General features: G+C 51.8%; 1 protein-coding gene across 1 annotated transcript; it reads right to left on the bottom strand.

The window, feature by feature from the left end:
- Positions 1-42315: 42315 nt before the first annotated feature.
- On the bottom strand, positions 42316-47557 carry NMUR1 (neuromedin U receptor 1). Its single transcript, XM_075530152.1, has 3 exons — positions 47552-47557; positions 46113-47013; positions 42316-42698 (listed from the first exon to the last, which is right to left on the bottom strand). The coding sequence occupies exons 1-3, from the start codon at positions 47555-47557 to the stop codon at positions 42316-42318; spliced, it is 1290 nt and encodes a 429-aa protein (XP_075386267.1).
- Between the last annotated feature and the right edge of the window lie 24267 nt (positions 47558-71824).

The raw sequence follows: 71824 nt of genomic DNA, 5'->3' as shown, positions 1-71824 counted from the left end.
GGGCACCCCTACCCGTCCCCCACCAAGCTGGCCTCCTGCCTGAAGGCGCTGGGGTTTACTCTCTCTGTGGGCGGAGAAGCCTGCTGCCCTGTCTCAGTCTGCTGCTGCCTGCCACTACTCACACAGGGATCTTACACATCTCCTCGGCATCTGACTCTGGCTCTGTGGAGATAGCCTCGGAATATCCTCGGAATATCCTACAGCCGCCCTCTTGCTCTGCTTGCTTAATCCCTTATCTCCCCAAAGAGATGGGCTCAGCATGCAGTCCACACTCATCCTGCCCCGCCCACACGACAGAGCACACCTTCCCAAACGGGATGATTACTGTAATCACAGGTAGACAAGTTAGGCTTTACTGATTTTTTTTGTTTTTGTTTTTTTGGCGAGAACGAGGGTAATTCAAGGCATAGCAGATTATCATGAGGTCCAAGAAGGATATTTATTTTTCTTAGGGCACCTGAAACCCACTGCCATTGGGTCAATTCCGACTCCACAGTGATGCTACATGGGGTCTCCAAGGCTGTGCATCTGTACAGCACCAGGCAGCCTCATCGCCCTCAGGCCAGCAAGTGGGTTTGAACCACGGTCTTGTAGTTAGTCATCCTCCTCTGCCCTCCAGCAGCAGTGCCAGGGTTCCTTGAGGGCACACAACAAACCCTGAATAGGTGTTATTGTTGATTGATTTGAATAGCAAGGGAGAAAATAACTTTTCCGTTTTCTGTAGAGAGCGTGTGTGTATGCGCGTGTGTGTGCGTGTCCTACATCTGTATTTCCATCCGCCGTGGAGGGTCTCTGTGTAAGTGGGATGACATAGGTGGGTTGTTTCCCGTGGGGTGCGTGTGCACGTGTCCATGTGACAGGCACGGCACAGGTGTGTAAAGGAAGCTTGATTCCGTGACACAGGCTGAGCTCGAGGCAAGTGAGGGGCACCCAGGAGGTGGGGACTCCCGCTCATGGTGACCCACACGTATCAGAGGAGAACTAGGCTCCACGGGCTGGTTTTGGAAAGCAGATCACCAGACCTTTCTTCTGCGTGGCTCTCGGTGGATTTGAACTGCCAGCTCTGCAGTTACCAGCTAAACGTTAAGGGCTGTGACATTTCACATTCCACAGATGCTTTCCCAGGTGCAGTCACTGGAGGGAGTTCCTGGTGGTATGTGCTGCCCCCTAACTCCTGACTTTGAGATCGCCCCATGCTTTTAGGCAGACGGGTACTGGGGGTTGGGGTGGGGTGGCATGATGTCATCAATCTAGTTCTTTCCTTGATTTTCACAATGGGAAGTTCAACTAGCCTCTGACACCAGCTTAGAAGTGCCAGGCGTACTGCATTAAGGGCCAGTGGCCACTTCTTCAGACCCACGGTAAGCACCATGGGCACTTCTGAACCAAATCCCAGTGGCTCACAATGGGTCTCACACTGTGGAGCTATCCAGACAGCCCACCAGGCGGTCTGCCAGCCCTCCAGACCAGTCCACTGGGACCTGAAGGCTCCCTGTTGGAATGTCTCAGGCAGGCTCTGTCTTTAGCTGGATTTCCTAGAGAAGCAAAATCAGTAACAGGGATGGATGGATGGATAGATAGATAGACAGACAGACAGACAGACACACATCCCAAGCTCAGCAGGTTAAGCCTGTGTGACTGGGTAGGCAAATGAATCCAAGGCAGCCCACATGGCAGGCCACTGATGGCCCCTGAGATTGGCAGGTAAGATGAGAGGCCAAGAACCAGGTAGGAGTAGTTACATTATCTCCTGTCGACTTAGGAATGGACGGAGGCTATCCTCTCAATCAGGTTGCAGCTTGATGACCTCATTTGGAGGTGAGAAGAACAGAATTAGTTCGCTGGAGACGGGGCACAGACACTCCCTGTTAGATATTCCTGCTGACAAGACACATGGAGCTACGCTAGAGCCCTGGAGCTGGAGGAGCCACGTGAAGACCCCTGACAGTGCTGACTGGATCCGTAAGACTTCCCACCCACTGGCCTTTGATCTTCCTGCACTTGGTGTCATTGCATGTTTTGCGTGAGTCTGAAGAGGAATTTACGGATTGATATGGGACATACGGACTAATATCAGACTCCTGGACTGGCCTGGGATATTTTCTCAATTTATACAATTTCTCTTTTATATGAAGTCCTTTCTTAAATAAATATGAATGTCTCTGGATTTGTTTCTCTAGTCAACCCAGACTAACACACGGGTGCAGGTTCCAGACCCAGCAAACAAGCTCTCCCACAGTGTCCTTTCATCTAGGAAGAAGGCCACACCCCAAGGAAACATCCTTTCAGTGGCATCAGGGCTGTGACTTGATCAGGGGGCTTCACTCCCAACGAATCCTACAACCGTTCGGCTGTTCACAGCAGATCCCCTTACAGTGGGGTTAGCCACACCATGGGGGGGTTACTGGGCCTTAACTGCCAAACCACTGAGAATCCTGACCCAACCAAACTGATACAAAACCTATCACAGGTTCCTGCCAATAAAAGACCAACCACACCAGGTATTTCCAACAGAGGGAATTTAATGCAGGAAAAATCACAAGAAGATGAAAGACTACAGAAGGAGCCTGCTGTCTGTCACCTTCAAGTCTGGCTACTCCAGTCTTGTCCCCTAGGGGGTGGGACTGCTGTCAGGGAAATGGCCCCAAGTAGAGACCTGGGAGGTGGGGTGTCTCCTTTAGGCTCCCCACCTTCTCCTGAGCTCCAGAACTCCCTACCAGAGTCTGCTAGTAGCCTGCAGGCGCGTTTGCTGCAATGCAGGCCAAGCAGGGAGGGGTGAGCACCAGGCATAGACAGGGGTGTTCCTACCCTCAACTGTGACAGCCTCAAGTGATACAAGCCTGCCTGCCTGCCTGCCTGCCTGCCTGCCTGCCTGCCTGCCTGCCTGGGCGTGTCTGCTGCAGAGCAGGGAGGTCAGCACAGCCAAGTTCTTTTTACCAGGCCAGCCTGTGTCTGACTCTTTGTGTTCCCTGAGGCCTGCAGAAGGAGCCCGGCTGCCATGGTGGTTATGCAAGGTCAGCAATTCAAAAGCACCAGTTGTTCCTCAGGAGAAAGACTGCTTTGTCGTCCTGCTGATGAGACATACGGAGCGACACTAGAGCCCGGGAGCTGGAGGAGCTACGTGGAGACCCCTGCCAGAGCAGGATGCTTCTACTGTCACTGGAGCCACAAGACTTCCCACCCACTGGCCTGTGATCTCCCTGCACTCAGTGTCTTTGCATGTGTTGCATGAATCTGAAGAGGACTCTATTGGCTGGTATCAGACATATGGGCTAATATCGGACTCATGGACTTGATCTGGACTGGGCTGGGATGTTTTCTCAATATACAATTGCTCTATTATATACAGCTCTTTCTCCACGTGCCCTGGGAGTTGGAGGAGCCATGTGGAGACCCCTGCCAGCACTGAGATGTTTCTACTGCCACTGGATCCACAGACTTTCCATCCTGCATGTATTGGACAGGGTTCTCTAGAGAGACAAACCAGATTGCTAGTAATTATATGTAAATATATTTATAAAGATAGATATATAATTCAAGAAATAAACCGTTAAATTATATACAGATAGATAATACAAGAAATTAACAGTTAAATTATAAAGCAGTGAGACACTAGCAGTCCTTCAAGGCTTGAGAACTGCCAGTTGCCAGTCCCCTTCTGTAGAGAGAGCTGGGCTACATATCCCCAGGCAGCAAACAGCAAGGCAGGTCCCCAACTGTCATCAACTGTCAGTCCCCAGCTCCAGAGATGAACATTCCAATCGTGTGGGCTTAAAGGGACCTCAACTTACAGCGACACAGTCCACAGGCTAGGCATCCCACAGGTAGTGTACCCCTTTAAACTGAGGCACAGAACAAGCAAGGTGAGACTCACCGAGCCATTTATCCCTCTGCCCTTCAGTTAATCCTACTTGTGTTTATCGGCCAGGCTGGCACAATAAACTATCGCGCTGCACTTGGCCTCATTGCATATTTTCAGACTTATGGACTTGGTCTTGACGGAGCTGGGATGTTTTCTCAATATACAATTGCTCTTGGATATAAAGCTCTTTCTTATACACATATGAATGTCTCTGGATTTGTTTCTCTAGTTGACCCGGACTTACACACTACGGCTTTCTACTCCCACACAGAGTTACAGTCTCAGAAAAACCCAGGGGCAGTTCTACCCTGTCCTGTAGGGTCACTACGAGTCGCTATCGACTCGATGGCAGTGGCGGAGGCATACCCAAAAGGAGCACAGGTGGCTTACTTGGTCAGCAGTCTGAATGGGTTCGGTGCCCAGAGAGAGCAAGATGGCTCTCAGCTCCCGTAAAGATCGACAGCCTTGGACCCCCAAAGGGACCATTCTTCTCTGTTGTTTGAGATCAGAATTGACTTGGGGGTAATGGGTTGGGTTTGGGAGTTTGAGGCCCTCAGGTGGCGATGTCAAGCCACCTACAGTGCCGTGGAAGAAAGGCCTGGTGGTCATAAAGATGGAAGGGAAACCCTTGGAGCCGTTCTGCTCTGTGAGACAGGGGCCATGCGTCAGAAGAGACTCCACAGGCAATAGGCTGGATTTTGTGGGTTGGTTTTGAGGCCTTCCAGGGCTGTCCAGTAGGAGCCCTGATGGCATGGTGGTTATGCATTGGGCTGGCATCCATAAGGTCAGCAGTTCGAAACCACCAGCTGCTCCAAAGGAGAAAGACGGGGCTTTCTATGCAGAGTGACAGTCTCGGAAACTCACAGAGGCAGTCTACCCAGTCCTGTAGGGTCAGTGAGTCAGCATCCACTCAACGACAGTGAGTTTGGTTTTTCATGCTGCCCAGAAGGTTTCCAGAATTGTCGGCTGAAGATCAAGTCCAGGCAGTCTTTTCACACACGCAGAGTTGAGGCACCCGGTCCCTCCCTGGCTGGCAGACCGGAATTCATGATGCTTGGTGAACCACCGAGCCCCAGGGTGTTCTATACAACCGTTGTTCTAGACGGTGCCCTGGTCACATGATGGATGGTTCAGTGCTCAGCCGATAGCCCAAAGGTCTGCAGTTCAAACCTACCTGCCTCTACAGGCTGCTGCCTTCCGTAGGAGCCTTGGCCATCCTGTGGGGCCGTGCTCCTCTGTCCTCTAGGGTCACTCTGAGTCTGAGTGGACTGGACAGCAGGAGGTCTGGGTTGTTAATGCTGCTTCTTGGAGGGGGCAGACTGCCAGGCCTTTTCTCCTGCGGAGCAGCTGGTGGGTGTGAACTGCTCACCACTGAGTTAGCAGCTGAGTGCTTAACCATTGAGCCGTCATAACAAGAAGCAAACAAGCCCCCCACTGAGTGCCAACCAAGTCTATTCCATCTTATGTGTTCCATAGGGTTTCAGGGACTATACATTTTAGGAGAGCAGACAGCCACACCGGCCCCCCACCCCCACCCCACCTCAGAACACCTGGTGGCTTTGAACCACTGAACTATGGCTAGCACCCCAGGACCTCACCCTGTATCAGGACTGCTCTCCCCAAACTCATTACCATGGAGTCAATTCTGACTCACAGTACACCCTACGTTATTTTACTCAGTGTAGTTAGAGAACGCTCCCTTACTCAACGCAGTCAGCCCAAGGTGCTTACCTGAAGGCAGCCTCTGGAATCTGTATCAGTGGCTCACAGGCAAGCAGGTTGGATGTGCATGTCGCCTACTGGACCTGATGACTCTGAGAGTCTGCTCTTGGTTAAAGTGACCAGATTTTAACATCAGTAAAGCAGGACACCGTTGACAAAACTCATATTCTGGCGAAATAGCCACATGGCAGCCGAAAACCGTGTACCCTAGCTTGTCGTGCATTCTTTCCCAAAATCGGGACTTTTTCAAAATGCCATGGGACAAATTGTTAAAAAATGGGACGTCTGGTCACCTTACTTCTTGGTGCCCTGACCAGTCGTGGTGAAAAGCTAGGCCCTGCTAGCTAGTTCCCCAACAAAGATGTTCTGAGACCGGCCTGAGAATTAAATAACCTCGTTCCTGTCCTGCAACACAAGCCCACTTGGTTGTTGAAAAGCGGGAGGTCACTTTGAGGACTAAGGCGAGTCGGACCCCAGTCAGTGGTCTTTTCAAGCCCCTCAACTGCATGGGAAAGTTGGACCTTGAATAAGGAGGATTGAAGAAGCAGCCGTGCATTTGAATGACGACCGTGCGTTAAGTTAAGCCCCTCGGGCTGACTGCATTTAGTAAGAAGGTCGAAAGGACCATGGACCCCAAAACGGACAAACAAATCTGTCTTGGAAGAAGTACGGCCTTCTGAGGAAGCATGGCGAGACTCGGTCTTACACACTGCGGCCATGTTGTCAGGAGAGACGAGTCCCCCGAGAAGGACCTCGTGCGGGGTCAAGGGGAGGGGCAGCGACAGAGAGAAGGCCCTCGAGGAGACGGACGGACCCAGTGGCTGTACCAGGGGCTCAGGCCCAGGCGCCATGGTGAGGAGGGCCCGGGCCCAGGCCCAGGCCGGGTGTCCTTCACAAGGTCGCTGCGGGTCGGAACTGACTAGATGGCACCTGACAACCACAACAACAGTGCTCTGTTGGCTTGCCGGTGGTCAACAGCTGTTTCCCCTGATTCCCCCAAAACCTGAGTTAATGTACAACTTCTATCTGTGACCCTCAAGGGTACATTCCCAAGTTAAAGGTGGAGATGACCTGCGTATTCACACAGGACCCCCGCAAAGACGACTTGCTTTCGGTCGGTCGGTCTCCTCGCTGCACACACCGTCTGAAAAGGCTCCCATTTCTCCTTCAGTAACGTGCAGGGAGCAAACCGGCGGGGCGACTCCACAGCAAAATACCGGCCTTTCTGGGACCAGTCGTGGAAGTGCCCTTGGGGGGGCTTCCCAGGGGCAGAAAGCCTCATCTTTCTCCCAGGAGCAGCTGGTGGTTTCCAACTGCTGCCTTTGCACGCAGCAGCCCATTGCCTAACTGAGGGCATCACCAGGGGTCACCTTGGGAGCCCCAATTCTCTCTCCCGCCTCCCCTGTGCCTACTTCAAGCCTCTTCTCCAAGGGCCTCTCGCCCTGCCCCTGCCTCAGCTGAGGGGCCTAGCAGCTACTTCACCGCGAAAACAAAATAAGACAAAAACACCACGTAAAGCAACAGCAGACGAGGCACCCCCACTTGCTTTTCCTTTTTGAAATAAATCACTTTACTGGGGGCGCTTACCTATATTATAACAAACCATACATCGTTATCTCCAGCAGACTGTACAATTGTTGGCATAAACAACTTCTAAACATCCTCTTTCTTCTCGAGCCCTTTGATATCAGCTCCTCTTTCCTCCCTCCCTCCTTCCCCACCCTGCCACCCCTGCCTGAGAACACTTACTATCTTATGTATTGTTATTATTATTTATACATCTCAGACCTGCCCATTGTGTCCCTTCACCTACTCTCCTGGTGTGCTTCCCCTGAGGGGGGTGAGCCTGCAGTGTTTGCTCTCCATTCCCCCTTCCCCCCCTGGAATCCCGACTGTGGTAGTTACATAATATGGTGTCTGCTTGAGACTGTTAAGAGTGAAGGGGTGGAGTCTGGCCTGTCAATCAGGTTGCAGCTTGATGACCTCATTTGGAGGCACCACGGAGATAAATAGCTCACTGGAGGCCAGATCCACACTCTCCGCTTGGTCTTCCTGTTGACAAGCCACATGGAGACCTCTGATGGAGCCAGAGCCTGGAGCTGGAGGAGCCGCGTGGAGACCCCTGTCAGCGCTGAGATGCTTCCACCACCACTGGGTCCACAAGAGACCTCCCACCCACTGGCCTGTGATCTTCCTGCATTCTGTGTCATTGCATGTGTTTCGTGAGTCTGAAGAGGACTCTATAGACTGGTATCAGACATATGGGTTAACATCGGGCTTAAGGACTTGATCTGGACTGGGCTGGGCTGTTTTCTCAATGTTCAATTGCTCTTGCATATAAAGCTCTTTCTTATACACATATGAGGGCTTATGCATTTGTTTCTCTAGTCCACCTGGACTAACACACACCCCTTCTGACTGACTTATATACTTAGGCTCCTGTGCCTTCCTCTCCAGGGCCAGACAAAGATGCATCTTTCTCCACAGCCATCCTCACCCCCTGTGCCCTGGGGCCCATTCCCACCTCCAGTCAGCTCCTCTCTCCAAGTCCCATCTGGGTGTGCTCTCCTTCCCTTCCTCTGCCCTTCTCCACAGAGCAAGCTTCTGGGAGGGACTGGGACCACGGATGCCTGATCCCTCAGCCCTCTATGTGGCCAGCTCCAGGGAGGAAGGACGCTCTGTGGACCAGTCTCTCTGGGTCTCTCTCCTCAGAACCAGTTCCTCCCCAGAACGTCCCCTCTGCCTCCACGGCCCCACTCCTCCTGGCTCCTTCCTCTCGACATACCTTCTTCCTTTCACAAGGTGACTCGTCTTTCCTCCTCCCTGGACAGTGTCTTCTCGACAACCTCCTTCACCCTGTGCCCTCGGCTACCATCTCCTCAGACCGCACCTCTGGACCCTCGGTGTTGGTACCTCCTGCACCACACTTGTCCAGCCGTGGGCACTCACCACACCAACATTCCTGCTGCAGACTCGGCAACTCAGGTGCCCCACACATCTTCAGCTTCAGAGTCCCCAAAGAAACTCTGAGATCCTCCACCTCTACACGGCTGTGGTTCCTACCTACCTCCATCCCTGAGAGGCAGCTGCCAGCCTTTCAAACCAGGAGCCAGGGAGCTACCCGGGCCCCATCGTCTGTCTCATTGATCAGTGTTCGCAGCCAGGCTTCCCAAGGCCTGACCCTTTCCCCACTCACCGAGCAAGTATTTCTTGAAACAAATGCACCAGGGTGGGATAGAAGCTAAGATCCATGATCTGCTTTAAAAACAATGACCCAGTAAACTCTGTCCACCAGAACTCGGTCATGGTGACCATCTTGAAGTCTACAATGCAGCGATGTGAATTCTGTTCACGGGTTGTACAACAAGCACCGCTTCCTCTTTCTTTCCCTTCCCCCAACACTGTTATTGGTACATAGTTTACATGTCATACAACCGAGCAGTTCAATGGTTCGATCACATCAAGGGGAATTGTACCATCACATCTCTCTTAGAGCATTCCTCCCTGCCCGTGGTTAAATCTCCCTCGATAGGACTTGTACAGTCACCCTCCATGCCAGGGCCCCCTCCCCTCTCCGGCCCTCATTATTCACACGCCAAGTCCCCCTTCCCTCCCCCAGTGCCCGTCACCCACTCCTGCCTTCCTTCCAACATCTTGTACCAGTTATTACCACTGTACGTCCCCTCCTCCTGCGGACGCACAATCCAAGCGAAAACAGTGGAAAACAATCGCACTGAGGTGGTGAGGAGACGATCATACCAGTATAAAGGCAAAAGTACAAATGGAATTGCCCTGTCGACATTCAAAAAGCCAGGGAAGAAATTTCTGTCACAGAACAACTAAGAGATACTTGCACCCAGAACAAATTCAGGGCCGGGTCTTTAAGGGGGTCAACTGGCCCAGAACCACCGAGTTCCATCCAGCATCATCAAGATGCCAACGGTCTCTGTCTGAGAGTAAGGCTTTTCAGGACTCTGGCCCTTGGCTAGAGGACTCTGCCATCGGCGTGGTCTGGCTAGATGCTCTGCAGGTGGGTTTCAGACTCCCACTGTCCGCCGCAGCCTCCCACAGTTGGGTGTTCGTAATTCTAGCCCTGATTCTGTTTTCTTCGCCATATTCAAATTCTGTACTTGTCACCATTGGATCGTACAAGCTGCTGTGCTTCTTCGTGTGGACTTAGTTGACTCCTCGCTTAGATGGCTGCCTGTGTGCATGCAAGCCTTTAAGGCCCCAGACACTATTCCAGTGGATAGCCGGGCACCATCTGCTCTCTTCACCACACTTTGCTGTAGCACCTGATCTGCACTGATCTCTTCATGAAGCCGAGTATCCAGCAGGGCCACGATGTAAGAACTAATTGTTCTAAAGTTGGAGCTAGGATTTAGTGCGAACCCCAAACCCATGCCTGGATCTGTACTTTTTAAAAAATTTGCTGTGACTTGGGAAGTACTACATACGTCATGGTGCTGCACAGTTCAGTCATGTCAAACGTGATCATACAATCGCTCCCATAATCCGCCTCCAATACTCTTCCTTCCTGGGCTTCTTGACATCATCTCCTCCTTATCGCCCTCATCCTTCTAGGTCGCCCCTCCCCAACCCCTTGTTATGTTTTCTTTCCCTATAGGCCCAATGTCCCTGGGTTTCATTTACCAAAAACAGCGAAACAATACAGCTTCATTGGGGTGGCACACCTCTGGGACACGTCGTATTACACACATGCATAAGCAGAATATAACAGAACGGCCGTCACAGGATTGCTGGGACGATCTCTCTCTTCATACGGAACACAAGGCGTTAATGCAGCAAGCTCTTGTTTGTCCGCCAACCAGCAGTGCACTGCCCTTGGTACCGCTGTCTGCTGCTTCCTTCCAGCCTCAGTGCTCGGTTGCAAGTCCAGTCCACCCAGTGGGGTTTCTTTATGGGGTCTCACTGACCTAACTTCGGGAGCATTCTGTGTGCCCTGAAGTGGCAGAATTCAAGGTCCCAGAGCTCTACAGCACCCGCCTGGGTTCTCCCTGGGACACCCCCAGATGCTCCAGGGCAGTGGTTCTCAGCCTTCCTCATGCCGCGGCCCTTTAATACAGTTCCTCTTGTGGTAACCCCCCAACTATAAAATTACTTTTCCTGTCAGTTTGCTACTGTTATGAATCGTCATGTAAATATCTGACATACAGGATGTATTTTCATTGTTACAAATTAAACACAATTAAGGCATAGTGATTAATCACAAAACAATATGTATTATATAGTGGGAAATATTTATTTCAATTTGGAGGGGGGAATATTTATTTCTAATTATAAATAAATGAAATTTTTCTTGAAGCATGGTGTAGCATGGGTACTCCTAGGTGGGCATATCTGCATGTGGGTGGACCCGCATGGAGACGGATAGAGGAGCAGTGTCTCGGGGTTCCTAAGACCATCAGAAATATGTATTTTCCGATGGTCTTAGGTGACCCCTGTGAAAGAGTCTATCGACCCCCAAAGGGGTCCCTTCCCAAGTCCCTACCTATTTCTAAAAATTTCTCTCCACCCTCCACAGTCATTCACTGTCTCCTCGGTAAAGCCCCATCCCCACCCCCACCAGCCCCAAGTAGCCACCAATAAAGGAACTTAGGTCTCCGCTCATTTGCAAATCAAAGCCACGCCTGGACTGAAACCCCAGAGCTACCCATCGATCGCCAATGAGGAGTGGGAAGAGCTTCAAGGCCCTGGTGCCAGGCCTGCCCAGACCAGACAACCAAGCATAAACACAGGGCAGACTAGACAGACTACTGGGACAGGCTGAAAACAAAGCACCTGTGTACATCAGGAGAACTCTGCAGCCCCTCCAGGAGAGAATCACCAACGGGCCAATTAAAAAGTGGACGAGAGACATGAACAGCTCGTGCTGCAAATGACCCTCCGATGCTTCCAGGCAGGTGGAAAACGGCTCAGGGCCCAGTGTTCGCCTGCCTCCGGGAGCTCCTTCCTGGAAGCAGGTCACAGATCACGGCAAACCTCTTTTATTCCAATCATTTTACTGGGGGCTCAGAAACTTACCACAATCCCTACATCCATCCACTGTGCCAACCACATGTGTACATTTGTGGCCATCATCATTCTCAAAACATTTGCTTTCTGCTTAAGCCCTTGGTAAAAGCGCCTCATTTCACCCCTCCCTCCCTGCTCCCCCCTCCCTTATGAACCCTTGACAAGTTATAAATTATCATTATTTTGTCGCATGTCACACCCCTTGACTTGTTCCACAGCTCTTTCCCTCCCAGTAAAGCCAATACACGGGGAAGGGTGGAGGAGGCAATTTAGATATTCCAGAAGATTCCTCTGGATTACTGGGATGGGGAGGGAATGGTGAGGCCTTTTTCCATCAGAATCTCTTTTTACCAAGGTCCCACTCCCAATAGAACTTTCCCACCCCTACCCCTCTGGGGAGTCAGGGGAGGTGGTAACAGTTCAAAGGCTCCGCAGCACAAAGGTTGGAGGTTCAAGCCCCCTCAGGGTGACTGGGAAAAAGGCCTGGCGCCCTGCTGCTCATGTGCAGCATAGTTCCACTCGATGGTTGCCTGCCCTGTGTGAGCCCCACCCCCCGCCCCTGTGAAAAGCAGCCCCTACCCGCCCAGGGTTTCAGCCTAGCTGGGAGGGCCCTGGGCCCCCGATGGTTCAGTGCTCTCCTGCTAAAGAAAAGCTCACCGTTTGAAACAAACACACTATGGAGTCAGAATGAGAAATAGCGAGAGATATAATAACCTCACAAGACATTCTCCCATAATCTTATTATTTAAAGATCTAGCAAAGCATCTTCTTTGAATTTAACGTATTTTTCTCAATGTACAAGTGAAACACAAGTTCTAAGCTCTAAGCTCCCATAAAATCAGGATAATTTTTTAAGAACTCCGAAGTAGAACCTCAGCAAAGCAATGATCAACTCTTAGCCAGCACACAGTCACGGGGAAATAAGAGGAATCTTCAGACAGGTTCCATAAGAAAGCGTCTGCCTTGAGCATTATGCTTTTTAATTTTTATTTTTTTAAGAGAATCTTTACAGGAGCAGAAAATGTCATCTCTCTCTGGGAGGGGATGGTGATTTTGAACTGGTGACCTTGCAGTTAGCAGCCACCAAACCAAAAAAGACCAAACTCACTAACATCAAGTTAATGGTAATTCATGGCAAACCTACGGGATGCCCTAAACGTTTCTGAGACTGGGACTGCTTACAGCAGTACAAGGGATCTCGAAGAGCTAGTTCGTCCGAACTTCATTTCATACCTTGCATACCACAGCCCCGCTGGTAACCACTAGGCCATCAGGGCTCCTCACTCCGCCTGAGATTCCACTGGCTGTGTCACCTTCTATGCATTTGTGTTTCCTTCTGGGCCGATTGGCCGGTTTTATCACCAGAGAGACACCGCCCAGCAGAGAGAACTCCATCCCCCAAGGCCACAGAGGAGAGGCTTCAGAGTTACAGCACAGATTTTGTAGGGGTGGGAGGATGCAACTCAATCCATCAGATACCAGAAGAGGGCCGCTTCTGAATGGCAAGCAAGGCTTTGCCGTACCCTCTGCCTCCATTTCCCTGTTTTCCTTCCCAGACAGTGTGTAATCTTACAGACAGCTGTGATGTCAGGCAAAGAATGTGGCTTTTGAGCCTTCCGGACCTGTGCCTCAGGCCAGGGCATCTGCTCAGAGCAGCCTAGACCCAATGGGTCACCCAGCAGGAGGCTGGTGCCAGGGCGGTGTTCACCATTCATTTCCCTTCTTCCTGCCTCCCTTTCTTTATCTCTCCTTCCCCCCTTCTATTTTTTTCCCAGACTTTAAAAAAGTTTCATTGGCACTTCACCCACATATCATATAATTCAGTAGTAGTCCCATCATCTCAAGAAGGGTTGTACATTCAGGATTAGTCAATTTTAGAACATTTTCTTCTTCCTTACACTCATTGTTATTGTGTGATTTTTTTTAATTGTGGAAAAATATACTCAGCAGAACATTCAACAACTCTACAACGCCTACGTGTTGATTCAGTGCCATGAAAATCAGCCCGCCACCAACAGACAAGCTCACGTGGCCGCTAAGCCAGTACTCATCCTCCTTCACCCCAGGCAACCATTGGTCGATTTCATTTTCTTTGTATCGCCCCGTATCATAACCCTTTCAGGTTGAATCGCTTTTAAAAAGAGTTGTGTACACATCATCACAATCAGTTCTAATGCTCCCCACCCCCTCTTTCTCCCTCTGTCCCCCCCACCCATCTCCCCCTCTACCCCCACCCCCAGCTTCAAGGTCAGTTTTCACTGAGGCTGTCCATGGCTCTCTCCTGGCCCAAGCTCGTAGACGGCTTCCCCTGCAGCCCCCACTCCAAAGCAGTGGCCTCTGCCGTCCTTAGACCCTAGCCTGGGGTCCCCCCGCCCCCAGGTGGATAAACAGCCCTTGGATCAGCGAAAACCGGGGTACTGCTCGAAGGAGGGGGCGGCTCTAGCCCGGGACTTCAGCCGCCTCCATTCCCCTTCCTCTGCCCCGGGTGTTTGCAAAGGCCCGGTTCGACTGCAGACCCAGCACGGCGGCGTTTAGCGCAGCCTCTCTCCTAGGGGCTGCGGCCTGCGTGCCCCGGTGCCCACGGAGCATCCTTCCCGGTTCCACCCGCTGGGCTGCAGTGGCCAGAGGGGCCGGCAGGCGGCAGTGCCGAGGCGTGCTCTAGCCGGTGCGGACTGCAGCTGGAGTGGCCGCACGGAGATGGATGCGCCCTTCCTGGTGGCTCAGTCTTCAGCGGCTGCAGGGCCGATTGCACCAGCCCTGGGCTAGGGTTAGTGCTCTAATGCATGGGTTGGCATGCTCATTCATTCATTCATTCATTTATGGAGCATGAGAAATATTAAAGAGTATCATTAGACTGCCTGAAGAAACAAACCTGTCTTGGAAAAAGTACAGCCAGAATGCTCCTTAGACGCTTGGATGGCAAGATTTCATCTCACTCACCGTGATAGTTGGGTTGATTGTGCCAACCTGGCCAATAGGAACATGTGTGATTAATCAGATCGCAGTTTGATTGGAGAGCAAAAGAGATAAATGGCTCTCAAAGGCCTGCTCCCCCCATCTCCCCCTTCACTTGCTCTCTGGTGATCGGACCAGCTTGCAACTGCTTTAGCTAATTCTCTGTCTCAACCTGTGAGCTACATCACCTGTGGGACAAATCAACCCGTGGACCCTGTCGCTAGAGCTTGAGGCTCCTGACCTGCTTCACCACGCTGTAGGCTGGTGGATCCTGTCGCCCTGCATTGCTAGAGTTCTCTATCCCATCTGGCCTGCTTCACTAAGCTCTGAGCTGCTGGCTGTTGCTGACCCACCCTGCTGCCAGTGGGCAGACTCTGTCTGCTTCCTTGACCTTGGCCCCAGCAGTCCACATGAGTTGAAGGACTTCCAGTAGTTTAACTGTTTGATGAAAGTGAGTTGAACTGAGCCCTCTGCACTGCTGTGTGGACTAATTAGCTGTTATATTCCTTCTTGCTGTGTGTGTGTGTGTGTGTGTGTGTGTGTGTACACACACACACACACACACACATGTCCAGGTTTTGTTTCCCTAAAGCAGCAGTTCTCAACCTTCTTCATGCCGCGACCCTTTCATACAATTCCTCATGTGGTGATGACTCCCAACCATAAAATTATTTTCGTTGCTACTTCATCACTGTCATTTTCTTACTGTTATGAATCGGGTGACCCCTGTGAAAGGGTCGTTCGACCCCCAAAGGTGTTGTGACCCCCAGGCTGAGAACCACTGCTCTAGAGACCCTTGCCTCACACATTTTGGGTATGTTCTCAGGAGAGACCAGATGTCCCTGGAGAAGGACATCGTGTGGCATAACAATAGAAGGTCGGGGCAAAGAAGAAAAGACTCGGTGAGGTGGATGGACACAGTGGCTGCGACCATCGGCTCAACCAGCAAAGGCTGTGAGGCTGGGGCAGAGCCTCGTGCTGTTATGCACGGGCTTGCTATAAGCTGGAGCCAGCTCAATGGCCAACAACAACAGCAACGACAGTGACACAGCATGCCTCTCTGTGGAGCCCCTGGCGGTGTGAATGATTCACATACTCCGCTGCTAACAGAAGAGTTGGAGGCATGTGTCTGCTCGGAAATGAGATCAAGAACATCATGCACAAATAAAGCAAAAGGTCAAAATGACAGGAAAGAAAGACAAGATCAGAGTAGATGTCAGAAGAGACCCCGGAACTTGCTCTTGATTGTAAATGGAAGAAATGATTACACAGAAAGTTTCAAAGAGCCTCTAGAGTAGGCAAATTAGAGTATTGGGATGGAATATGCAAAGGCCTACAGTTAGAAAGCCACGAAGGAAGGACACATCAGCAGATCTCAAACGGAAAGAATGGAAGGGACAATTCAAGCCTTGAGTTGCAATACTGAAGGAGTCCATGGGTCCAATATTGAATGATGCAGGATGCATCGAAAGAAGATGGGTGGAATACACAGAATCACTGTAGCAAAAAGAATAGGTTGCTCTTCAACCATTTCAGGAGATAACATATGAGCAAAAGTCAGTGGTTTTGAAGGAAGAGGGTCAAGCTGCACTGAAGGCATTAGTGAAAAACAAGGCTCCAGGAATTGATGGACCACCCACCAAAATGTTTCAACAAGTTGATGAACACTGGAATTACTCCCTCATCTAGGCCAAGAAATTTAGAAGACAGCGACCTGGCCAACAGACTGGAAGAGATATCTTATTTGTGTCCATTTGAAATAAAGGTGACACCACAGAATGCAGATATTATTAAGCCATCACACTAATATTACAGGAAAGTAAAATTTGCCGAAGACTATTAATTTATTTATTTGCTGAAGATAATTTAACAACAGTCATAGCAGGACATCAACAAGGAGCTGCCAGAGACTCAGCCCAGATTCAGAAGAAGATGTGCAAGAAGGGATGTCATTGTTGATGTCAGATGGATCTTGGCTGAAAGCAGAGAATACCAGAAAGAGGTTTACTTGTGTCTGATAAACTATGCCAAGGCTTTAAAGTGTGTAGATTATAGGAAGCCATAGATCGCATTGAGAAGAATGGGAATTCAGAGCACTTCCTTGTGCTCAGGTGGAACCTGTACATGAACCAGGAGCCAGTGTGCGGCCAGAACAAGGACACACTGCACGGCATAAAATCAGGGCAGGTGTGCATCAGGGCTGCACCCCTGCATCATACGAATTCCATCTGAATACTGAACAAATCATCTGAGATGTTGGGCTATACTGGCGGTTCTCAACCTGTGGGTCACACAATTTTGGGGGTCGAACAACCCTTCTGCAGGAGTCGCCTGATTCATAACAGTAGCAAAATGACAGTTATGAAGTAGTAACAAAAATAAATTTATGGTTGGAGGGTCACCACAACGTGAAGAACTGTATTGAAGGGTCTCGGCATCAGGGAGGTTGCGAACCGCTGCGCTATATGAAGAACGCAGCGTCAGGATTTTTTTTTTTTTTTTTGGAGGGTTTATCGTTTTTAATTATTGACTTTTTATTCTAGGTGGTATCCAGAGTGTGAATAAGCCCCTTCCCGGCCACACCCAAAAAGGTTTTCGTTTAAAGAGAATGCCGCCGTCCTAGAGAAGGAAAGGTGGGCCTACCCAACGACCAAGCCCGCTCACTTCCCACGAGTCCACACTAGCGTCAGCGTCAGGATTTTTAAAGACTCAAATTTTGGATACCCAGATGACACAACCTTGCTCAAAGTGAAGAGAGTCGGAAGCATTTGCTGATGACTGTCAAAGACCGCAGCCATCAGTACAGATTTCAACTCAGTGCAAAGAACACCAAACCCACCACTGGATCAACAGACACCCTAACACATGGAGGCAAGTCGGCAGTTGGCAGGATTTCAGTTTGCATGGATCCATGGTCAATGCTCAAGGAAGCAACAGTTGCGAAATCAAATGACGAGCTGCAAACATGGCGCCTGGCAAACCTGCCGCTCAAGACCTCTTTAACCTGGTGGCGAGCGGTGATGGCATTTTGAGGTCTAGCATGCCTCTGACCCTAACCATGGGATTGTCAGTTGCCGCCTCTGCGTGGGAAAGTTGGCCCAGGAATAAGGCGGACCGAAGAAGAAGTGATGCATTTGATTCTGGAGCTGGGGAAGAATGCTGAAAGCACCGTGAGTTGCCAGAAGAGCAAGCAAATCTCTCAGAAGGAGGACAGCCAGAGTGCTCCTTACAGGGGGGAAGGGCAAGACTTTGCCTCACATACTTGGACGTATCATCAGGAGAGCCCAGTGCCGGGAAAAGGGCATCATGCTTGGTAAAGTGGAAGGGCATCAAGAAGGAGGAAGGCCCTGGAAGAGATGGTTTAACACGACGGCTTCGACAGTGGCTTCAAACACAGCTATTGTGAGGATGGTGTGGGACCAGGCAGTGTTCGGTTGCGTTGTGCAGGATCAGGCCGCCATGACCTACGTGAGGGCTCCTAAGAACAACTCACTGGCATCGATCGATTCTGACTTTAACGACTCCATAGGACAGGGTAGCAGGGACTTCCAAGACTGTAACTGTTTATGGGAGCAGAAAGCCTCATCTTTCTCCTGAGGGAGCGGCTGTGGTTTTGAACTGCTGATCTTGTAATTAGCAGTCCAACAAGTAACCACTACGCCACCAGGGCTCTCTAAGAACAACAAGGAAATAGGAGCTGACCACATCCCTAAATAATTGTACCTTGTGGTAGCATAAGGGGAAAATTTTAAAAGGAGATAATTGATCAGAAATAAATGCTTGCAAAAAAATGATAACCCAGACTACAGTTAGCCACTGATCTAAAAGTAATGTAATATCTTTTAAATATGTCCACAAATTCTTTGACACGCCCTTCCAAAGGTAGAATTCGGTGTTCCTCCCTTTGAACATGAGCCAGAGCTAGTGACTCACTTCTCACAAGTAGAATGGGCCAGAAGGTATGCATGTGATTTCTGAGGCCAGTTCAAACAAAGGGTAACCTCTGCCCTAGTCCATCTGTCTCTGTCACTGTCCGTCTGCTGCCTCTCCTGCCTCAGGTCACATGACCTGGGGGAAGCCAGCAGCCATGCTGTTAGGGACTCGAGTAGCGTGGGGAGAAGTCCAGGTGGAAGGAGCTGACACCTCCCACCAAGAAGACCCAGAACATACCTGTGTGTGGGTGGTGGGTGAATCAATCTAGAAGCGAATCCTTCGGCCCCCCTCAGTTCCAAATGTCCGAAGCCCTGGCCAACACCTTGATTCTGGGAAAAATCTGGAGCCAGAATCGCTCACTCCAGCAGCCCCCAATTCCTGACTCACAGAAACTTTGAGGATAGTAAATTGGGGGCTTCAACAAATCCTGGAAAAATTAAATTGTTCGACGCTACCTTGTATCAGGACCCGGGAGCTTCAGAACTTACTTGGGGTGGGCGGGTGTGTGGCTGCAGACAGTCTAAGTTCATCCTTGTAGTGCCAGTGGAGACTCCCATCCCACCCCAACCGCTCGCCACCAGGAACAGAGAGAAGTGGGGTTGGCCAGGTGCCATATGTGTGCAGGGGATGGAGGACATTCCTACGTGGTCAGGAAAGGGGAAGGTCCTCAGGTGTAGAAGTGGAGAGGAAGAGGGAGCCCTATTCTAGCCTCCTTATCAGAGAACGTCCTGGGTCCAAGCTTTTCTTAGGCGCCCAAGGTGGGAGGCAGAGGCATTCCATTCTCCAACGGGAATAATCTCAAAGCCAAATAGTATTCAAGCAAAACAGAAAGACAAAGTGTGGGTGAATACATGTATGTGGCAAATTACTTAATACGGTCCTTTAAGTCATGCGTGGTTTGGCAATTCCCTTACATGTGGGCGCGGCTATGCAAATCAAGGTGCTTGCATCCACCAAAGGGATTGGACTGCAGGCTAACGATGCAAAGAAAGCGCATGGAGACACTGCGGGGTGGGACGATGCAAATTAGGTATAATGCACCCCAGTGAGGGGATTGGTCAGTTTTGCCAACCGAGAGAGCCAATCCCAGAGCAGTAGGGAGGACCTCACTCCCTTCAAGAGAGACTAGCGAGGAGTTCCTGTGCCGAGAACCCCTTAGTCCCAGGAAACGAGTTTCAACTCGAAGGGGCGGGGCGTGGGATGAGGAGCCCCAGTGGGATTCCGCCAGTGGGTTTGCCCACGGCCTGCTGGTCGGGCGCGGTGCTGCCGCTCTTCCCCTTGGCGAAGCCTGATGCCGCCCGGGCCACGTGCCGCCTGAGCTGCGGAGACCAGCAGGGAACGTGGCCGTGCGCGTGCGGGGGAGTCCGTGGAAAGCCCGAGGTCGGCGAGGGAGGACCCCACCGGACGGCCTTGCATTTCTGGGTCTCGGCGCTTGGTTTTCCATCTCGGACAGGGTGCGGTCTGACCACCCACCTGGCGCGCAGGGGTCTGACCCTCCTGGAAGCCCACGCTGCCCGTTAGCGCCCCACCAGGGGCTTGGTGGCGAGGGGCCTTGTCAGTTTGTACCTGGCGCATTTTCAGCATCGGCAGAGGAAGCACCTGGGGCTGCGCACCTGGGGCTGCTGAGGCCTGCTGGGCCTTTCAGAGGCAGGCTTAAGAGAAGCCTCATTTTCCTTTCCTTTGATGGAAGAGAGACTCGCTGGAGAATGCAGCAGCAGGGGGTGGGGGACGGGTGGTAAGTGTACCAAGGCCTTTGTAGAGAGGATGAAAAAGATGGGTGTCCTGGGGAGGGGCGTGTGACTGAATGACTTCAAAGTCAATGTGCCAGACCCCAAAGGCAGCCAGACACCAGTTCTGGCTGTGCCAGCCACCCTGAGTCCCAATGATGCCATGACAAAGGTGGTCATCCTTGGGGACAGGCCGACACTAAGCATCTCAATGTCGGACACCCTGGTTCCGGTCCCAGGGTGCTAAAACACAGGGGTTGACCCTTACAAACCTAAATAACTACAGGTCAGAAAGGCAAGGTATTAGCAGACCAAACTGCTAGAACGCTAGTGAGTCCTGGTGGTATAATGGTTACGTGTTGGACTTCTAACTTTGAAGTCAGCAGTTCAAAACCACCAACCACTCCATAGGAGAAAGATGAGGCTTTCTACTCCCAAAAAGAGTTACAGTCTGGGAAACCCACCAGGGCAGATCTACTTGGCCCTAGAGGGATCTCAGGAGTCAAAATTGACTCGATGGCAGTCAGTTTGGTTTTATCAGGTTTAAAAAACAGTGTGCCAGAGATGGTACTGCCAAGTTGACATTGAAAACAATATCATTGGGTGACACTGTCGAACACCTCATGGCGTGTTTGGATTCGGAGGATATGCTGAGTGAAGTTAGTTACATATTCTGAGAGGCCACTTTTTAATTTTTTCTCTCTTTTTAAAAATAATTTTATTAGGGGCTCATGGAACTCATCACAATCCAAACATACATCAATTTTGTAAAGCACATTTGTATATTCATTGTCCTCATCATTCTCAAGAGGCACTTTTTATTTAAAAAATCAAGATGAAAGGTTTTCATATCAACATGGATTTTGATGGGGAGTAGGAAGGGGGGAAATATTTGAAAATAGAAGTGATCATTGACATGTTCCTCAGATTTGAAATCAGAACTCTGGTGGAGTTTTCTTCCGTCCTAAGATGTCAACCAAGGTCAGGTTGCAATTCTGGAGCGAAAGGGGAAGGGGAGGGTGGGCGGGTAGAGAACTCAACTGGATGTCCTTCAGCTGGTGTGGGAAACAGAAAGATTTCTCCAAAGTTGTCTCCCCCAAATATATGTCAAGTCCCAGACGCTGTTTGCTACACATGGTAAATGACTGTACACTAGGAGGTCATTGAAAGTAGGTTAGAGGTTATTCTCCTTAAGGGTATCTAGAGCACCTTGACTCGCCCTAAGTAGGGTCCACTCCCTTCTGACATTGTTCCCTTGAAGGAGTGCCCAAGGCAAGCCTAGGACCACTCAGGGTTGACTAAGGTTAGGCTACTGTATTAGGTTAGGCTACTGTATTGAGTCTAGGGTTCGCCCATCTTGCCTCATATGAACCCCTATTCCCTCCCTGGAACACCCCTACATCAGCCCCCTCCTATTCCTTGTATTGCCTATATTACAACCCCTTCCTATGACATAGGTTGTTATCTGTAATCAAAGGGCTTGCATGCCCCCAAAGATAGATAAGTTTTGGTTAGAAATAAAACCTCAAAAGAGAAATAAAACAAAAAATAAATAAAAAGAAAGAAATAAAACCTCAACAAGAGCTCTCTCCCGCCCGCTCATCTCCCACCTCCATGTGTAAGCCAGAGGAGCTGAGGTGAGCACACTACCATGAAATGTGTCAGACTTATTTATTTTACTCTTTCTCTCTCCCATCTCTCCCATTTCTCTATGACTTTACTAGAATCTTTATATATCTTAACTGTACAATTGTGCCTACCGAACCCATGATTAGTTGTGGGGGGCTGGTTGCCCCCACAAGCTGGGAGCAGGAGCTCGTCTTATTTAGTTTTGGAATAGAAAACAGCTGCTCACACACATAGGTGTGTACATTCATTACCCTCATCAGTCTCAAAACAATACTGTCTGCATTGTTCTCGGCCTGCTCCGTCACCTTGTACACTGGAGCTTGTTTCCCATAAATGCTCCAACCGCTGGTTCACTTCTTTTCACATTTGCCTCCTCTAGAATCTTCTGGATAGAACAGGAATTTCTCACCAGTTTCTTACTGCCAGATATTCAGGTAATTTCTCTTTATTTGCAAGATAATGTTATTTTGCATTCAAACAACTTTGTGATACACCCCCTTACACACCCCTCTGAGGCTCTCTCTAGAATAAAGTCCCAGAAATAAAACCTGCGGGTAAAATGGGATGGAAAATCACAACACTGACAGCTATTGCTACGTCAGCTTCCTGGCGATCTCACCAGGGTCACTTGTGCCGTCCTGTATGAACATTCGTGTCTCGCCATACCCTCTTCAATGCTGTGAAATACAGTGTTTGATATGGGACTCTCAGGGCTGAAAAGTTGTAACTCAGTGTACTTTTAATCTGAGATTCTTGCGTCGTAAGGATGAGCATCTTTTCCTGTGTTAAATAGCCAAGCTTATACCTTTTCTGTGGACTGTTCACAGCCCTGGTGGAGTAGTGGTTACAAATGCAAGGTCAGCAGTTTGAAACCACCAGCTGCTCCAAGGGAGACAGACTCAGTGTTCTACTCCTGTAAACAGTTACAGTCTTGGAAACGCAAAGGAGCAGTTCTACCCTGTCCTATAGGGTCGCTATGAGTCAGAATTGACTCAATGGCAGTGAGTTTGAATTTTTTTCTTTTGTTCATAATTTGTCTATTTCTTTCTCTTTTTTTGGTCTGTACTTCTATAGACAAAATCACTGGGTTGGCACTCTCTCTCGCAATATTTGTATTTCCTGGCTTGTCGTATGCCTTTTGGTTGTCCTTCTGAGTTTGTTTTGGGGGGGTGGTTGTTGGTGTTTAATTTTCTCCCCCGAGATAGAAATGCTTTATAGTTACATGACCGATTTCATCAGCTGCTTCTTTAAGGACTGCCAGAAGCCTCGTCATATTTAGAAGGGCCTCTTCCACTTGTAGGTCATGATAACAAACGGAATGAAAATATTCTCCATGTCATTGCCTAGAATTGCGGTTGACAAGGCCCAAGCTCTGATGGCCAGAGGGCACGGAGAGTGGGAAGTCCAGGAGGGCGTGGCCAGAGTGCTGTCACGTTGAGGGGACCAAATTCACTGGCAAATGGAAAGCTAATCTGCTCTGTAAATGTCCACCCGCATCACAAAAGTTCAAAACCCAACAGCCCCAAACAGTAGCAGTTGTGGATTATATTTACCTGTGATGAAGTGAGAGGAGAGGGAGGAGCTGGAAGAGCTTTGTAAGAAATTCCCGGGCAGGTGAGAACTACTTTGGAGTTACAGACATATTTTCAACGAAGTTTGTTTGTGTAGATGAAGTCTGCCACACCTGTACCAACACACTCTCATTCGCAGACTGGAAGCTGTGGAGGCAACTGTGACACAGGGCAGAGGAGAAGGCCTTGCTGGGGTCCCGAGGCTGTTCAATGACATTCAAAGCAGAATTTCAACGTCTTTCAAAGCAGAACTTCATTCACCGTCTTTCAAAGCAGAATGCCACATCTTTTGCCAGCAGAGCAGCTGGTGGGTTCAAGCTAGCCAACTTTCAGTTCATCATCTTCGTTTTTCCCAGGTGCCACCAATAGTTTGGTGCTTGGCTGCTAACTGGAATGTTGGCAGTGTGAGCCCTCCCCAGGCTCTTGGTCATCCATTGCGGAGGAGGGGAGAGTGTTTGTAACCCGGCCACAAAGACCCCTACCGAGGATGGTTCCGCTCACACCCACAGGGCACCTTCATGAATCAGAACTGACTCTCCCACCAACTGTTAGTTGGTTTGTTTACTAGGCAAAAGTCTCAATATGGAGTGACATGATTTCATTTCCTCGATACAACACAATCCTAATAATTATTATTAGGATTATCATATTTCGAGAAATAGTAATTCAATATTATTCTCTGTCACCTCTCCAGGCTGATGTGGTATTTTTATTGGAGTCAGCAGAGACAGAAAGAGAGAGAGAGAGAGAATCTGTAACTGTACTTTGTCACCTTCAGTCTGGTACTTGGCAGCAAAATAAGTCTTCATTTCTCTGTGACCCCACCGAGTCTTCTAGAGCCTCTCAGGATCTGTTTATAGAACCCCCTTCAGCTTTTTGTATGCCTGCTGACGGGAAGGTTGTAGAACAAATCTGGTTTTATTGCGGTCAGGCATGAATGTAATGAAATTCCGTTATGTTTCAGTCCAGTGGACATATATTCTTCTCTAGCACACCTTTTACTCCTCCCAGCCTTGCTCAGGAATCTGAGCAAGCTTTTTGAAAAGCATCCTCAAACTCATCTTTTTATTTGTGCAGAGTGACTTTGTCAGGCAGGTTCCTGATCAAAAGTGTGCTGGCATCTTGATCTAGAGCAGTGGTTCTCCACCTTCCTACTGCCGCAACCCTTTCATACAGTTCCTTTCATACAGACCCCCCAACCATAACATCATTTTCTTTGCTACTTCATCACTGTCATTTTGCTACTGCTATGAGTTGGGCAACCCCTGTGAAAGGGTAGTTCAAACCCAAAATGGGTGGAGACCCACAGGTTGAGAACCACTGATCTAGAGAAAAACCGAATGGTAATTTCGGCCAGAGTTCAGCTCTCATGAGCATGGAGCACCCCCTAAACATTCATTGAACACTTCTTCCATCAAAGAGTCTGTAGAAAACTCCTGATCAAAAGGGGGGAAGTGTAGAACAGAATTTCACATGCTAAAGAGACCTAGACTTTCTGGTGCTACTTTGGCTGGTGAACCCCCTAAAGTATTGCCCTGAGAGAATCATTAAACCTTAAACCACAAGAAATTCTCTAAATCTTCTTGAAGCCAAACGGATGGACACAGTGTCTATAACAATGGGTTCAACCACAGTAATGCTTCTTAGGTTGGTGCAGGACTAGGCAGTGAGTCAGAACCCAGCAACAGTTGAGAGGACTTAACCTACAGCAGGAAGACCTTCAGGTGGAGATCAAGCCAGAGATCATCGGCCACTACCTGGGCGAGTTCTCCATCACTTACAAGCCTGGCAGCAGGGCCACCCACCTGTCGCGTTCCATCCCCCTCAAGCAGTCCCTCAGCCAAGAAGAGGCTCCCTCCCCTGAAACTGAAAACCAGGTTCACAGCCCAGAAGCCCAGGGGCAGGTCTACACTGTCCCATGGGGGCCGTGGAGAATGGAAACTACTCTTTACCGAGCACCCGATTCTATTTGCTATTATTCTGCTTGGAATTTTCCAATCTATGTTCATGTACTGGGGGGGGAGGGGTGGGGCTCAAAACCAAACCACTTGCCAAGACGCTGGTTGTAACCCCTTAGAGTACGATGAGAACTACCCACAAGGCTGGGACCTTGTGGTAGCAGAGGACAGGCCTTTTTGTTTTGTTTTTCTTGCCAGTATATTCAAGTTTAATTAAGAGTTTTTTTTAAACATTTTATTAGGGGTCCATACAACTCTTATCACAATCCATACATAACATACATCAATTGTATAAAGCACATCCGTACATTCTTTGCCCTAATCATTTTCAAATCATTTGCTCTCCACTTAAGCCCTTTGCATCAGGTCCTCTTTTTTTTTCCGCTCCCCCCTCCCTCATGAGCCCTTGATAATTTATAGATTATTTTGTCATATCTTGCCCTATCTGGAGTCTCCCTTCTCCCCCTTCTCTTCCGTCCATCTCCCAGGGAGGAGGTCACATGTGGATCCTTGTAATCAGTTCCCCCTTTCCAACCCACTCACCCTCCACTCTCCCAGCATCGCCCCTCACACCCCTGGTGCTGAAGGTATCGTCCACCCTGGATTCCCTGTGCCTCCAGCTCCCATATGCACCAGTGTACAACCTCTGCCCTATCCAGCCCTGCAAGGTAGAATTCGGATCATGGTAGTTGTGGGGAGGAAGCATCCAGGATCTGGGGGAAAGCTGTGTTCTTCATCGGTACTACATCGCACCCTGACTGACCCATCTCCTCTCCTAAACCCCTCTATGAGGGGATCTCCAGTGGCCGACACATGGGCCCGGGCAGGCCGTTTTGAAAGCACCTCTAGGGGACCTCAAAACACCAACCTTGCCGTCTGTCTCTCTCGTGAGAAGAAAATGGCCGCGTTCTTCCCAAGTGTAAGATGGGCACATGACCTAGAGGGCAACCGGCCACTACTACCGACCGTTCCAACCAGGGCCACCACACCTGGATCTGGTTTTAAAACGCCCAAGCCAAACTCACTGCCGTCGAGTTGATACCCTCATAGCCAGCCCATATGACAGAAGAACTGCCCCTGCGGGTTTCTAAGACTCTGACGCTTCTTATTTTCTTTGACAGCAAGCGGAGCAAAGAGTCAATAAGTATGCTTCAATCACCTCTTGATATGAGGGATCTGACCACATCCAGATGGTTAACACTGAATTTTATAGGAGTTAGGTAGCAGGACCCCATTGGCTCGCCTCAGTCCCTTTCTGCTTCCCCATTGGCCCTTATTCTTACATTCTGATTGGTCCTTATTCCAGCATAATAATTGGTCTCGTAATCTATGGTTCGTGCACCTCATTTTCATGTGGGGCGGTGTTAGTCGACATGACCTCGGAATGGATCATGTGAGGCAATTTGGAATCAGCCACTTAGACTTCACAGGTCACGCAGGCCTCTAAATGACCCTGCCATTCATTTCCTCCTGAAAGAAGGGGAGTCTGAATTCATTCAGAATATTGGACAATGACCTATCAGGCAGGACCTACTATATTTACTCATGTATAGGCCGAGTTTTCCAGCACATTTAATTTTTTTAAGGTGTAAAATGCAGTTTTTGTGGTAAAAATCTCGGCTGATATTCGAGTTGGCTTATACTCGAGTATACACGGTATATGATTTTCTCACTCTCCTCCTGCCCTAAAGCTGTGAGCTGCCTGGTCCACCATCGAGTGGGATGAGACCGCCCGTCCACCACCATCTTTCTTACATGGAACGGCTGCAGTCTGGAAGAGACAAACCTGACCAACAGGTTAAAGGTACAGGCACAGAACAACCAAAGACAGAGAGCCCCCTATTGGCTCCAGAAATGGAGGCAGCCAGGTTTTTGGACAGGTGTGCTACCGGTCATGGTTCGGGTCTCAAAAATGGAAGCAGAACTCTTCCTGCCACCTTGGTCTTTTTCTGACATCCACAGGGTGGTGGGGGTGGGGAAGATTTTTCTAGCTCAGGGAGCCTCAGGCAAGGACCTTAATTAAGGCTTGAGTGCTTTAAAAGCCTTTCCTTAGGCTTGTTTCACCCTAGCTCTTCTGATTCTCCCCTTTAAGAGCCTCACAAAGGTTATTCTGTGCTCCCAAAGACTGGGATCCAAATCCTGCAGTCACCTGCTATTCCCAGGAGCAACATGGAGGGTTTGGGAATGAAAGTTACTGGTGCCCCTCTCTCAATGAAGACTGGAGACTGCAACTCTCGACAAGAGTAGAAAGCCTGTCTTCCTTGCGACAGAATGGGAGAAAAGTGTAGAACAGAACCTCACAAGTGTAAAGACCTGACTCGTACTGGACCAGTGGAGCCCACAGGACTCTGAGACTATTGTCCTGAAATCCTCAAGGCTACAATGGAAACTAACTCCTGAAGTCACCTTTCAGCTAAATTACAGTCTGACCCACAAAGATTACCACCTGAGAGTACTGGAGGCCTTTAAAAAAAAAATCACCTGAGACCAAACGGACCACCATGACTTTAATGCAAAGATGTGAAGGTGCAGGGGGCAGGGCAACTAGATTAATGGAAATGGAACCACCAGAATGGAAATGAGTGTTCACACCTTTTGAGGAAGGTAGCCGACATCATTGAAGCTGCTGTGAAGACAATGTTGAACGGGAATCTCAACTGCTGTACAAACCGCAAACACAATAGTCTTTTTCAAAAAATAAATTCAAGGTGGGCTTTTAAAACTAGTGGGAACATGTATTGTATGCTTTTGAGAATAAACAGTGCGATATAACTGCTTTGCTTTGGAATTTGCTGGCATTTTTTCAAGTCAAAGTGACACCAGCAACCAGAAAGAGGATAGGAGCCTTAGGGTGGTGGGTGTGTGTGTGCAGTTAGTTACTGAGGGAAGAACAACTCCAAATGGGGCATGAGAGTGGTTACTCAACTCCAAGGTCATCTGTTACTGGCTTGTCCGGGTAGAAATGGTTGATGCATATTTGCTGTGCCTTTCACAACAAAATGAATAAATCCCCACTCTGTTCAAGGAGGAAACTCAGTGGTCTGAAGGCATGTTAGCTTCTAGCTGACACAGTCCAGCATTGCTAATGACATCTGTATTATTATAAGGATATCTAGCTCATCAAGAGCCCTGGTGGCATAGTGGTTACACACTGGACTGCTAACCACAGGCCAGCAGTTTGGAAACAGCATCTCCTCCAGAGGAAGATGGGGCGAACTTTCTGTTCCTGTATAGCAGCGGTTCTCAACCTGCCTCATGGCGACCCTTTATACAGTTCCTCATGTTGTGGTGACCCCCAACCATAAATCATTTTTGTTGCTACTTCATAGCTGTAATTTTGCTATTGTTATGAATCGGGCCACTCCTGTGAAAGGGTTGTTCAACCCCCAAAGGGGTCGTGACCCACAGGTTGAGAACCACTGCTGTGAAGTTACAGCCTTGGAAACCCACAGGGGCAGTTCTATCCTGTCCCTTCTGGTTATGAGTTGGAATCGACTATACGACATCAAATTTCAGTGATTTGATCTAGCTGTCATGCCTAGCAAGAATTCTGCAGAAGGGATGGGGGGAGGAGGATATGAAACAAGATGAAATAAAACTGGTACCAAAAAGTTTTTAAACTTTTAAGTCACCCTGTCCCCGTTGAGTGATTACCTCACCTCAACTGTCACTTTCTCTTCTGACATCTCATCTTGTCTCCTCTGGGGAAAAGACCCATTTTCCTGTAAACCTTGGGGGTTTTTTTTTACCTGCTTAAAATGGCCAAGATTACCAAGCACATTGCACATTCAACCTGGCCCGCTGAGGAGCTTTTTGCCTCTAGTGTTTGTAGCCACAGGTTTGCACCTGTGATCAATTCATGCCAAGCCGCAGCCTAATTTCCACTTTTCTTTTAGGATACTGGAATCGCACCAGTCAAAGTCACGGAAAGTGTAGCTATCTGCATATCTGCCGTCTGGCCGCTGCCTTTGCCCGGATCTAAAAGCACGCGAGCTCTTCCGAATTAAGAATAAAAAAGAACCCGAAGGAACTCCTTTCCTCTCATTCTGCTTCCTTCACAGCACGTTTCTAAAATCCTTAGAGCGTTTTGTTTCGTTTTAAGGCTGATGCACAAGCGACTACTCAAGTGGTAACGCACAGGAGCAGAATAAAGTCCCCAGAGAGGAAGAAATGCAACTCAAGTGCCTTTAATGTCCTTCGATTGCGAATCTTCTCTTTGAGGTAGCTCCCCAAAGTGCTCCCATCAAAGCTATGATGTAAACAAGGAGTCTCAAGCCAGAACCTACTCCGCATAGCCACCACTCCCCTAGTAACTCGAGAAGCTGGTACGGCACGGGCTGGAGTGCGCTCGGCGGGCCCGCCTGGCACCACACACCGCGCCGAGGGCCTCGGACCCGGGGGCCCGGCGCCAACGGCCGGGCCACGCGAAGGGGCGCGCGCCTCTGGGAGCTCCAAGCGGCAGCGTCACAGTCACGCAGGACCCGCAGGAAGAGGACCCGGAAGCCGGTAGGCCCTCGTGACTCAGTCTCGACCAACCAGCGTCTTCGCCTCTCCAGGACCAATCGCGAGTCGGACGGCGGGCGGCGTGCGGCCTGGGGGCGGGGCCTGGGGGCGCGGCCCCACGTGCGCGCAGGCGCGCCGAGCGGACATTTTAGTCCCGGCGGCGCTGGCGGCCGGTGTTCGGGCGAGTCGCCGCGCTCGGCGCGTGGCGCGCCGGGTTTGCGCCGCGTGGGCCGCGGAGGAGGCGCAGGGCCCGCTCGGTCCGGCGTCTGAGGGGCGGCCGCTGCCTGATGCTCTGCCGCGAGTGGATCGCGGACCGTGGTCACCGTGACAGCCATTTTGTGGAGAATCTTGGCAGCCGGTTCCGGTCGCACGCTGCCTCACTGTCAAGTTCAACCGAGGCAGGCCCTGAGGAGATGGGCGTCTGCGGCGCAGACCCCCGAGCCAGCCCTCGCCCCCCAGCATCTGAGGCCGCCGAGAACGTGGGTGCAGTTGCGTCTCCACAGTTATGTCGTGGCCGTCTCACGACACACCTGTGACTGAGATGTGTTAGTTGCAGTTTCCATGTTTACCGACACTGCGTAAGCCCATTGCTCTACATCCTCCGTCACCTGAATTTTGTCTTCTGGTTTCCTTGCGTTACATGTTACACGGATCCCAGGCTGGTTCTAATCTGGGGAGAAAGAATTCGGCTGGGAAGTCGCAACAAAGCATCCTTCTCCAGCTCGCAGCGCCCCGATAGGGCAGGTAGAGCTGCCCCTGTGTTTCTGAGACACACTCTAAGGGAGTAGGAAGCCGACTTTACCCCTGCAGCGGCCGCAGGTTTAATTGCTAAAGGCCTTGGAGTTAGCCGCCCAATGCATAACCACTATGCCACCAGGCCCTGCAAAGGAGGAAAACAAAGTATCTTTTTTTAACATTTTATTAGGGGCTCATACAACTCTTATCACAATCCACACATATACATACATCAGTTGTATAAAGCACATCTGTACACTCTCAAAGCATTTGCTCTCCACTTAAGCCCTCTGCATCAGGTCCTCTTTTTTTTTCCCCTCCCTCCCCGCTCCCCCATCCCTCATGAGCCCTTGATAATTTATAGATTTTTATTTTGTCATATCTTGCCCTATCTGGAGTCTCCCTTCTCCCCCTTCTCTGCCGTCCATCTCCCAGGGAGGAGGTCACATGTGGATCCTTGTAATCAGTTCCCCCCTTCCAACCCACTCACCCTCCACTCTCCCAGCCTCACCCCTCACACCCCTGGTGCTGAAGGTATCGTCCACCCTGGATTCCCTGTGCCTTCAGCTCCCATATGCACCAGTGTACTGCCTCTGCCCTATCCAGCCCTGCAAGGTAGAATTCGGATCATGGTAGTTGGGGGGAGGAAGCATCCAGGATCTGGGGGAAAGCTGTGTTCTTCATCGGTACTACATCACACCCTGACTGACTCATCTCCTCTCCTAAACCCCTCTATGAGGGGATCTCCATTGGCCGACACTTGGGCCTTGGGTCTCCACTCTGCACTTCCCCCTTCATTCACTATGGTATACACACACACACACGCACATTCTTTTTTTTTTTTTTTTTTTTGCATGATGCCTTATACCTGGTCCCTTTGGCACCTCGTGATCGTACCGGCTGGTGTGCTTCTTCCATGTGGGCTTTATTGCTTCTGAGCTAGATGGCTGCTTGTTCACCTTCAAGCCTTTAAGACCCCAGACACTATCTCTTTTGATAGCCGGGCACCATCAGCTTTCTTCTCCACATTTGCTTATGCACCCGTTTGTCTTCGGCGATAGTATGGAGGTGTGCAGCCAATGATATGATTTTTTGTTCTTTGATGCCTGATAACTGATCCCTTCGGGACCACACGATCACACAGGTTGGTGTGTTCTTCCATGTGGGTTTTGTTGCTTCTGAGCTAGATGGCTGCTTGTTTAACTTCAAGCCTTTAAGACCCCAGTCACTATCTCTTTTGATAGCCGGGCACCATCAGCTTTCTTCACCACATTTACTTGTTCACCCACTTTGGCTTCAGCAGTTGTGTCGGGACAGTGAGTATCATAGAGTGCAAATTTAATAAAAGAAAGTATTCATGCATTGAGGGAGTGCTTGAGTAGAGGCCCAAGGTCCTTCCGCCACCTTAATACTAAACCTATAAATACAGACACATAGATCTATTTCCCCATCATATATATATTTGCATGTACATGTCTTTGTCTAGACCTCCATAAATGCCCCTTGACTCCCAGCTCCTTCCTCCATCTCCCTTGACTTTCCTCCTGCCCCACCACCATGCTCCGTCCCCACCTGGGCTACAGCTATACCTCTTCTCTACGCAACCTTACCCTTGATCATTCCCCACCAGGCCTGCCACTCCCCCATCACTACCATTTTGGGTCCCATAGGTAGGGGGGGTAAGGAAGTGGTGTTAACAAACACAGGGACAAGGGAACAAAGTATCTTTTTAGGCAGGGACTTCAGTGAGTTTACCTATAAAAATGTAAAACACATTTGATGACAAAAATAATTAAGAGGCATTCTTATTAGAATTTTGGGATACAGATGTCCTTAAGACAACAAGCATTTGGGATGTAGTTGTCCTTCTTAGCCAATGAGCACAATTCATAAGTGAAATGGGAGACAGATTTGATCACATTACAATTTAAAAAGGACAGGGACAGAGCTGAGTCTCGTGCCTGCTAAGGGAACGAACGGCGGACCTTGAGACCAGGCCCCAGGAACGTGTGGTGAGCATCCTAACACAAAACTGTAGCTCGAGCTAAGTAGGAGACCCAAGGACAGGTGCAGTGAACTAATCAGAGCCGAACGTTAAACCATCCTCAGAGTAACTGTCTGTGCCTTTCACAGCAAAAACATGTCCCTAGACGGGATCCAACTCACAAGGATATCAACTCTGTTTACCGTGTATACTCGTGTAGAAGCCGAGTTTTTCAGCACATTTTTAATGCAGTTTTTGTGGTAAAATTAGGCACCTTGACTGATATTCGGGTCGGCTTATGCTCTAGTATATACGATAAATAAAATGTTTGCTATCTCTTGCTGTGTGTGTGTGTGTGAGAGAGAGAGAGAGAGACAGAGAGAGAGAGAGAGAGGTCAGCAGTTTGAAACCACTAGGTCGCTTGAGATAGTTAAGGTTTCTTGTGCCAACCTGGCTGATAAAACATGTGTGGGATTAACTGAAGGGTGGAGAGATAAATGGCTGAGTGAACCTCACCTTTCTAGTTCTCTGGTCTCTGATGTTCGGACCAGGGTGCAACTGCTTTAGCCTCACTTACTGCAAGACATCCCTGAGGAGAAGCCACATGGACCTACCCTGATGCAGCCCTGAGTTCTGGGGCAGCCATGTGGAGATCCCTGCCAGCACTGAGATGCTTACACACTCACTGACTCAGCTTTCCTTCTGCAGCCAGTGTCCTTGTGTTTTGTGAGGTTGAAGAGGACTTTGTAGATTGGTGTCAGACATATGGGCTAATGTTGGACTTAAGGGCTTGGACAGCACTGGGTTGGGATGCTTTCTTAATGTACATTTATCCTTTATATAAAACTCTCATATACTTGAGTTTATGTGGATTTGTTTCCCTAGTTTACCCAGACTAACACATCACTCCTTGACAGATAGATGAGGCTTACTACTCTCATCAAGAGTTAGTCTTGGAAACCCACAGAGGCCATTCTACCCTGTCCTGTAGGGTAGCTATGAATGGGCAATGACTCAGAGGGATGTGTTTGGTTTAGTGTGAGAGAGTGTGGCCACTCAGTGGGACTTGTTAGTACTGATGAGGAAGACCAGCAGGCAGCAGGACTTGGCATCCCTCTGCAGGACAGAACAGAACCCAAACCTTGGGATATGAGTCTAAACAAATTTAAAACAAGGGACAAATTGGAAGGGAAGATTTGCAACCTACATGACAAAAAATGTCGATACGAACTGCAAAAAAAGGTTAGTCAAAATGGGCAAAGGAAATGAGAGGGCAAATCTTAGAAATTTAAGCTGCCAATGAAGGTGACAGATACAAAACTTCACAACCACCAGGGAAATGCAATTTAGAATAATGTGGTTTTTTTTCTTGTGCATCAGACTGGGAATTATTACATCAGATAGTAACAAACATTGGAATTATGGAGAAACAGGTGAACAGGCAAATTGGTACCAGGTAGTCCGGGTAGACTAGAGTAACATAGACACTCGTATGTGTATAAGAGAATTTTATATCAAAGAGTAATTGCATATTAAGAAAGTATCAAAAAAACATAACCCAGTCCAGTCCAGATCGAGTCCATAAGTCCAATATTAGCCCATATGTCCAATACAAGTCTTTAATTTCCTCTTTAGACTCACACAGCACATTCAGTGATGCCAAATGCTGGAAGATCAGTGGGTGGAAACTTGCGGATCCAGTGACAGTGAAAGAATCGCAGCATGGCATGGGTCTCCATGTGGCTTGTCAACAGGAAGACCAAGCAGAGAGTGTCCCATCTCCAGGGAGCTATTTATCTATTTATAAGCTATTTATAAGTGCCTCCAAATGAGGTAATCACGCTGCAACCTGATTGACAGGCTAGACTACACCCCTTTGCAAGTTGACAGGAGATGATGTAACTACCACACCTGCAGAGAAATTGGGCACTTTCCAAGAGAGGTGAAAGTTCTCCTGGTGTCTAGAAATCCCACGAGGTTAGAAAAGCAGTGTGTATTCATGGGTGGCCATGCGTCAGAACTGACTTGGGGCACCCCCAACAACAAAGAAAAGCCGTCACCCGGGAGACAGAGCAGAAACTGTACTGACAGTGTGAAAAAGCAAACCAACCAACCGCTAATCATAGAAATGTTCAAACACATTAAAGTGGAGAAAATCGTGTATCCCCTTTGCCCACCACTCAGCAGCACACGGTGGTTTCTGTCTTTCTCACCTCCTCCCTGTGCCGGTTTTCCTCTTCCCTTTCCCTCTCCTGCCTCCTTTGCATATTTTATTCAAAATAAGTTCCACTCAAATAAGCTCACCTGCGAACACTTCAGCATTTACATCCACCTCATCGGCCATCTGATCTGTGCTTGGCGTTGTTGACTTGCTTTAATTAGGAGTCAAAAATGCCTACTCAGTACTTTTGTTTTCCATGGCCCTTAAGTCTGTTCAGGGGGAGAAAGTGGTAACCGAACACAATGATCTACCTATAACCACCCCTCTCAGGGGGATGTACAACAGAAAAGTGCATGAAGGGGGGCATTGGTCAGTGTAAGACATGAAAAAATGATAATTTAATGATTAGGGCAAAGACTGTACAGATGTGCTTTATACAATTGATGTATGTATATATATGAACTGTGAAAAGAATTGTATGAGCCCCAATAAATTGTTAAAAAAAAAAAAGATAATTTATAAGTTACCAAGGGAGAGTGAGGGAGGGAGTGAAAAAAAATGAGCTGATACCAAAGGCTCAAGTAGAAAGAAAATGTTTTGAAAATGATGCTGGCAACCTATGTACAAATGTGCTCGACACCATGGATAGAGGTATGGATTGTGAGCTGTACGAGCCCCCAATAAAATGATTTTTTAAAGTCTTTTCATCTTTAACAAAGAAACCCCTCCCCTATTCGAATGTTATTTGTGGAAGAAGCCAAGTCCTGGTGGCATTTGACTCATAACATTGTCCTTGTCCCAGGTTGGGCTTCAAAAAGTTCATGGCTTCAAAATTGCATGATCTTTAATCCCATGTTTCTAGGAGCCTGGATGTTCCCCGTGTGCATCTTTAAGAAGGAGCCCTGGTGGCACCGTGGTTAAAGAGCTCGGCTGTTGGCTGAAAAGGCCAGCGGTTCAAACCCACCAGCCTCCCCTTGGAAGCCATGTGGCGCTCTGTTTCCAGACAGCTCAGGAGCCCTGTGGGGCAGCTCTGCCTTGCCCTGTGGATTGCCATCAGTGAGAATTAACTTGATTGCTACAGTTTTGACTTTACGTTTCTTCCCCATCGTCAGTGCTACTTGTACACTGGCCCTTACACCCAGAAGTGGTGTCCAATTGGGTTAATTTTATTCTGCAGTGGGAGAGCAAATTGGAGTGAGTCTCGGTTCAAAGCACTGAGTTCTATCGAAAGTTTAAAGAGTTCACAAGGAATCATAAACATCCTCCCAGGAGAGGACTCCTCCATAGAAGTTAATCCTCCACAGAAAACCCAGGAACGTATGTGAAAGATATTCTGATTGGTTGAACTATACAAACTCCTGCTCTAACTGACGCCAGACCACCTCAAGATTCCCCAGGGGACTGTCTCTGGTTAACCATAAAGGGCGTCGGAAAGTTTTGCTAATCGAGAGGCTGTGGGGGACCAGCTGGAGTCATCTCCTGGGAAATGTGAGCAGGCTGGGAGAAGCTGGGAGAGAAAAGGACATGGCGCCTTCCTGAGATACGCTGGCTAGCCAACGTGGGAACATCCCTGTAGGATAAGCAACAAAGAAAGCGGACTAAGGTGCACCTGACCCTAGCCCCCAAGCCGTGGTATTTTCAGTCGCCTCGTGGAAGCTGCACAGTGAATAGGGAAGGCCAAAGAAGGGATGCCTTTGAATGACGGTGCTGGGAAAGACGATTGAAAGTACCACGGACGGCCAAAAGAACCAACAGATCATGTCTTGGCAGAAGTACAGCCAGAATGCTCCTTAGAGGCAAGGATGGCAAGACTTGCTCTTACATACTGTGGACATGATGTCAGAAGAGACCAGTTGCTGGAAAAGGGCATTGTGTTAGTCCTGGTAGACTAGAGAAACAAATCCAGGGAGACTCATGTGTATAGAAAAGAGCTTTATATACAAGAGCAATTGAACATTGAGAAAACATTCCAGCCCAGATCAAGTCCATAAGTCCAATATTAGCTCATATGTCTGATACCAATCTATAAAGTCCTCTTCAGACTCACAAAACACATGCAAGGACACCGAATGCAGGAGGATCACAGGCCAGTGGGTGGAACGTCTTGTGGATCCAGTGGTGGTGTAAACATTTCAGAGCTGGCAGGGTTCTCCATGTGGTTCCTTCAGCTCTAACTACCATCAGCCTCTCTCCATGTGTCTTCTCAACAGGGATATCTCACAGGGAGCAACCTGTGTCCCGCCTCCAGCCAGCTATTTATCTCCTTAGCTTCTCCAAATGAGGTCATCAAGCTGATTGACAGGCTAGACTCCCCCCCTTCACTCTGAATCCTCAAATTGACACCAGATGATGTAACTACCACAGACATTATGCTTGGTGAAACAAGGTCAGTGAACAGGAGCAAGACCCTTGATGAGATAACTGGGCGGAGTGGCCGGAACAACAGGCTCAGACGTAAGAACAAGTGTGAGGATGGGATTCACTCTGTGGCACAGAAGAGGGTCACTACATGGTTGCGAACTGGGACAACGGCAGCGAAGAGCAAGAAACCAAAGATGGAGCCCAGCCTACAGCCCAGGGAGAAACCTCTCCTCACGCCCCCAGCACTGAGGTTTCTTAGAGCTTCCTCAGTTGACCCCACGTGTGCTTGTTGCCATGTCTGTCACTTGTCTCTCAACTCCCAACCCACCGCTGGGCTGGCTCTGACTCATGACCACCCTGTAGGACCGAGTCCAACCGCCCCACTAGGGTAAGGTGACCAGATTTTAACATTGGTGAAGCAGGACACCATTGATAAAACTCACATCCTGGTGAAATAGCCACATGGCAGCTGAAAACCGTATACCCTAGCTTGTCGTGCATTCTTTCCAAAAATCGGGACTTTTTTAAAACACCGCGGGATGTGGGAAAAATTTTCAAAAATTGGGATGTCTGGTCACCTTACCTTAGGGTTCCCAAGATGGTCCATGTGCCCTGAAGCACACTGCTTCATGTGTCTCCAGCAGAGCTGCGGGGTGGGTTTGGACCTCTGACCTTTTGTTAGCAGGTGGGCACTAGAGAGTAGGAGCATGTGAGGCTGTCCTGCTGAGTCACCATGAAGGGGAGGTCTCCCTTACACCCACCACCTCTCGACACCCGGCTCACCCCATGGCTTTAGGTCATGCTGATATTGACAGCTGGTATGTGAAAGCAGTCTGTTACTCATTGAGAGGGAAGACAGATTTGGAGAGTCCATAGAAATCAACCTGCCTAAACGGTAACAGCGGTTCATTGGCTCATTGGCCTGTGACGGAGAGAAGTAAATGTCCTGAAGTGGAAACAAAAGGAATTGTCTTACTTCTCTCTCCCCACCGGCCCCTTCCTAGAGAAGGCCAGGCAGAGAGGGAGGGAAAGGACTGGGAGAAGGTTCCAGATCCAAGTTGCAGGAAGGCGGAGAGAGGAGGACAGGGTGAGAGGGCAGGACCTTGTTGCTGTTTCACTCGTGCTTTTGCTTCTCCAACAGATGAAGACCTCCTTTCCCTTCAGGCCCCCTCCTCCCAGGATTCAGTTTGCAGTGGTGAGGCGGTCTTAAGATGTTCCACCCTCCCCGGGTGGGCCGACCAGGCTTTGCTTCTTGAGCATCACGCACCTCCAGCTGGGACCTCCCCTGGGAGGGGTTCGTCCCTTCATTCTGGGACCTGGAACCCTTCCATGCCAATGCGCTTCTGTGCCCACCCTCACCCCTCCACAGGCCTGGCACCGTGCCTGACACGTAGCTGGTGCTCAATACATGTTAACTCAATGACTGATGCTGGCCTTGCTTAGAGCAAATGGAGAAACTTGACCCTTGGATAAGATCCCAGATTCTCAGGGGAGATTCCAGAGCCAAGGGCAGCGGCTCTCAGGCCCTCCAGGTCAACCCCAGCCCTCCTGGGAAGCCAGGAGAAGTTTCCAGCTAGAATCGTCCTGTGCATTCCCGTACCGACAAAAGCTTGGAGGCAGGCAAGGCTGGCAGTGGCCTTTAAAAAGGCCTTGCTGTCCTGAGGCCCCGTCAGGTCTGTCCCAAGTCAGGGACTCCAGGCACTGCAGCATGAAACACTGCCCCATCCTCGCCGCGGAAGAAACCCTACAAGGGGACAGTCCCCACAGGGTGCCTGCCATCTTTAAACGGTGCGGTAGAAGCCAAAGCCCAGGACCTTGCTGACAGTGTTCCTCTCTGAAGTCTATACTGGTGCGTGGGCAGAGGGCACATTCCAGTAGTTGACACGACAACGTCGACACCTGTCAGCCCAGGCTGACTCTGGCCCCGGGTCTTCGTGGGGCAGCTGCGGGGCTAAGCCAGGATTCCAAGCCCAGCATGCTGCTGCTCGGTCAGCAGAAGCACACTCGTGTTCTCCATCCGGTGCTGCAGGGGGATTAGACATTTTTGTATTTTTTTTAAAGAAAATGTAATCTCTCAGGATCAAATTCTTTCCATTGGATTTGTCTTCCTGCCCCGTTCAAACAAGCATGTCTGAAGAGCAGACAGCAGATGAGACGAGAGTACTGTGGGACTGCGGTGTCGGGGTTACGGTGTGCCCTTGGTGAGACCCCACATGATCTTGAGTCCCGTGGGCTGTGACCCTGCCGGGAGCAGGTGGCCCAGCAGCTTGAAGTTAGGAGTTGAGAAAAAAAGGAAGACCCAAACTGTGTACAGACAATGATTGTAGCCGCAGAACACATTCTCAGAGGGACACAACACCCCCGATATCCCACAGGGACGTCTGGAGAGTGGGTGCGAGGTGTCATTGACTCAACTTGCGTGGAGCCCAGCGCATGGCCGTGATCCAGATGGGTTTCCAAGGCTGGCTGTGGGGAAGTAGATCTTCAGTGGGTCCCTGGGTGGACTTGAACCCCCCACAAGCATTGGGTGAAGAGTTGAATGCCCTCTCACCTTTTGTCCCACTATGAGATTCCAAAGCTATGGGGCTCTTTCCTTTACAAAGAGATTTTTACGCTTGCTCTCTGTGTTTTCCAAACGTTTGACAGCCAGCACTGGCTGCTTTCATCATTGAAGTCTGAGGAGGAAATGGAGACCGACATTACTTTACAGCCTGCCCCCAGGCACAGGCAGGGGTGCAGGGTATGAGCTGGGAGGTTTGGACAGGAGGGATGTCAGCTGATGCCCAACGGCTGGATGCCATCTTCATCCGGGTCATCAGGTCATGGTACAGCTCCCAGGCAGCAGTGCTGGGGCTTCCCTCCCTCCCAGCTTCACTCAGGAGGGCAGCTCTCGGGACTGCTCGATTCCCTGCCTCAGGATCAGGTGGCCTCTGAATAAGCTTCACTTGTTGCCTGAGTCCTCCTTGAGCTCCCAGTTGGCCACTGGGAAGCCCGGATGGAATTTAGTTTCCTGGAGTTAGACATCCCCTGTCCTTTTCTCACCTCCTCAAGCCCAAAGCAGAACCCTCCCCACCTTTGGCCCTGAACTGGCCCAGGCCCCTCTCCTGTCCCCAGAGAGCCTCTGGGCGGCCAACACAGCCTCACCACAGGCCCCTAAGGTACCTGCACCTCGGTGAGGCTGGGGTGCACGCAGAGCGGGGTTCGGAGTTCAGCACCAAGGCTCCTCCCTACACCTCCTTATTTCCTCCCCTTGCTGATCCAGCGCTGCCCACACAGAAACACCACAGGGGCAGCTGTAACAAACAAGTTGATTTTCTCACAGAAGCCTGCACTCAGGGGGCTCATACTAGAGCAGCGGTTCTCAACCTGTGGGTCGCGACCCCTGCGGGAGTGGAACAAATCCTTTCCCAGGGGTCACCCGGTTCATAACAGTGGCAAAATAACAGTGATGAAGTAGCAACGAAAATAATTTTATGGTGGGGGGGGGGTCACCACCACATGAGGAACTGTATGAAAGGGTCGAGGCATCAGAAGGTTGAGAACCACTGCTCTAGAGGGAGGTTTGTTCCTTGGTTGGCTCTCGGGGAACGTCCTTGTCTCCTCTCAGCATCTGTGGGCCAGGCAGTCTGTGGAGCCCCCATGCATCTTGTCATCTGTCTTCCCTTGGGTCTAGGAGATTCCCAGCACAGGGTTCCCTGGATCCCAAAGACACACTCCACACTCACCCTTTTTTTCTTGGTGGTACTGGGTCCCTCTGACCTCCACAATTGTTCAACGTCTTTTATATTGCAAAAGAGATTAACTAAGTCAAGGTACAATCAGATCATAGAGATTGCAGGTTACCCACCGAGCTGCTCGCCACAAGGCCAGAGGTTCAAATTCACCAGCCCCTCCGAGGGAGACTCGCTACTCCTGTAAAGTTTCATGGACCTTACCTCACACACTTGGGACATGTTGTCAGGAGAGACCAGTGCCTGGAGAAGGACGTCATACTTGGTAAAGCAGAAGGGTGGGGATGTGGAGGGTAGGGGAAGGGCCTCGATAAGACGGGCACAGGGACTCATCGATGGGCTTAAACCTAAGAACAGCTGTGAGGATGGTGTTAGACGGGGCGGTGTGTTGTACTGTGTGCACAGGGCTGCTTCCTATCAGAGCTGACAACATGGCAACGACACCTGTAAAGATTTCCTCTCGGAAACCCCAGGGGGCAGTTCAGTTCTGCCTCACAGGGCCGCTGTGAGTGGAACCCACCAGAGGGCATTAAGGCTGGTTTCTGAATTAAAGCAACTGCCGCCACCCCTGCCTCATTGGCAGCATGAAGGGGAGGACGCAGACCACAGGGGACAAGGACATCAGTTCACAAAGTGGAGGACCGTGTCCAGGATACTGAGAATCGGGACCCAGCCAGGTTGATACCTATTTTTTGTGTGTGTGTGGGGGACACAATTCAGTCCTCAATACCGCCCTCCTGCTTCTCCATCAGCAAAGAACAAGCTCCTGGTGGCCTGTGGGGGTGGGGCCCCGTGGAGAGCAGGGAGGAAGTGGAGGGAGGGGATGATAAGGATGCAGATAGCGGTTTCTGCCGTGTTCGACTTCTGCACACACGGAAGCTTCTGTTTAAAGCGCTAACGCAAACACTGGAAAGCGTTGGGCCCCTGTCGGAGACTGGATACAGGTCCCCAAATCCACAGTGCCCCCCACCACTGGCAGAGAAACTCAGAGCAGAATGGGGCTCAGAGGGAGGCAGCAGGGACAGGTGGAAACTAGAGAGGGACACGGGATGGGTCCAAACTGAAACTGGATAGTTAACATGAAAAGAAAGCAGGGCCGAGGGAGAACATTCTAGAAATTGGGGATGGGGTGAGGGCCTGGGAGGTCAGCGTCTTCCTGTTAACGGAGGGCCATGTCTATGCAGGGAATCATTGCAGCGTGGCAGACGGGAGTGGGGCAGGAGGCCTAGAGGGCAGGCTGTACATGTCTGCCCTTCAGAGGGATAAAATGCTGAATGGGTCATGGTACTCGGCGGGGGGGGGGTCTCAATCTCAAATACCCGTGGGGGCAGGAGTGACAGAGGTGTGGACCAGACTGGGGTCAGGACACAGAGGGAGCAATCAGGAAGATGTTCCTGCAGGTGAGGGCTGATCCAGGGTCCCCACACTGCATCTGGCCACGTGCCCCTCAGGGGAGGCCATTCTCCTGTGGTCGCTCGGGTCCCCTGTCCTCAGCCAGAGGGAGGGCCCTGATGCTGGGGGAGCCCAAGTCACACAGGGTGCTGCCCGTGGTCACCCTGTGCAGGCTGTGGGAGTGGCGGCCAGGCCTGTGGCGGCGACAGGGGGCCCCCAGGCACAGAACCTCCTTGAAAGTCTCCCTGAAGCGGGTGGACATGAGGCTGTAGAGCACAGGGTTGACGGCTGAGCTGAGGTAGAAGAAGATGCCAGAGAGGACGTGCAGGGCCTGGTAGGCCATGTGAAGGCCGTCTGTCCAGTGGGACACGAAGCTCCACATGAGGCGGTCGGCGTGGAAGGGGGCCCAGCAGATTCCAAACACCACAACCAGGACAACTGCGGGGCGAAGAGGGCAGACAACTCAGTGCCGCCTGCCTGCTGGCTCCCACAGGGTCACACAGTGCTCCAGACCCAATACCCCTCCCTGCCCCAGCCACACCTCTCTGACTGAGGGGGCGCTGGGCCCTACTGGCTCCTGCTACCACTGATGGGACAGGGGGAGCCCAGAGCCAAGGTGACCCAGGGATTCTCTCCTCGTGGGTTAGGAATGAGGTGTCTCTAAGCTGTGGGTGCTGAACCCTTGATGGGGTGCAGATGGTGGGGCCAAGGTCAGCTCCGACTTGTGGAGGTGTGTGTGCCAGTAAAGAGACTCAGCCACTCCACACAAGCACATGCACACACACAGTATACCACACCCCGTGTCAATATGCACACTGTACCACTTCACACCGCATACACACAACTATTATAAACACACGCCCACACTATACCACATAAGTACAGTGTCAACACACACACACTGTACCACATCACACACACACCCACACACACACCCCGTATAAATACACGCTGTGCTACATAAAACACACACAAACATATCACCTACACCCCACATCAACACATAGCCTACCCCACCACACAAACACACCCCCACACACAGACATGCCATGCCACAAAAACCTACCATTTACATCCCAAATAAACACTACATGACATCACACCACACCCTTATACACCCCACATAAACACACAGAATACCACATTGCCCCACCACACACAAATGCACACCCCATAAACACCCACTGACCCACACCACACACCCATACCCACAACCATGCCACACAAGCACCCCACATAAGCACACACTGTACATCACACCACACACAAACACAGCAAAACCATATCACACACACACCAACACATACATCAACACAATACACACCATATCATACATCGCACACACCCCACAACACACATCAGAGTATATCACATCACACATGCAGAAACACAGTTGACACACCATGTCATACCATGCAAACACATGACACACACACCACAGGCACCATAACACATTGCACACACACATAAAACACATCACACCACGTACACATAAATGTACCACACACCATTCCATAACACAACGCACACACCCATGGACACACTACACACATCTCATACCACATACACTCACCCCACACACATACGAACACTGAAGCCACACACCACGTACTCCGTGCTCACACCACGCAGCCGGCCTCGGCTGGGAGGCCTCCCCTTCGAGAGGGGCTCCCCGCGCGTGAACCCGCGCACGGCAGACAGGCTGGCGCAGCCCTCACCTCCCAGCCCAGGTCTGCACCCACCATGCCTCCCTAGGGCCCCTGCCACCCGGCTGCCGTGGTTCCTGCGTGTCTGCTTCTCCAGCTGCGCCCCGGCCCGCACCTGCACCTGCACCCGCACGGGATTTCCCCAAAGCCCCAGCACACCTGCCGCGCCGTCGGGGAGGGGAGCGCCAGCAGTCTCCGCCCTGTTTCGGGGCGGGGCGGGAGCGGAGCCAATCGCTGGGCTTCGTGCTGACGTCACCCTCGTGGGGTAGAGCCCAGGTGGCCTAGTTAGGCTCCTCAGGCCGGCTGGCCGGCCCGTTGGAAACCACCAGCCCCAAGTCTGGAGCCGGCCCTGTTTGGGAGTTATGGGGGCCTCTCTCTTTTTGTCTCTGGTCAGGGGCTCTCCCCAGTTAACCGGCCACAAAAAGTTTCCCAGGAACAGAAAGCCCCATCCTTCGGCCGCAGTTTCAAACCGCTGACCTGCGGTTAGCAGTCCAGTGCATAACGACTCTGGAACAACGGGGGACCTCTCTTGCCCTGACGGAGCAGGTCTGCTGAGGGGGCTGGGCTGGAATGGGGTGGCAGTGTGGAGCTTGGCAGGGCCCTCTAACCTGGCCCACGGTCCGCAGAGCCTCCACCCAAGCCACACTCGGGCGTCTGTCCTCATTCTCCTGGGCTCTGGCACCAAATAACATACCCCACCCTGTGTCCAGGGAGCTACTCCTGACCGGTGGCCTCCTGTGTCTCACCGGGTAGAGCAGCCCGGAGCCGGAGCTGTGGTCATCTGTATGGAAGCAGCCTGCCAGCCGGCCACCCCCCTGCAGTGCTGCTGGGTCCCATGTTGGGACCCCTGCCTGAGCACGGGCGCTCCAGCCCCTCCCCCCAGGCCCTTGACCAGACTCTGTAGACAAATGGTCACTCCTCTAGTTAGTGCACACCCCCCTGGGAGCCACACACCCATGCCTGGAAGAAATCCAGCCCCGGCCCCTCCAGCCTCCGAGCCATCCTGTGGGGACACACTGTACATGACTGCACACCCCATACACACCCATACACACACAAGGTAGCCTGTTACACACACACACTATACTCACACTATACACACACACACGCTATACCCCATACACACCCTATACACACACACAAGGTAGCCTGTTACACACACACATTATACTCACCCTACACACACACACACGCTATACCCCATACACACCCCATACACACACAAGGTAGCCTGTTACACACACACACTATACTCACCCTACACACACACACGCTATACCCCATACACACCCTATACACACGTACACTATACACACTGTACACATATACAACATACCCCATACACATTATACCACACACATCCTATACATGGCACATACACACCATACACATGTATACACGGCACATGCACACCATACACACGTACACTATACAACCCTATACATAGCACACACACCAGACACTACACAACATACCGCAAACACCACACATACACTATACACACAATATACACAGTAACACATATACCATACAGACTACACACTATCTACATGCCATATACAACACACCGGAAGCACCAAACATACACCACATACAATATACCCCATACACACCATGCACTATACGCACTACACAACCCCAAACATGGCACATACACACATATACCATCCACTACACACCACCCTGCAAGCACCATGCACATGCCCTTTGCATACACAATACATACACAATATGCAGCGTACATGCCATACCACACACCACACCATCCACACACACCCCACCCCACACTCCTTTGTGTGGGTGCTTTGGGAGACTGCGAGGGCTTCCTGGGTGGGGGCTTCGTGAGTGTGCACACAGGGCCCCGAGCCCAACACCTGCAGTCATGCTCGACAGCTGGTGCCTGATGTTCTGAAGTTTTCAGCAATATCCTTGAACTTAAATTTTGCACTGGGCCCTGGCGCTGGGAATCTTCAGCTGCTAACGTTTCTCTTTGGTATGGATTTCTAGCAGTCGTATGAAGACATGCACACACACACACAGCACATGCACATAGGAAAGCTCCCTCCAAAGCACACAAAGTCTGGTGCCATAAGCCCAGCCCACACCGGCCTTCCCAGCAGCCTCTTCTCCCTGCAGAGACACTTACACAGCATCTTGGTCACCTGCCTCCGACCCCTGTCCTGCAGCCGCTGCTGGAACCCGTAGGTGTCGCTGTACCTGGCCGCCGTGCCCCGCTGGCCCTTGGCCTCCTGCCTGAGCAGCAGCCGCTCCTGGCGCAACCGCAGGCCTATGAGCAGGTAGAGCACGCTGATGATGGCCATGGGCAGGCAGAAGAAGAGCAGTGCCGTGGTCTGCACCACCAGGTTGTAGAGGGCGCGAGGGCGGACCAGCGTGCACACCGCAGAGTCGGGCACCAGGCCCCTGCAGGGCACCTCCAGCCACTGGATGCCGTGCAGGCTGGTGTTGGGCAGAGAGCAGAGCACAGCCAGGCCCCAGACGGCGGCGAGCACGCGGCGCATGTGGGTCCGAGTCAGCAGGGACCTGGCCTGCAGCGGGTGCACCACGGCCACATAGCGCTCCACGCTCAGGGCGGTGACGTTGAGCACGGAGGCCAGGCAGACGGTTTCGAACAGCAGTGTGCGGAAGTAGCAGCCGCTGGTACCCAGCACGAAGGGGTAGTTACGCCGCATCTCATAGAGCTCCAGGGGCAGGCCCAGCAGCAGGACCAGCAGGTCCGACACGGCCAGGCTGAGCAGGTAGTAGTTGGTGGGCGTGCACATGGTTCTGTGGCAGAGGATGACCACACAGGTCAGCCCGTTGCCCACGGTGCCCACCAGGAAGATCAGCAGGTACGTGATACAGAGGGGCACGAAGAGCTTTGTCTGTTGCAGCCCCAGGTACTTGACTCTCAGCATCTCATCAGTCAGGCTCAGGTCCTCGGGCTCAAACGGCCCATGGGTCCTACTGTCGTTGCACGGGACGGGGCTCTTTGTCCCACCTGACGGCAGGTCTCCTGGGAGGATGGAGCAATTGAGGCAGAAAGGGGTCTGTGGAAGAGAGAGGAGCAACATCCAGAAAAGGGACTTGGTGGATCCTCTCTGTCATCATTCATTGATGTAACAGGGCCATCGACGATGAACTCACTGCCCAGGGGTGGATGCTGACTCAGAGGGAACCTATGGGACAGAACGGAACTGCTCCCTGGAACAGACAGCCTCATCTTTCTTCCTGGGAGCGGCTGGTGGTTTCAAACTGCTTATTTTGTGGAAGCAGGTCAACGCTTAACCTACTATGCCACCAGGGCTCCTAAGATGGTCATCATATTATACGCCACCGAGAAAGACAAACCTTGCCCTCCAACGACAGGAGGTGCTATAATTCCAGAGCCAGAAAGAAAAGCCATCTTAGTATGGACAGAACAATGCAGCACCACGGATCACTTTATAGGAACTTTCCAGCCATGGGCAGGACTATGCAAATAAGATGCTTGTAGACTACCACGGGGACTGGACAGTTAGCTGTCCAATAAATAAGGTGCGTGACACCTGTGAGGGACTGAGATCATGTAAATGAGGTGTATGGGACCTTCATGACGGGTGTAAGCCATCCTGCCCTGGTGGTAGAGTGGGTTGCATCCTGAGCTGCTAACTGAAAGGTCAGCAGGTGGGAACCACCGGCTGCTCTGCAGGAGAAAGAAAAGGCTTACTACTCCTGGTAGAGTGACCGTCTCAGAAACCCACAGGGGCAAGCTCTGCTCTTTCTAAAGAGCTGCTGTGAGTCGGATTCAATGAGTTGTTGTTTTGCTCGGCTTAAAATAAGCCCTTGCAGAGACGGAAAGAGGTACCTGACGACCCGCAAGAAAGAGGACCTGGGAGCAGAGTCCACCCTTGGGAGCCTGGTACCCATGCCGCGAACCTCCTGGAAGAAAGATGCCAACCATGTGAAGCCTGCTCAGAAGCAGAAGCTCAAAGAGACCGGGACCTTCCTTCCTTCCTCCTGGGCAGACACAGTGAGAAAGTTTTCCCCAGAGCAAGCACCCCCCGATTCAGACGACTAGCCTCCTGAACTGAGAAAATGAATTTCGGTCGAAGCCACCCCCTTGCGGTGGCTTCTGTTACAGCAGCACGATCGATCTCATGACCATGTGGCATCCCGGGGCTCAGTGGGTTAAGCTCAGAGCTGCTAATGAACTGTAAGGCCAGTGGTTCAAACCCACCCGGGAGAGAGTGGAGACTGGACTTGCAAAGACTTAGCCTGGGAGTGCTGTGGAGTTGTCCTTAGACCCTGAAGGACGATACAGCTCTTTGCTCTGGAAGCTGGTTTTGAGGGCTGCTAAGACCCCAGGACCACCCAGCTAGAACTGACAGGTCTGGGGCAAAGTCCAGCTTGGTCAGGTCGCCTCCAGCTGTGACTGTCCCTCCTGCTCTTTGGTGGGCTGTCAACATGCAGTCCCCCCATCCCACCGCCCCCTACCACCAAGGAGCCTGGTATATTTTAAGAGCTCCTTCAGTGGGAAGTCCCTCAACTGCATTTTTCAGATGGAAACGGACTGGAGGTCCTGAAAGACGGGCAGGGCCAGGGGCTAGGGCAGACTTGACCGTTGCCTGTCTGTCCAGCCTGTGGAGGTCCGGTGCCCCCCACCCCTGCTCTCGGGCTCCGTTTCCCACGGCCCCCGGGCCTGGGCTCTGCATCCCCGCCTCTGCTGGCTCCCAGACCCTGAAGCCCGCCTGCCCAGCCTCCCACGTGCAACACGCCCCGGGGGCGAAGGTGCCTCCGTCCACCCCCCCCCCCCAGAAGCCCCACCACCAGGGATGCTCCAGACTAGGGTCGGGGCAGCTGTCCCTGCTCCAAGGGTCTTCGCATCTGAGTCTCCGACCCCGCCGCCTTGGGCAACCCTTCCCTTCCCTGGCTGCACCCCGCGCGCAACTCCCCGCACCTACCATGCCGTCAGCGGGGCGACCCCGGCCGGGAGCCCAACGCGGGCAGCGACAGCAGACAGACGGACTGGCGCACGCGGCACCGGGAGGGGGTGGACTGACAGACTGGGGCCCCCGCCCCCCCGCAGCCCGCCCCGTCATTTCCCCGCCTGGCGCTGCCGGCGCCACTACCAGATGCCTGCAGAGGGCAGTGCCGTCCCCGTCGGTCTGGCCGCGGACGGGGACCGGGAGAGGGACAGGGACAGGGACACGCTGCCCTCCCCTTGGACAGCCACCAAGCCCCCCTCAGCCTCATGGAGCACCCAGCAACCTATTTCACAGAGGAGAAAACCGAGCCCCCAAAGGGGGCAGAGCTGGGTGCCACACTGTTCCCACCCTCCAGTGCACTGACTTGGGGGAAATCAATCCCTTGCACGGGGAGTCCCTCATATTCCAGATGCAATTCTAACTCCCTAAATCCAACATGTCCTAAAGGGGCTCATCCTGAGGCTCCTAGGGCACCCCAGTTTCCAGAACCACCCCTACACACATACCCTGCTGCTGTGGGGGCTCCTCCTTCTCTCCCCTTCCCAACCCCAGGACTGCTGTCACCCTGTCCCCCATCCAGCTCAGGAATCTCATTCTCTCTCCAGCCCCACCTCCCACCATCTGCCCACCTTCCTGAGCCCCCACACCTGTGCTTGGCTGCCAAGGCCCCCACCCCCCTGTGCTTCTGAGGACACATCACAGACTAGCCCCCTGCTTGCCTTCTGGGTACCCCCTCTCCTCACTAAGTTCTTTCAGCCCCAAACACCCCACCCCAAAGCCAGTCAAGTGCCCCATTTCTCCTTGGCTCTCACAGGGGCCCCGTAGAACACAGTAGGGCTGCCCCTGTGGGTTCAGAGACTGAAACTCATTCCAGGAGCGCCACGTTCTCCATCCATCTCATAGAGAGCCTTCCTCTTTTTCGCTGCCCCTCCGATTTACCAAGCAGGCTCTCCTTCCCCAGGGACGGTCTCTCCTGATCACATGTCCCAACAAGGACCTGAGAGGAAGTCTCAACACTCTGGTTTCTGAGGGGCACTCTGGCTGTACTTCTTCCACGACAGGTTGGTTTGTCCTGTTAGCAGTCCAAGGTATTTGCAATATTCTCCGACAGACAGCTCCACCATTCAAATGCATCCGTTCCTGGGCCTTCCTTCTGCGGTGTCTAACTTTCACAGGCTAGTGAGGCACTTGAAGAGACCGTGGTGGCCTGGGCCAGGCAAACCTTGGTCCTCAAAGCAACCTCCTTGTTACCTGAGGCAATACGATCTCTTGACGGCTGCTTCCACGAGCGTCCATTGTCAATCTAAGCAAGATGAAACCCTGGACAACTTCAATCTTTTCCCAGTTTATTGTGGTGTTACCTACTGGTCCAATTGTGAGGATGTGGCTCTTTTTCACATTGACTCGTAATCCGTACGGAAGGCTGCACACCTTGATCTTCATCAGCAAGGGCTTCAGGTCCCCCTCACTTTCAGCAGGCGAGGTTGTCTCATCTGCATATTGCAGGCTGTTAATGAGCCTACTACCTCCATTGTGACACCCATTTCTCCATAAAATCCAGCTTCCCTGATGCTTGGCTCAGCATACAGATGGAGAGAGAGTAGAAAGCCTCGCCTGACAGTTTTGAACTGCTGATTTTGCAGTTCACAGCCTAATGCAGGCACCACTCTCTGCCATCACTGGGATCAGATCGGATGGCAGTGAGCTTGACTTTGTCTTTTGCCCTTACTTTGGTGTGTGTGGGGACACAGGAAAGGAATGGCGCTCTCCCCTTTCCCAGAGGACCCATGAAAGACCTCTCCCTCCTTGCCCCCAGGGCCTTCCCTTCCCATTCCTCCAGGGAACTAGCAGGAAACTTTGGACCTCACAGGCTGGAAGACTAGGTGCTGAGTCTCCTGCAGAGTCTGCTTGGCTGGATCTGATGAGCGCCCTCCGGAACATTCCAGGGCCTGGCCTCATACTTAGAGAAGCACTGGGTAAGGTTACTCCCAAAGGCCCAGGACGGGCAGTCAGGACTCAACACTACCAGCAGCATGTCTGGACCCCGAAGGAGAGGCTTTAGCACCGTGCCTGTCACTGTGATCTTCTCCATTGGATCAAAATTGGGGTGTCCTCCTTTCTCTCTCTCTCTCTCTCTCTCTCTCTCTCTCTCTCTCTCTCTTTCTCTTTGTGCACACTCTGATAGGCCTTATAACCACATGCCCACCCTCTCTCCTACCCTGGCCCCGCCTGCCACTCCCCCAGGGACCCTCCCTGCCCTGCAGAGGTAGAAGGTCACAGCAAATGAGACATTGCCGCCGCCACTGCAGTGTTCACACAACAAGAAGAACAAGTCAGAGACCTCATCAGACTAAGAGAGTAGCCCCTGCCGGGTGGCAATGGCCATCACCCCCATAACCCCCACTCTGCACTGGTCCTTACCCTGATTTGGGAGGGCGGAGACCCAATTATTCAGCTCCCCGCTGGCAGTTAAAAAGCTCTGAACTGGTGAACAAGTAAATGTGGTGAAGAAAGCTGATGGTGCCCGGCTATCAAAAGAGATAGTGACTGGGGTCTTAAAGGCTTGAAGATAAACAAGCGGCCATCTAGCTCAGAAGCAACAAAGTCCACATGGAAGAACACACCAGCCTGTGTGATCGAGTGGTCCCGAAGGGATCAGTTACCAGGCATCAAAGAACAAAAAATCATATCATTGACTGCACACCTCCATAATAGGACCGCTGAAGACAAATGGGTGCATAAGCAAATGTGGTGAAGAAAGCTGATGGTGCCCGGCTATCAAAAGAGATAGTGTCTGGGGTCTTAAAGGCTTGAAGGTGAACAAGCGGCCATCTAGCTCAGAAGCAAAAAAGCCCACATGGAAGAAGCACACCGGCCAGTGCGATCACGAGGTGCCAAGGGACCAGGTATAAGGCATCATGCAAAAAAAAAAAACAACGATATAAGTGTGTGTATGTGTGTGTATATATGTGTATATGTATATGTATATATATACCATATTAAATGAAGGGGGAAGTGCAGAGTGGAGACCCAAGGCCCAAGTGTCGGCCAATGGAGATCCCCTCATAGAGGCGTTTAGGAGAGGAGATGGGTTAATTAGGGTGCGAGGTAGTACCGATGAAGAACACAACTTTCCCCCAGATCCTGGATGCTTCCTCCCCCCAACTACCATGATCCGAATTCTACCTTGCAGGCCTGGATAGGACAGAGGCTGTACACTGGTACATATGAGGGCTGGAGGTACAGGGAATCCAGGGTGGATGATACCTTCAGGACCAAGGGTGTGAGGGACGATGCTGGGAGAGTGGAGGGTGAGTGGGTTGGAAAGGGGGAACTGATTACAAGGATCCACATGTGACCTCTTCCCTGGGAGAGGGACAGCAGAGAAGGGGGGAAGGGAGACTCCGGATAAGGCAAGATATGACAAAATAACGATGTATAAATTACCAAGGGCACATGAGGGAGGCGGGAAAGGGGAGGGAGGGGAAAAAAAAAGAGGACCTGATGCAAGGGGCTTAAGTGGAGAGCAAATGCCTTGAGAATGATTGGGGCAGGGAATGTATGGATGTGCTATATACAATTGATGTATGTATATGTATGGATGGTGATAAGAGTTGTATGGGTCCCTAATAAAATGTAAAAAAAAAAAAAAAAAGCTCTGAACTCTGGCCTAGAATCCAGCATGAAGTGTAGGCATCTGCTTTCGTGGCCCCTCTGGGTGCCCCAGGGACCTCCCAAGGAGCTGGTATCGCTCACTTGGGGAGACACTGGTCTAGGATTTCTGAGTATCCTGGCCCTAGAGACCATTCCGTCAGAGTGTTCCAGCAAGACCCAGTGAGCTGCTGCCTCCCAGCATGGGTCCTGGGGCGACTTCTTGGGGTTCTGTCCACACAGCACATCCATAGGCTTGCTGGGAGTAGACCTCCATCCCCTGAGCTTGGTTGGTGAGAGGCTGGCCAGACCAGGGTGCTGAGGGGCCAGCTATGCACCATTCGGGGCTCTGGGAACCCCTAGGTGCTGGGAGAGGCATTTGAGGCCTGAGACAAGTTGATTACTCACAGCACCCCTCGCCCTGCTGGCCCCTTGACTGTCAAGAGGAAAAGTTGCCCCTCACCAAGTCTTCGAAGACCTCAGTTTCAGGCCATCTGGCCGCTCCTGACTAGTGGCCTTTTTTTCTCTTTCTTTTAAACCCAGAAACCTGGCCTACACCCAACTTTCCTGCCAAGAAGGGGGCTTGGGGATACCAAGGCATCAAATGGGTAGATGGGATTGTACTGTAACCTGAGCCTGGAGATAGCCCAGTTCCACTGGCAGTGGGCTTGGCAAACAGGGAGTAAGGGACATCTGGAGTAGGGACGTCATCCTGGCTCAGGGCTTGGCCAGAGAGGCAGGCAGCCGTGTTTGAGGCCCTCAGGGCAGTGGATCCTTGTTATAGATTGTATCATGTCACCCCACAACATGTGTCCACCAGGCTAGACTGTGATTCTCCGTATTCTGTACCTGTCCTCCAACTTGTGATGTGATGTAATCACCCTACAGGTTGTCAATCAGCACTTCCAGGATGTTAGTGAGGCAGGATTAGTGGAAGTTTCCTTAATAAGTCAGGATGCAGTCTCCAAGATCAGAAGATCCGCCTTTCGGGTCCATCTCCTATGAGATATAAGAAATCACATAATTGAGCAGAGAGTTTTTAAGGGACCCATTACCTGCAAGAAAGAAGACCCTGGAGCAGAGCTTGTCCTTTGGACCCAGGATCCCTGTGCTGGGAATCTCCTAGACCCAGGGGAAGATTGGCACCAAGACACACGGAGTTCTCCAAGGAACATGGGGCCCAGAGATGTGGAAAGCAGACGAGGACCTTCTCACAGAGCTAGCCCAGCGAGAAAGCCTTTCCCGGAAGTAGCCCGACTTCAGACTTCTAGCTGCTAAAGCAAGAGCCCTGTGGTGTAGTGGGCTATGCTTTGGGCTGCTTACTGCAGGGTCAGCAGTTTGAAACCATCAGCTGCCCCGTGGGAGAAAAATGAGACTTTTTATTCCCATAAAGAGTTACAGTCTCAGAACCCCACGGGAGCAAGTTCTACCCTCTCCTCCAGGGTCATGATGAGTCTCAATCGATGGGATGGCGGTGACTTTGGAGCGAGTCACCTAGCCTGTGAGAGAATAAACTTGTGTCTGCTAAAGCCAACCCCTCTCGGGACTTCTGTTATGATTGAAGACCGTCCCCTCTACAGGACTCAGGGGGCCCTCGGTGAGCTGCACGGTTTGGGTCCGGCCTCTTGTGCTCCTCAGGTTTGGTCTGGGCTCAGAAGGCAGCCCAAGGACCAGCCGTGGAGACAGTGGGGCTGGGTGAAGCCTGGCCTGCCACAAGCCTTTCCCCACCTGCAGACTCCCCATCTTCCTGCTCTCTAAAACAGAAAATAGCCCTGTCTCTCACAGTTGTCCGATGACTACACAAGGCCGTGTGTCTTCACACACTCAGTGAGGGGCTGGTCTCCTCAAGACATGGCGGCCAGAACTAGACTCGGGATGCTCCGGAAGATACCGGAAAGCAGCCCAGAGTCGGCAGGTCTGGGAGCTGCCGGGCACAAGAGGTGTGTGGCGGAAGCCAGACTTGGAGGGCAAGACCCCCAGCAGCCCCAGGGAGGGCGAGCTGAGCTCCAACTTGAAGAAGGAGCGCACAGACTTGTGGGGGACAGGGTCGCACGGCAGAGGGGCTGGCGGGACTGGCAGTGGAGGAAATCTCCAGAATGTGTGGCCAGCCACTGGCCCTCTGCCCCCAAAGCTTCCCCAGAATGAGCTGCTGGACTCCAGCAGGGTGCAATGGCACCTGGAGATGCCACAGGGAGGAGGTCACCCAGCAGAGGGACCAACAGGCTTGGGGCTCCTCAGGGCCATGTTCCTCGGGACAGCCTGGGGGGGGCCAACTGTCCTGGGGCCTATGTGGTGGTGGCCCTGGTATCTCCTGAAGTCACCCTCATCCTACCCAGGACCTCCAAGCGAACAAACCATGCGCACACATTAGGGAGACCCAGCTTCCGAGCCAAAGCTCCGCTCCCTGACCTCCTGCTGCCCCAAAGAGCGGTGGCAGCTAACGGAACCACGCCACGTGGGCCAGCGTGGAGGGGACTGGCTGCCACAACTGTCTCGGAAGAGAGTTGCTCAGGAGAACGTGTACCCCACAAAGAAGAAACGGGGCTCCCGATGTCAGTTCTCTGAAGGACTGGTTCGTGTACTTCCGTTCGTCTGGGAACTGGAAATGAAACCTATCTGGATCCACGTGGACTCGTGAAACCACAGCCGTGGGAGCCACCTGCCGTGAGGGCAAGGGACTTCTGGACGTCATTTGTGTGTGGAGAGGTGGCCAGGGAGCCCTGCTGGCTTTCAACTTGAGCAACCACTGCTTCCCCTGAGTTAAGTAACTTGCCTGAAGTCGCAGTCCAGGGGGCAGCTGGGACTGGAACCCAAGGTGATCTGACCCAGCATAGTCCTTAAACAGTCGTTAACCACACGGCTGTTAACCGAAGGACAGGTGGGGCTCTCAAGTCCAGTCTGACACAGAGCCGCCTACAGGACAGAGCAGGACTATCCCAGCCTGGAACTCTCCACAGAAATCGAAGGCCTCCTCCTTCTCCCTCAGGGTGGCTGGTGGCTTTGAACTCCTGACCCTGCAGTTAGCAGACCCACGCACAACCAGGTCTCCTTACCTAAGAAACCCCCCGGGGCTTGTTAGCAGCCAGAGGCCTCAGGGCAGCAGTGGGTATGGCTGTCTTAGTTACCAGACTGAAGAGCTCTCACCTTTGATCCCAGTCCTCCCAGCTCCCCAGGAGGTTCCCCTCCCCCCTTCAAGGTCCTAGACAGACAAACAAAAGAAGAGGAAGAACAAAAGTACGCTTGCTTCCGGAACCCTCAGAGAGCTGGGGGTTTGCAGGCGCCCCGGGCCTGCTTCCTTCCCTTCCTGGGGCTCACGGTGCCCTTCCTCGCCTCTGCTCTGGTTGGCTCAGCTCTTCCCCAGGAACTGCCCTGCCTGGGTGCCATTCTTAGCTGCTCTCAACCCCTCCATGGGCTCACTGGGCACCCTCCGACCCAGGGCCCCTGCCCTGTGGAAAACAGCCAGCCCCCTGGGAGTCGACCTTGGTAGTCAGTTTGCTGGGAAATATTTGGTAGAATTCCCTGGTTCGATTTTGGTGGCTTCCCAGAGGCCACCAGGCGTGGTGGCAGCGTGGTGGTGGAGGAGAGGATGTGAGAGGAGTTCCCGTGGAGGATAATGTACTGTCTTCCTCCTCAGTCTGCTTTGACCCAGCGGCTCAGGCGTGTTATGCCTCTGTCTGGTCCGCTGGATGATGGGTTAATGAACATATCTGCTTCGCAGGGCTATTATGAGGAGCTCGTGAAATACAAGATGCGTGGGATTGGGTGAGAGGTGTTAGTCTGGGTACATTAGAGAAACAAATCCACAGAAACTCATATGTATGAGAGTTTTATATAAAGGGTAAGTGCACATCAAGGAAACATCCCAACCCAGTGCTGCCCAAGCCCACAAGTCCAACATTAGCCCATATGTCTGAGACCAACCCACAAAGTCCTCCTCCATCACAAAACACACGCAATGATGCCAACTGCAAGAGGAAAGTCGAATCAGTGAGAGTATAAGCATCTCAGCGCTGGCAGGAGTCTCCACACGGCTGCTCCAGCACCCAGGGCTGCATCGGGGTGGGTCCATGCAGCTTCTCCTTGGGATGTCTTGCAGGAAGTGAGGCTTGCCAGCTGAAGCAAGAAACTGGCTAAGGGGGCTGCAGCCTGGTCCGACCATCAGAGAGCAAGAGACCCAAGAACTAGCAAGGTGAGGCTCACTGAGCCATTTACCTCTCCGCCCTTCAATGAACCCCACATGTGTTTATCAGCCAGTTTGGCACAGTAAACTTTAACTGTCTCAGGGTGGCATCGATAACTATCTTATCAAACAAAGGAGAGTAGGTGTGTCTCAAGAGCTTGAAACATTTCCTGAACAAAGAGCAAAACAAGAACAACCCACTGCCCTCAAGTCAATTGCAACCGTATTTTCAAGGTTAGAAATCTTTCCGGCAGCAGACAGCCTCATCCTTTTCCTTCAGAGCAGCTGGTGGGTTTGAACCGCTGACTTTGCGCTTAGATGTAAGAGGGAAGAACCTGGAAGTGTCTCTCTTCTCCTAAGAAGACGAGAAAAGGGTAGACAAAGACAGCTATTAGAGCCCATGCTCCATCAACCGTGCTGGCTGAACGTGCGGAGGACTTGAAGCCCTTGCTGATGAAGATTCAGGATTGCAGCCTTCAGTGCGGATTATATCTCAATGTAAAGAGGAGCCAAATCCTCACGACTGGTGGATTTTAGGTAACATCATGATAAATGGAGAAAAAGTTGAAGTTGTCAAGGATTTTGTCTTGGTTGGATCCGCAATCACTGCTCACGGCAGCAGCAGTGGAGATCAAAAGGCGCATTGCATTGGGTCAATCTGCTGCACCAGACCTGAGAGCACTGAAAAGCCAGGATGTTCCTTTGAGGACTGAGGCGCGCCTGACCCGAGCCGTGGCGTTTCCAGTCACTGTGAATACATGTGAACGTTGAACGTCGAATAGGGAAGACTGACGAAGAACCGATGCATTTGAGTTGCCGTGCTGGTGAAGAAGAGAGAAAGGACCACGGACGGCCAGAAGAACAAACAGGATCTGTCTTGGAAGGTGTACGACCAGAGTGCTCCTTAGAGGCGAGGATGGTGAGACTTTGTCTTACTCTGGACACGTTGTCGGAAGAGACCCGTGGGAGAAGAAGGGCGCCGTGCATGATCAAGTGGAGAAGCAGGTGCCGCGTTGGTGGTATAGTGGTGAGCATAGCTGCCTTCCAAGTGGAGAAGCAGCAAGGAAGAGGAAGACCTCCGTGAGATGAATTGACACAGATGCTGCAGCAACGGGCTCAGGCATGAGCCTTCACGAGTACGCTGCAGGGCTGGGTAGTGTTTCATCCTGCTGTGCACAGCATCCCTGTGAGTCGGAACCAATTCAATGCCACCTGTTTGGGCCGGTTCAGACCGGGCAGCCCCCACCTCTTCTCAGCCTCCTCAGGAAGATGGAACTTCACAGCCCTCATTCCCAGCCTCACGGGAAGATGGATGAGCTATTGAACTAAGCAACTCCCGCCCCAGCACCCCAGGAAGCTATTTACCTTCCCAGGCTGATCTGCACAGCCCCCTTCCCAGCAGGTCTTCAACCTTCAAAGAGCAGGTCTGCAAATAACAAGATAACTTCCCAGGAATCACATCCTGACTCAAGGCCCTGCAGCTGCAAGCAATAAAGCAATAAAGATTCTCCCTTTTGTTAACTTATACTTCCTTAGCTCCAACCCTATTTAATTCCCACCAGACCCTATATAATTCCCACCACCTCTCCGACAAGCTGCCAGTCCCCTGACCTAACTCCTTGGGTCTCAGAACCACCTCATGCCCCTGTCCCTTCCTCCGCTCTCCCTTCCTTCCTGAGAATTCTTTCTCTGCCTCAATAAATTTTTCTTAACCTCTTGTTCCTGATTAAGCCTCATCTCCTTCTGCGCCTCCATCTCCATCTCCAGCCTCTCACTAACAACAGGTCCCATCCACAGACAGGTGCCAGGCTGCCCTTGTCCCTACCTGTGGTCTCACCTGGACCCTGCTTTTCCAGCCTCTTAGGTTTCCAGAAAGCTCTTGGGTGTAGTGGGCACATGGTAAGCAAGGAGGGGATGAGTGGGGGGGCAACAGCGAGGTGTTTATCAGTAATCAGATGGATTACTGATCAGGCCCATGCTGCACCTTGATCAAAGGATAGGACCCCAAAGGCCCCATGAGGAGTGTCCTCTGTCCTCCTTCTGGGCAGTAAGGAGCAAGGAGAGCAAGACCTTCTGCCATCAGCCTCAGCTTCCTCCTCTGTCAGATGGAGTCACGTCTACCCCTCCAGTTCCTGAGGGGAGGCCGGGTCAGTCTGTAGTTGAGGCCATGAAACGGGCCGGCGCCCTGCCCCTCACCCCCACCCCCCGGCTGCCTTCTCTCTGGGAAACTGATTTTGAAGTGAACGGTGAAGCGCTCTGCTGCAAACTGAAGAGTCAGCGGTTCAAACCCATCAATCCCTCTGAGGGCGAAAGATGAGGCTGTCTGCTTCCATTAAGATGGCAGCCGGGAGACCTCATGGGGCAGTTCTACCCCGACCCTGAAGGTCGCCATGGAGTCAGGATCGATCACGCGGTTTGATGTTTGATTTTAAAATCTGTTCTACCTGGGAGGGAGATTCGGGGTGGGAAGCAGGTGAGGCAAAGGTCTTGCTTTTGTTTTCGTCTATGTTTTGTTTTTTTTTCCAAGGAAAGCTCTCTTTCTCTGGTTGTAGTTAAAGATATTCTACCCCGCTGTCGAGTCAACTCCACCCTCCCACCCCAGAAAGTAAAAAAGAACAAAAGAAGCACATTGCTGTCTATCCGTTCAGATTCGTCGTCACCTTATCCAGGGGTTCTCCCCGGCTGTCAACCTCTGTAGGAACAGGTCGCCCCATTTTCTCCCTTGAAGCCCCGCGGTCTTGAACCAGCAAGCGCGTGGGCAGTCCAGCGTTTACCCAACAAGACACCAGGGCTCCTTAGTGACCTTGTCCCCAAACGAACTCATGCCATTGAGTCAACAGTGCCGCGTGGTGACCCTGGGGGCAAGGTAGGGCTGTCAGTGTGGGTTTTTAATTTTTATTTTCATAAATCATATTATTGGGGGCTCTTACAGCTCTTATCCATCCGTTGTATCAAGCACATTTGTACATTTGTTGCCATCATCATTTACAAAACATTTTCTCTCTGCATGAACCTTTGGAATCAGCTCCTCTTCTCCCCCCTCACCCTCATCCTCCCACGCATGTGAACCGTTCATGTATAAATTATTTTGGTTTTCATATTTTACACGGTCCGCCGTCTCCCTTCACCAGTGTGGGTTTCTGAAGCTCTGACTGGCGGTTTCGAACAGCCGACCCTGAGGCTAGCAGTCCAAGGCGTAACCACTTTAGCACCAGGGTTCTGTTAGCTATCTGTGTAGACATAGTCCTTGCGTTCAGAAGCAGTCACTTGTTCCATTCCAGGGACCCGGCCTTTCCTCGGAGCATCATTAAGGTCCAGCCAAGTTTGCTCTTGTCATCGGGGCGTTGGCAGTTCAAGCCCATCCAGGGCCCTCGGAAGAAAGGTCTGATGATCGGCTTCTGAAAAGATTTCAGCCGAGAAAACCCCATGGGGCAGTGTGGCCTGTGACACAGGGGTGCCACACATCAGCGTGCAGTCCAGGGCAGCAGGTTTGAGTTTTGTGTTGGTGGTTTGGTTTGCTGGTTTGAGGCTCCTTTGGTCATGAACTTCTGCAGGCTGGCTCCAGGAAACATGGGCATAGAGACACCCTTCCAGGTCACCACCATCCTGTCACCCCACCTCTACTGAGTCACCCTCACCCTGTCACACACCCCAGGGCACTTGGGGCTCCTCACTAGGAGCCGGGTCAGGGGCCATATCCGCCAAGTGCCCGGGGCAGGAGCCCCCATAGCACGGTCTGTTCCCTGCATTGTCTGTTAGGCGGTGGAAGGAGCTCCCTCCTCAGAGGAAGGACACTGCTCCGCCTCCGGGAAGGGTGACCTTGGTCGAATGACCAGAGGACAAGAAGCAGAGTGGACTTTGATGTCAGACCACACCTGCCTCCAGTTACTGTGTGACCCGCAGAGTCCTCTCATCTCGGGCCTCATCTCTCTCGTCTACAAAGCCAGGGTTTCCACCCTTATCTGGCTGCTGAGTGAGGAGCGCGGGTACTTACGCACTGGGCTGCTAACTGCCAAGTCAGCTGTTCTAAACCACCAGCTGCCCCTAGGGAGAAAGACGGGGTTTTCTGCTCCCGGAGAGAGTTACAGTCCCGGAAACTCACGGGGGCAGCGCTCTCCTGCCCCACAGATAAGGGTCGCTATGAGTCAGCATGCACTTGACACCGGGGAGTGTGGTCTAGATTTTGGTGAGGTCCCGTGAACTGACCTTGGAGAGTCCTTGGGGCAAATGAAGTTTTCTTCAGAGCAAACTCCCTGCAGGGGTAATTTAACAATCATACCGCCCTGCCCTCAATCTCTGAGAGTCTGTTGCTGACCTAACCTAACGACCCAGTGACACTACATTACCTGCTGTCCACATCTTCCTGTTGTTCCCTCCCAAACCAAACAGTGCAGACCCAGCCAGTAGGAGGATATGGTGGAATTGTGCAGGACAGCCAAGGTTGGGTCAGATGGCTTCTGCCTTCCTCTCTTAGGGAGCGCTTGCGTTGGGGAGCTGCCATGCGGTAAGGACACTCCAGTGGCCCCAGGGGAAGGTCTGTGTGGAAGGGAACTCTGGGCGACTGCCAACGACCAGCACGGACAGGTCAGGCAAATAAGCCTTGGCAGCAGACGCTCCAGCCCCTGTCCAGCCTTCAGATGACCCCAGTGTCATGAACTGCCCAGGTCAGGACTCAGAGCCACCAGGTCCGCTGCTGCTGGATTCCTGACCTACAGAAACGATGTGAGGTCACAAATGCATAGTGTTTTAAGACGCTCCAGCCCCTGTCCAGCCTTCAGATGACCCCAGTGTCATGAACTGCCCAGGTCAGGACTCAGAGCCACCAGGTCCGCTGCTGCTGGATTCCTGACCTACAGAAACGATGTGAGGTCACAAATGCATAGTGTTTTAAGCTGCGTAGTTCGGGGGTTGTCTGTCACACCGTGTGAAAGTTGGGTTTTTTGTCAAGTGTTGTTGCCAGGTGCCATCCAGTCAGTTCCAACCCACCGTGACCTTATTGTGCACAACAGAATGAACAACTGCCTGCTCCTGCACCATCCTCACCACTGGCCCACTCTAGAGCCTGTGTGGCAGCAGGTAAGACCTAGTGATCCCCCATGACGGGACCCAACACAAAGTAATCAACTCCGCTGTGCCCTGGTGTGAGCAGCCAAGCCATTGCAGCAAGATCAGGGTGGAGTGTAACTCTCTACTCAGGCCACTAGCTAATGCAGCTGAAAGGTTTCCTCCTCCGGGGTGTGGCCTGCTTCCCGTAGAAGCAAACACTGTGGAAAAGCTTGCAAGTTCTGTGCTGTAGCTGGATCATCAGCCTCTGGTTCTTTGGATTTGAACCCCAGCCTGCTTCTCTCGGGGGCCATCATCAGCCTGTCATCTGACCGGCCAGTGTTGGATTTCGTTGCCTGTCTAGCCACAAGCCTAACCTTTGACCTGGGACTCATCTGAAGCCGCCAGCCTGTGGGGAGTAGGGCAGGACTTGCCTCCTTATTCTCTTGATATAAATTTTCATATGTATATCACTGTTTTTGCTTCTCTGTAGAACCCAGCTGTGTTAGCCTGGGTAGACTAGAGAAACAAATTCATAGACACCTATGTATATAAGAAAGAGGTTTACATAAAGAGAAATTGAACATTAAGAAAACATCCCAGCCCAGTACAGCTCAAGTCCATAAGTCCGATATTAGTCCATAGGTCTGATACCAATCTATAAAGTCCTCTTCAGATTCTCGAAACACATGCAGTGACGCCGAATGCAGGATGGTCACAGGCCAGTGGGTGGGAAGTCTCGTGGATCCAGTGGCGTTGTGAGCAACTCAGTGCTGACAGGGGTCTCCACGTGGTTCCTCCAGCTCAGGGCACTAGTGTAGCTCCATGGGTCTTGTCGGCTGCAATGTCTCCCAGGGACTGAACCTGTGTCCCGCCTCCAACAAGTTATTTATCTCCTTAGCGCCTCCAAATGAGGTCTTCAAGCTGCCATCTGATTGACAGACTAGACTCCACCCCTTCCCTCTTAATCCTCAAATTGACACCAGATGATGTCACTGCCACACGGGCCAAACGCCTACAACTCTAGACAACTAACACACAGCAGCGTCTTTGCTCCTGAATGGAACAGCGGGGAGGATCCCTAGGGAGTGAGCCAGAGAGTAGTCCTTCCCACACACTTTAGTTTCTTCTTCCCTTCCGTGCCTCCCTTCCCGACCACCTAGCACCGCCTCTCCAAGAATCTACTTCCCGCCAATTCTTGTCTCGGGGTGTGTCTCTTCTGCTTCTCCTTTACTTGTTCACCCACCAACTCAAGTTCTACACACCGCAGAGTGGCAGGAGCGACCTTCCCCGCCCCCCTTTCCAAGCGCTCTTCCCCTCCCCAGCTCCCTGAGTATCCTGCCTCCTCCTCGCGGGCTGCTGGTGTCCGCCGGATCCGGGTAGACCATTTGGAAGAGAGCATACTGCTCCAGGCAGATGGAGGTCTGCTCTGGAGGGAGCCCAAACTAACACAGCTGCCCACGTCGCATTTGATGTCAAGCTGTCCTTGGTGGGGGTGGGGAGTGCAGACTTGCACCCTCATCTGTTGGAGACCCAGCTGGGGAGACCGTCCCAACCGGCTGACTCCCCAGGGGAGAGAGCGTGTACCCAAGTCAAGACCAGCTTCAGAGCCAGGCACAGCCCCACAAGGTCACCTGGAGCCAGACTGGTGTGATTTGCGCACGCACGCACGCACGCATGCACACTGCTCAGGCCTGGGAACGGAGGCAGAGACCGTTACATAAACGAAGTCTCGATGGTGCCCTTTGCCTCCAGTGAACGCTGAGTAATGTGTTCACTTCCCTCTTGGTTTATTCTGCCGGTCCCTGCGGCCGGGCTTCATCCGACCACAGAAACCACCAGGACCCAGAAGTCAGGGGTGACGGCGGGTGGGGAGGGCAGGCTCTGTGGGAAGGGTCAGAGCGTTCTTCTGTCTCCTGGTTATCTGATCAGACTCCTAACGGAACCAAGGGGCGTGGGGCCCTGCTCAACTGAAGGGGCCGCCAAGAGGGTGTCAGGGCCCCCAGGGAAGGGCAAGGAGCCAAAGAGAGGCACGGAGGCTCGTGAACAAGGTTGTCGTTGTTGCTAGCTGCCATTGAGATGGCTTCAGACTCGGTCCAGAGTGACCCCGTCCAGCACCAGTCCCGTGAGCAGCCGTGGGTCAGTCAGACTCAGGTTTTCCATCGGCTGACTTTCAGACATAGGTCACTGGACCTTTCTTCCTAGTTGTTTAAGTCTGGACGTTTCGCTGAAACCTGCCCAGCCTCACAGCAGGACGCACACCACCAAGGACAGACAGGCAGACGCTGTACCTGAGGCCCAACGGCCGGGGGTCGGGTGCAGGCCTCCCTCCCAGAACCAACAGCATTTTTCTGGGTCTGCCTGCTCCTTGTCCCCACCTTTTGCTCCTGCTCACACAGTGGTGGGTGTGGCTGAGGGACAGATGCCCCCATCGGCTATTTATAAACTCTCTTGGCCCCCCTTGGCACTTCCTATGGTCTCCATCCCCTAAATACACGTCGTCTCCAAGCTTATTGCCTGACCCGCTGCCCTCCGTCTGCACGCGCAGGCCACCCACCTTGGGAACACTCCAAACCCAGTCTTCCCAGCCCTTCCATGGAAAGCACCCAGCTCCACGCCTCCCACCCATCATCTTGGATGTGAGAACAGCCTCTCCCTGAGACTGGGCTCTGGGGATGGGTCTGAATTCCCAGCCATGCTGGCTCAGCTCTGGCTGGTCCCTACCTAGCTAGCCACGAGACCCCTCATCCCAGCGATCCAGCCTTCGACTGTGCCCCCATCCCCATGCCAGCCTTCCACCCAGGCAGGACCTGCCCTGCCCAAGCCGCAGGTCCAGCCAGGCTTGCTTCATCTTCTCATCAGCCCGAGGTCCTCCTCGCTAGACGTCAGAGAAGCCAAAGGTCTTGGGAAAACATAGAGGGTGGACCGAGGAAAGAGAAAAAGGAAAGAGTTCAGGGGAGAAAGGGGGTGTCCAGGTCGAAGGAGGCGGGGGGGTGGGGGTTGTAAGACTTCCCTCTCTGTTCACAGAAAGGCTGGGAGGGAGGGGGATCCCTGAGTGAGTTGGAGGGGCTCGGGCCTATTACTTTTCGTTGGCTGGGCTCTGGAAGTGGCAGGCCCATCGAGAGGAAGGGCCCTAGCCTGGTGCACCCCAGAAAAAGGCCCTGAGCAGTATCACCTAAGCATCTGAGCCCCCAGGGGTGGCTGCATAACTGTGGGGAACAGCCCTTCCAGTTGCCTGAGGTCACTGGTCAGGTCACCATGTGAGTGCCCTGGCCCAGCTTGTATGTGAACACCGGGGGAAGGGGTAAGACAGGGGGGGAGGGGGAAAGGGGGGCCAAAGCACAGCAGACACTCTCAGGGCTGAGGGCGTTGCCTCTAATCCTGGAGACAGCTTCCTCTGGAGGGGACTTGCCTAGGCTTGGTGACTTTCTATTTCCGGGTGAAATGTGCACAGACCCCACGAAACACGGGACCCAAACCCGCTGTCATCGAGTGGGTGTGGCTCACAGCGACCCTCTAGCACGGAGAACTGTCCCAAAGCTGTCACTGTTGCAGATGCAGACCGCCCCCAGCTGGGTCCACATAAGACACCAGGGCAGGCGTCAAAGACACCCAGGGCTCGGCCCCACAGGGTGGGTGATACTTGGGCCTGTCGGATGTTGGTGGTGCTGTTAACCTCGAGTCAGTGGTTCAAACCCACCAGTGGCCCCCCCAGGAGAAAGATGAGGCTGTCTGTTTCTACAAAGATGTATACTCCCAGAAAACCCAAGCTGAACTCACGGCCACTGAGTGCATACTAATGCCCAGTGACCCCACAGGACAGGGCGGGACGGCCCCTGTGCGCTTCTGAGACGGTCACTCCTGGTTTTTCCTTACAGCGATCCCCAAGTCCCTTACTTTTTTTTTTTAAGTCATTTTATGGGGATCTCTTTATGGAATAGTTTCGAACTGCTGGCCTTGCAGTTAGCAAGTCCAGTGTGTAGTCACAGCCCCTCCAGGCCCCTTCCAGAAGCCCTCATAGGAGCAAAGCGTGTTTGAATAACATGATGGCAGGGGTCTTGGGGCTTTGTTTGCTTGGGGTTTTGGGGGTGGTCTGAGTGCCTGATTTACTCATCCAGAGGAGACAGATGCTCTGCAGCCTTCTAAGGACCACCCCGTACCCCACCTCCCCGCCCCACACAGCCTGGCAGCCCCTGCACACTGCTGGGGTTGGAGGGGGGACACATGGAGGGGTCTCCCGGTGAAGGGGGCCATGGAAGATCAGGGGTAAGCCGTCTAGCTGGAAGGCATCTCTTTGACAGACTCCTGTGAGAAGACAGTGAGGGGAGTGAGGATCACATAGATCCCAGAGGGACTCAGTTTCCAAGTGTGTGGGGTGGGGTGGGGACTGTCCTCAACAACGGTGGAGTCTGGATCGGGGCAGTCAGGTCATCACACACACACTCCAGCCTCCTGAGGGACTCAGCTCATGGTGGCTTCACCCTGTGTCCATCTGGGTGGGTCCTAGAATGCCCGACAGGGACCCAACAGTCACCCAGCCTGGAGCTGGGGGTCCAGAGAAGGGGACTCCTGATTTCAGGCTGGGCAGGGCAGGGGTCATTTCTCCTGCTATGCCCTCAAAGGGGCATCACTGGGGGATATTGCGGCCCTGACCTGGAACTTCCCTTGGGGACACGCCTTGGGGTTCACACCCACTCGGGGGTCCGGTGCTCACCTCTCAGGCCCAAGTTCTCCCTTGTTCTTCAGGAAGTCCCCTTCTGGTCCAAGGACGGTCTCCTCTGACTTAGACTCCCTCTTCCCCTTCCGGCTCCAGGTTCACACGCACTCACATGCACACGCACATACACATGCACGCACACATACATATACACACATTCACCCACACATATAACACATGCCCCACACACATACACACACATGTACATCCATAACACATGCATACATATATGACGTACACACAAACACACATTACATATATACCATGCACACACCATACATTACACATATACACACACTCCATACATGTACACACATACACACATATACACATCGCATACACACACACACATACCACCCCAGGTGCAGGGCAGGGACCTCCATCGCTCAAGGGAGCTCCCCATTCTCTCACACGAGCTACCTGGGAGCCAGGCGAAGTCAGTGGAGGGGAGTGGTCCTCTGACACCGGGGAGGACAGAGGCAGCAAGGGCGCTGGCTCCCGTGTGTGCCCAGAGGGCAGGAGGCACTGGAGTGGGCAGGGGGTGGCAGGAAAAGACGCCCTCACAGATTCAACCGAGAGGTGACCGTGGGGATCAGGCATGAGTCCGAGTCTGCTGGGGAGCTTGTTAAACAGAGGAGACAGCCCCAGCTCCAAGATTGGGGCGGTTGGTCTGGGGTGGGGCCCAAGAACCTGCATTTCTAACATCTTCCTGAGGTGGGTGTTTCAGGTGCGGAGCCACACAGAGGCCATCCGGCTGCTTTGCGGATTCCAGTCCAAGTCTGCCTCCTGCTGGCAAGTGGACTCTCTGGCCAGAGGAATGGCTGCTTGGAAATCCAACCCAACCCTCTGCCATCGGTCCATGCCGACTCGTCTCAGTGGGCCTGTGGGACAGGCTAGAACTGCCCCGGTGAGTTTCCAAACTGCAGCTCTCTACGGCCATAGAAAGGCCCATCTTCCTCCTGAGGAGCGGCTGGTGGTTTCTAACTGCCGACCTCGGATCACAGCCCAGCTGGTAACCACTATGCCACCAGCACTCTTAAGGAGGTCAAATAAAATCTAAGACAGTGGTTCTCAACTTCTTAGTGCTGCAGCCCTTTCATACAGTTCCTCATGTGACCCACAACCACAAAATTATTTTCGTTGCTACTTCATGACTAATTTTGCTACTGTTATGAATCAGGCGATCCCTGACCCCCAAAGGGGTCGCGGCCCACAGGTTGAGAACCGCTGCTCAATAGGAATCGGATCAACTATTTTCAGGAGCCACCAAGTCAGTGCTCACTCACAGCGACCTCGCAGACTTCAGAAGGAAGCGCAACTCAGTCCTGCACCAGCCTCACAATCTGCGTCTGCAGCCCCCACGCATCACCTAGAGGGCCTTCCTCTTCTTCCTTCTGCATTACCAAGCCTGGTGTCCTCGTCCAGGGACAGGTAGTTGTGCTTCTGCCGAGAAGTTTGTTCGTCCATGGTACTTTCAGGATTCTCTCACTCACTGCCATCGAGTCAGTGTCGACTCACAGCGACCCCTTGTGGGTTTCCGAGACTGCTCATGGGAGTAGAAAGCCCTGTCTTTCCCCAGGGGCTGCTGCTGATTTTGAACTGCCAACCATGCAGATTGCAGCCCAGTGCATAATCTTTACACCATCAGGGCTCCATTCAGTATTCTTATCTCACACCATCATGTAAAGGCATCCGTTTTTCTTCAGTCTGCATGGTTGTTCTCCAAGGTCATGTGCCTGTGTGGCAGCTGCATAATCTGGTGTCAATGTGAGAGGATTAAGAGCGAAGGGGTAGAGTCTAGCCTATCAATCAGGTCATAGCCAATGAGGCCTCTGTGTGGGTATGGCCTTCTCCTGAGGACTTTGGGAACTCCTGTCTTCCTCCCTAGAGGTGGGAGACACACACTCTCTCTCTCTGCTCACTTCCTGGGAGACACTGCAGCTGACAAGACACATGGAACTATGTGAGTGCCCTGAGCCGGAGAAACCACGTGGAGACCCGTGCCGGAACTGAGATGCTTACAATGCCACTGGATCCACTAGACTTCCCACCCACTGGCCGGTGATCTTCCTGCATTCAGCATCATTGCATGTGTCCCATGAGTCTGAAGAGGATTTTATAGATTGGTATGAGGCATATGGGCTAATATTGGACTTATGGACTTGATCTGGACTGGGCTGGGATGCTTTCTTAATGTTCAATTACTCTCTGTGTAAAGCTTTCTTATACACGTGTCGGTGTCCATGAATTTGTGTCTCTGCTTTACCAGGACTAACACACCTGTGAGGCCACTGAAATGCCACGGCTTGGGTCGGACACGTTCTAGTCCTCAGGGTGACACCCTTCTCTTTACAATGTTAACGCAGTTCTGTGCAGCAGACTGGCTCCGTGCAATGCCCCAGCTGCTGTCCTGACGCTTGATTTCAGTGGTCAACATTGTAACGCATCCCTGGTGATACAGACTGGGAACGACGTGCTCTCAGCTGCAAACGGAAATGTGGGAGGAAGTTGGAGCGCACCCAGATGTGCCGCAGCAGAAAGAGCTGGTGATCTGCATCTGAAAAATCAGTCATTGAAAATCCAACGGGGAAGGGTTCTGCCTTGACACTCCTGGGACATCGCCAGTAGTTTTAGGGTGTGGAGGGACTTCCTGAATGGTACGAATTGTTGCCACCCCACAGGTTGGAAGGTCATTCAGAAGCACCGCAGAAGAAAGGCCTGGTAATTGAACTCTGAAGAATTATCCATTGAATACTATAGTATCTACTCCCTAGGGCATTTGTGGGAGCCCTGGTGGCATCGTGGCAATACATTGGGCTGCTCACCACAAGGTCAGCAGTTTGAAACCACCTACTGCTCCTGGGGAGAAAGATGAGGCTTTCTACTCCCAGAGTTACAGTCTAATAAGAAAATAAAATTAAAAAATTAAAGTTAAAAAAGACAAGACATAAAGGCTAGAAAATTGTTTAAAAAATAGTTACACTTTCAGAAATTCACAAGGGCAGTTCTAGCTGGTGCTATCGGGTTGCTATGTGTCAGCATTGACTCGAAGCAGGGAGTTTGGTTGGTTTGAGGGACACAATTGAGTCCCTCATGTAACACAGTGCCTGACCCACAATAACCTGAGCTAACTCACTGTTACCGAGTCAATTCCAACTCAGACGGACCCCACAGGACTGCGTAGAACTGCCCTGTGACTTTCCGATACCGTCACTGTTTCCAGTAGTAGAAAGTCTCCTCTTTCTCCCATGGTGTGGCTGGTGGTTTCAAACTGCTGACCTTACCACGATGTCACCAGGGCCCTCCGACCCATCATAAGGCTGGGGACGTGCGGGAGTCCTTCATCAACTGATTGATTTCTGGTCCTTTGGTGGAAGGAGGTATGGGGGTTGCTATGTTTCATACTAAATCTTACAGAATTCTTTTGAGGTACCTACACAACTTGGGTAAAACCATGAAATTTTAATTTGAAAAAAATTATAGAAGCTGCTTCTTACTTTTTTTTAAGGAAAGAAAATTAGACTTTACTGGTAGTTTAAATATGGAGGCAATTTGACATGGAACATCTGTGGAAGGTAATAGTACTGTCCTCAATTACCCAGTCCCTCTTCCTGAAAGGACATTCATTGTTCAGCCGCCTCCCCACCCCCTCCGCCTCCACCTGGTCACGTGACAGGCTGCACCCTCAGGGAGGAGGAGCCTGCCTTGGCCACCGACTTCAGCCTTGGCCACTGGGCTTCCTTTGAAAGGGGCTGTGTGCAGACATGACTTATAGGAAATGTTGAGTCGTCGATTATTTCTACCTGCTCTCTTAAGGCAGTGGAGCCCTGGTGGCATATTGGCTGGACTGCTAACCACAAGGTCAGCAGTTCGAAACCAACTGCAGCTCCAGCTCCTAGGGGAAAAGATGGGGTTTTCTACTCCTATAAAAAGTTACATTCTCCGAAACTCACCAGGGCAGTTCTACCCTATCCTATAAGGTCGCCATGGGTTGGCATTGACTCCATGATGGTGAGAGTCTGAAGGTTCTCTGGTGGAGCTGTGGGTGAGGCATCAGTCTCTCCGTGGTAGAAAGATGAGGCCGTCAACGCCATAAAGATTTCCTATCTCAAAGCCCTGTGTATGTATGTGTACATATATAGAATCCCTCGGAGGAGGAAGCGGCTCAATGGCTCAGTGTATTTGCTTTGGGGTCTTGCTCACTCAGCTGCCAACAAAAAGATCAGCGGTTCGAACTCACCAACCACTCTGTGGGGGAGAGAGGTGCAGTTGGCAGTCTGTTTGCATAATGATTTACACCCTTGGAAACCTTCAGGGGTGTCTCGTGCAGGATCACTATGAGAGGGGATTGACTCCACAGAAACGGGAGAGGGAACGGGTGAGTCGTGCCCCTGACGCACATATTGCTGACTGCAAGGTCAACGCTTGAAAACCACAAGCTACCCCAAGGGAGAAAGAGGGGACTTTCTACTCCAGTACAGAGTTAGTCTTTGAGAATGATGATGGCAACAAATGTACAAATGTGCTTGACACAATAGATGGATGGATGGATGATGATAAGAATTGTACCAGCCCCCAATAAAATGATTTTTTAAAAAGTTACAGTCCTGCAAACTCACAGGAGCAGTTCTACCTTGTCCTAGAGGGTCACTAGGAGTCAGCATCCACTCCATGACAGTGTACTCCTTCAGCTTCTCGGAGCCCTGCTGGAATAGTGGGTAATGTCTAGCACTGCTAACCACAAGATCAGCGGTTCCAAACCACCAGCTGCCCTGAGGGAGAAAGATGAGGCTTTCTACTCCCGCAAAGAGTTACAGTCTCAGAAACCCAGAGGGACAGTTCTACCCTGCCCTGTAGGGTCACTAGGAGGCAGAATTGACGAGGGGGTGACAGCCGTGGCTGATCCACAGGCAACCAGCAGGGAGAGATCAAGTGTGAGAGTGCGTAAAGTCAACCGTTGTGGTGCTGAGATGTTGAGACAGCTTGTTATCACCGCTCACTCCAGTGAAGGCTCTTCAACAGGGAGCAGGTTAAGCCAAGCTCTGGTGCTCCCTGCAGGAGGGGCAGCACACAGATGTTCAAGTACTAGCCAAGGAGACAGAAACTTGCTCAAAGTACTGTTTTGCACAACAGAAAAAAAAGCTCAAGTTGAAAACCGTTCCACCAGAGAGATCCTGCCAGCATGCAGGGCGGCACCCTACTGCGATGCCACGGAGCCAGCACCGGGGCGCAGCAGAGAGCCGAGTCAGAGCCTGGGAGCCGGTCCCCCACTGCTGGGCCCCGCCTCTCACCCCAGAGAAGCC

Source organism: Tenrec ecaudatus, chromosome 13 (genome assembly GCF_050624435.1).
Source record: "Tenrec ecaudatus isolate mTenEca1 chromosome 13, mTenEca1.hap1, whole genome shotgun sequence".
Taxonomy (NCBI): Eukaryota; Metazoa; Chordata; class Mammalia; order Afrosoricida; family Tenrecidae; genus Tenrec; species Tenrec ecaudatus.
The sequence above is the reverse complement of the archived record's forward strand: the minus strand, read 5'-3'. Positions and strand labels throughout refer to the sequence as shown.

Excerpts from the sequence above, each read along its gene's own strand:
- NMUR1 (XM_075530152.1), bottom strand. Across the intron at positions 42,699-46,112 it reads GCAGGTGACCAAGATGCTGT|TTGTCCTGGTTGTGGTGTTT; the intron begins GTAAGTGTCTCT and ends TTCGCCCCGCAG.